We start from the raw sequence: 72,089 nt of genomic DNA, 5'->3' as shown, positions 1-72,089 counted from the left end.
GTTAACTTATAATAATTAAATAATTATATTGTTGTTTAACTCAACTCTAAATTTTTATTTTTCTTTTCTCCTTATTTTTCTGAAAAAAATAAATAAATTTAATTTAAATTATTTATCATATATGTAAGATTGTATATAATATTGAAACCCCAAAGAAAATAAATTACCAGGGAACAAAGGTTTGACAAGCTTATATATATAATATTCAAAATTCATAACAAGAGTTCTGATTATATGCCCAACCACATAAAGAAAGAATATTAATGAGTGGCAAAGTAGAGAATAAGTCTTAAAAAACGAACTCAACGATTTCTAATCTTGATAGTTTTCATAACCTACACAGTGAAGAGTCCTATAGTTATTTTTGAAAGAATAGTTACTTTTATTTTTTTATAAAAGGGAGAAAGGAAATTTATTAAGCTTCGATATTTTGGTAAATAAAAAAAAGGAAAAAATTGATTGAACGTTAAACTAGAAAATAATATAAATATATTTGTAATACCCCGAATTTTTGGATTTATATTCGTATAACTCTTGTAAATTATTAAACTTGGAATTTGAGTACAAATCGCATTTTTCGCTTTCTCGTCGATGTCAGGCGAAACGAAACTGTCGAAAATTTAAATTAAAAAACGTTACGTTTTCAGTGGCTTGAGAGTCGATTTTTGCTCCGTCGCTCATCTCTGAAAACTTTCTTCACAGAAGTTGTTGAGCATGTCGGTACGAGTTCGTGGACATGCAGAACACCTTAATCGAATGTTTTATGTGAAAATTATTATCAACGGGAGTTGGTTTCCAATTTTGAAAAACTATAAAAGGACCTTTTTTTTTGGAAACTTTCCAAAAAAAATCAGAAAATTCTCAGCTTTCTCTCTCTCCTCCCCCGACCCTCATTCCCTCCGCCGACTTCTCCATCGGCAATCTCCCTCCACCGGCCACCGTGCACGACACCACCGGTGTCGTTCGAACCGTATGGCCGAGCCGCATCGAACTGTGGTGAAGGGGACCTACCCCGTGCTGAGTTTCAACCGCGCCCGATGAAGCACAACAACGGCTCCGTCGAACTCGACGTCGCCAGCGACGCTGGGATTCAAGCTTGCGACGAAAATTCTTCCCACCTCCTGCTCGACATAATTCCACCGACGGTGAAGCTCCGATCTTGAAATCCCAATCTGGGATCTTACGGCGGAAATTCAAGCTGTTTCCAACCGGTTTGGGACAAACTAAAGGTATGATTGTGTCTCTCTCCTTGTGATCTACGTTTTTCATGTTGGGAGTTTGTTGATTTGAGGAGTTTTAGGCGGAGGTGGTGGTTGAGTGCGTGTTGCCGTCTGTGGCGGCGCGTGGGAGTAGGTGAGGGTGGCAGGGGATAAGGTATCGATCTAGGACGGCTTTGGAAGAGGAATGGCAGAGTTTGGGTTCAGCGTGTGAGGTCACACGCACCTATTTAGGTGGTGCGTGAGCCCCATGCACGGCTGCAGGAGGGTGGCGTGTGAGCCCCATGAGCGGCCGTACGCGACGGCGTGTGAACAGTAAATTAATGAACAATGTTCAGCTGTACTGAATCGTCACCTGAGATTTTGCAAATCGTTTACTAAGCACTTTATCATGATATTAGGTGACCGACAAAACGAGTGAGGGAATCACTCTCAGTGTCGAGGAAGTGACACGCAGGGAATAAGGTGAGTAAATCTCACTATAACAAGTCTACCCTTAGCGGTGACTCATGTTTACGATTTCTTAAAAAGAGTGAACTGTGACATCTATATAATATAGTGGGTTTTGTATGTGTAACAATACATATATATGGGTTGCTATATTATATATTGTTACGGTTTTTATTTCCGAATGAGATTATACTGTGGTGACTATATTTATATTGTTGTGCAAGAGTCGCTTGGTTGTAGTACAATAAACATGTGTTGATTGTTATATTGTACGTGGTTTTAACATTGAGTCTTCTTAAAACGTTTCTAGTCTTTGGACGTTGTTGGCAGTAATCGTAACCAAGTCTTGGCCCGTGTCAGTTACGATCAGTTAGAGCTCTAGTCTGTCTTCCAGTATACTACATGAGGGGTAACAGATGAGTTGTCTGGGTCTCATGAGTATCTATGTTTTGAGTGATATTGGGTAATAGATGGGTTGCCTAGTGTATGTCGGCGTACTGCACGAAAGGTAACAGATGGGTACCTGGGTCTCATTAGTTCCCGTGTTTTTAAATAATATTGGGTAAACAGATGGGTTGCTCAATGTCTCATGAGTACACGTATTTTAAATAATATTGGACAACCAGATGGGTCGTCCAGTGTCTCATGAATACTCTTGTCTTTAAATGTTTTCTGACATATTTCATTTGTATGCGATGTATGTTATACTATTAGTTTACTCATAGGGGCTGAAAAGCTTACCGGGTTTATGTTTACAATCCCGGTGCACCTATTCGATAGTGTAGGGGATAGTTTTATAGGTGTGGATTAGCAGATTTGGAGGACTTACTCTGAAGATTGTCGAAGTTTATTTATTCTATTTATGGTGATGATTGAGTGAATTTTACATTTCCACTTATCATAATACTTGAGGTATTAAACTGGTTATGTATTATTCAAGTCGACTGAGTCGTACTATGAACTCAGTTTCGATACACTGTTACTATAAGATGATTTCAATATATTTGAAATTGTTTTAGAGTTTAATAGTTTCGATTTCGAATTTTTATCATTCAAAATTTCGGGGTTGTGATAATATTAATGAGTTAACTATAGTTAAGGTAAAATGACACATGACACACATATAGGTGGGTGTAGATGAAAGTGGGGAGCAAATTTGTTTCCCAATCACCTAGAGTTTTATTTATTTATTTATTATTATTTTATGAATGGTAGGTGGGACTGCCTTAAAGCTTAATTAATGAAATTATAGAATAGAAAAAGGGATATGGAGTGTAAATCTTGACTAATGTAATAAATTCCCTTGACACGGGGTGGAGAGATTTCTCTAAAACCCTAGAGCTAGGGGTTTTTTTTTCTAAAGCAGCGAGTTCATTCCTCATCCTTCTCGATGTTGGATGTAGATGACATGGCTGCGCATCTTGCTTTAGGGCCAACTCCGCCCGGTTGGGGGTAACAAAGCAGTGGATCTGCTCCCATCAAATGGCAAGGGCTCCGTCAAACGGAGGTTTTCATGGTGGGAAGTTACTCACTGCCATACATGAGTATGTTTTGATCAACATGGAATTTGAATGGGACTTTTCAAGTCGAAGGTGCGGAGGATAATTCTTCCGCATGTCGGCATGTGTATTCCATAACAATGATAAACAACAGTCTTCATGTTTCAGGATGAAATAATTGTGTATTATTGAATGATATGGGGGCCTATATATAGGCATTACAAAACCACAATCCTGTATGATTCAGAGTCCTAATCTATTACGGAGATGCTAATTTATCTCTTAACAAGAAACCTATTATGCTAAGACACACACAAGGGTATAATAGTAATTCTCTCATATCACTTCCCCTTGTGTCTCATGCCTAGGTTGCATGATGCACACATCGTAGCCTCGGTAAAAACCTTGTCAAATAAAATAAAAACCTCTTGGGTAAAAACAAAAGCTTGATCGAAGGGAAAAATAGCACAACACACCGTCAACATTTGATAGCATCATGTGAGGTAGACTCCCCCTGAACTCTACGAAACAACTCCCCCTGATTAGTGCCATAATCATGGAGTACAAAGAACAACGTATACAACGTTCATTACATGCTTCTCAAACGTAGTCTTAGGCTAATGATTAATCATTAATCTAGTCACACATCCTCAGATCATACATGTTATACTTAGCCAAACTTAGATATTAGGAAACAAGATTGCATAACAACTCAAAACAAGAGTTTGCAATGAAAATCAGATTCTCGGATAGAATGACCTTCATTCACTTAAATGGCCATAACTTTTTCGTCAAAATAGGTATCAGCGAACCGTAAAATGTTTTGGAAAGTAGACACATGTGCTTTTCCAGTGACATAAGGTTCAATTTGATCATAAAAGTTCACAGTGCTCTGTCGAAGTTGACTGACTTGCAAATTTCCGGGCAAAACTGTCCTATTTTGCTAAAATGGCCATAACTCACTCAATATGATAGCTATGAACAAATGGTTGGTTTCCCTGGAAAGTAGACACATATACCTTTCCAACAGTACCAATTTCACCATAATTCATTGAGGGAGCTGTCTTGTAGGTCTCATTGAAGTTGACCTACGAAACTGGACAGATTCTGATTTGTCACATTCAATGTGTCTTTCGCAAAAAGAATAGGGGAATGGATCAATGAAGGACTGATTTTTGTCTGAAGCGGAACTATACGTATACTTTACGCTACCAGTGTCGACTGCTACACCAAGACATACATTGATGTTGCTGGAGCTGCTGGCGGCGTTGCTGTGGATAGGATTTGTGTTAGTTCACTAAGTGTAGAACTAAACCCATGTCAAGGGAGAAATGCAAGTCCAGCGACAATGCATAGGTGCAGAGTTAATCACGTCATAATGAAAGCAATAGTGTCCCAACAACACTTACGTATATGAATCTATAGCTCATTGAATCTCTTCATCATCTATACTTAGACGGAATAGAGAATCAAGAATTAGCTTTCATATGAACACATATGGGTATGAGTTCTTGCAACTGATTGTACTACGTTCTCTCGAACGTCGCAATCTGATTACATAAGCTCTCCGTGGTCTGGAGGCATTTAAAGTCCCTCAGGCACTCTCATATCTGCGTCAAGATCCCTTTACAGATATTCTATGACCACTATCATATGCTGCAAATCAGTTTTCATGGACACTACTACTAATCAAGTAGCGGAAAGCAATTATGTCCATAATGAGAGAATATAACTCATCGTAGTCAATACTAGGATAATGAGACAATCTTTGCGCCATAAGTCCTGCATATATCGCATGACTTCATCTTTCTCATTACACTTATGAACAACGACCAACATAACAAGTCTAGTTCAGTATGTATTGATTCTTTCCACTTCGGTCAAGTTGCTCATCGTTGATACTTTACAACGAAATAAGAGCATAAGCAAATACATCATCAATCATGGGAGATCAATCCATTAAACACACGCGCGCGCTGTATACGATCAATTTGTGAGAATTTTATTCTTCTCTAACATCAACAAAAGGAGTCTGTAACGTCCCACATAAACTTAGTTGATACACATGTTTAGAGAATATCTCTTGATGATGGGTGAAATATTTGTGCCTACGCACTTCACTTCTTTCTGTTTTTGATTCTAGAGAATAATGATCACCCCATCATCTAGGTAGGAGCCAAGACTGAAGCTATGACCCTTACTAGTCCATCTTTGTGTTTGCCGCCCTTGTTTTGTGGTGCAATACCACGAGCGCCGACAACACCACAGCGTACGATGGTGCAATCGTCGGCTTCCTTCCCACTATCAGGGATGGTGCCAACGGTGCTAGGACCAGGTTATATGAAATTCTCCCATATTCTGAGAGTTCCAACCTTATTGGCACATCACAGCATTTATGTGCTATCTCGGCACTTTCGCAATATCGGTAAAGTCATTGAGCATCGAATCTTTGACTTTCTGGAGGTACATAAAGCGTTGCATATTTGCTCACTTTGAGTAGTGCGAGATCTTAATGAGACATAGTGGCACACCACGTCAATTCTTGGCGTTAAAACTGGAATGGGAGCATTCCATATCTCCCCCTAACGACGGGAAGTATGTCTCATCAAAGTGACTGTCTACTAATATCGCAGGATAGAGATCAACGGTTGTAGATTGAAAATAGCGAACAAGTGTTGGTGATTCATAAATCATAACCAACCAGAATACTTAATCGTTTCAAGTAGACCCATTGAGATAACTACAATAGAGGCACATAAACAACTTTAACCAAATAAGCGTTTAATGAAAAGACGTTGGGATCGTATCCAGTAACCATCTGGTACGCACTAAACGCTTGGCAAGTTATGGGTCTAAAACTAATAAGTGTCGCTGCATGTAACATCATTACATATCTCCATGCAAAAATCGATAGGTTAGTACCCATAACCAAGTTTGAGCTCTGCTAAATCGAGCAGTGAATGAACATGAGGAATAATATGTTCAACGACAATCCCAGTAGATATGCAAAACGAAATCATCAAAGTCGTGGAGGTGAACTCTCCAACAGTATCCAATCAAATATATTTGAGAGGATGGGAAGGATGGTGAGCCCTTAGTATGATGTTCATAGCTAAAAACTTAGCAAATGCAGCATTCCTTGTGGAAAGCGAAGCGACATGTGACCAACGCGTCGATGCTCTTAACCTATATCATAAAAATACTGAAAAACGTCCGCATTCGGTTGGATCGAGTCCACTAATGTCACCTTAAATACTTTGTAAGAATGGAATGTTCTCGGTTGGAGCTTTAGCAAATAAGGATTTTCTTAAAATCTAGCAAAAAAACAAGCTTTGCAAAATGAGCGATGGGCATCAGAGATTGTCATGGAGGCATTAGAAAACACAGGAGGCATCACAAGCTCTTGTGAATGAGGGGATGCCGCCACCAATGGTCTAAATTCCATGGAGTCGCCGAAAGGGGCAGGCTCGGCCCCACCGTGCATGGCACGGATAGGCACGACCTCACCGTGTGGAGCACGGGTGAGGTGATCCTCCAATCGCTTCGTGAACATGAAAATTAGATGATCATGTGAATTTCAAAGAACTCAAATCATCATATCTTGTTCAAAATGACCAAAACATTATCATGTCAAAACCGAGGAGACAGTAAAACCGAACTCATGATTTAAAGAATCTAGAGTTACATAAAGCTACTGCTGCAGGCAAGCAAAGCTATGTCTGCAAGCTAACAAAGCTACTGTCGAAGTTTGAAAAAGCTACTGTCAATGAAATCTGACAGATTTATTCCTCTCCATTCTTAACACAAATATCAAGATGAAAATCCATCTTTGGCATGTATGGCCTTTAAAAGTTAGCAAGGCACGAAGATATAGAACACAATCTCCGCACGAGATCCGTAAAACAACTACATGCGCCGCAGAATAGTGTGAGTGGTTACGTAACTAGCAAGACACTCGATTTCACGGCGGGATATGCTCAAAATAAAATTAAGAGAGTCAACAACGCGGTGAACTTCTCTAGACAATACGCCGTAGGATATTGTAAGAGGGGGGATTGAAACAAATGTGCAATCCCATCGAGTGTATCACATGGCAATAGAACTACATTTTTGAACTTAAGTGTTGGAAAAACATGGTATTAGAGCTATGAAACATTTTTGAATACCAAACAATTAGGGTGGAAAACTATCCATTTGGTGCGGGTTGTCACCAATAATAATAAAATCGTTTGAGCTATGAAACGATTTGGAGAAAACCGGAAATTAACCAGAAAACCATGTCAAAAGAACTCAAAAACCGGGTGAAATTTGAATTGGGAAAATGTGGCAGTAAAAACTACGGGAAATATGCTGAACAAATGACGAGAAACGACGAGAAAAAGTCAAAAACTCGCCGGAACCGGCAGCAATCGGAGCTGGCCGGCAAGGAGGCCGAGGCTGCTATCCGACAAGGGACGCCGGCAGGAACCGGATGGTGGCGCCGGAAACGGCGAAAAGTGGCCGGAAGGTTGCAAATACGCCGGTAAAACGCCGGAAAGCGTTCTGGAAACGCCGGAACAGTAACCGGGAAAAAAGACGTCAATTTTGACGTTCCGATGTCCGTTTTCCAAATTTTAATGTCCAAATCCACAATGTAGTACTATTGGGGTCCCATGTAACCCAAAAGGGTCAATTTTAAAACCACGTGAGTTGCAAACGTTGACCATTCATGCTAGGTTTAAGACAAATAAAATTCTGACGAGTTCATCTAAGAAATACGAGAAATTTTATTGAATATGCCAATATTTAATACAACACAAACAAGCTTCCAATTTCAATAGACGACTTAAGCTAAAGTCGAGCAAGAATCATGGCAATGCCAACGTCATACTTGAAAAATAGTAAGTAGAAAACATAATCAAAATAGATTGACTAATCAAAAGTCTGTAGCAACAAAATCTTGCATATCGGATTGGGCGGAGCCTTAGCCTGAGGCTCAAAAATGTGCTTACTTGAGAATGGAAGAATATTACGTTTCCATCTCCAAAATTCCCTCAAAAAATAGATACCGGTGCCAAAAATGACATGTGTTTCTCGGATATGGACCATCCTTCAAGGTCAACTCTGGTAATATAACGTCATAGACGTTTATTGAATCACTTTAAGTGTGTCCCATAGAATGTGTTATTTTTGGGATCTTGTGTCAATTAGTGCTGCTTAAGAGTAATGAATTTCAACTCAAATAAATGAGTACGTAGACCTTGAGATTATCGTTTATAGACATGAGTTTAAGAAAACTCAAACATTCAAATAACAGTCGTGATGGCGACGCCGCCATGAGAAAACGAGGGTTGTATATGTTTCGAATAATCAAAACTAATCAAGTATGTAACCGGAATTAGAAGGTTTGTGATGTATATGGTCACAAAATAATCGATGCATATCGGCGATACTCATGATCGCATCCAAAACAGCGGTGCACTCAGGCGATCACACGAAATCGATATATTCCCTTTTAAATAATAACGTGACTCCCCCAGGACCGTCACACGAAAAATGTCGACCAAGAGGAATCATATCCCTCTTTGGTCTCATCGGCGTAATAAGAAGGTAGGAAAAGAAGACATGAAAAAGGCTAATAGCGCCCGATAATTTATATATATATATATGTTCAAAAGCAGCAACTTTGAGAAAAACATACTTGTTGGTCTGCCAAATAGACCGTATATAATTAAATTGGTCTGCAAATCGATCGTCATGCATGAAGTTGCTTGATGAATTCCTTTTCGATCTTTGTTCGATGACATAAAAATCTTGGGATGATACGATCGAAATCGTATGTAGATGACAAAAGTATCGTCCATCTCGGCATGAATGTCATCACCATATGCCCAAAAGGGTAGAGAAGACGGGAGTAGCTTCTCTTGAGCGAAGAGTTTTCTTTTGAAGTTCGCGTTTCTTGCGTAGATATGCTGGATGAGCAATTTTGAATCCTTTGATGCGGGGTCTTGCGGGCCAAAAAGATGTTTTTGTGGAGCGAATGCGGAGGAGACCCTGCGGGGCTGCGTGCAGGGGCAGAGGGGGGTCGCAGGGGCTGCAAGGGTCGCGTGTGGGGCTGCGGGGGTAGCAGCCGGGGGGGGGGGGGGGGCTGCAGCAGCGGCCGACGGGGAGCGCCGACGGGAAGATGCCGGAGGCTGGAGACGAAGGCGGCCGGCGGTGGAAAAGAAAAAAATTTCTAGGGCTCTAAAAATTTAGGGTTTTAGGGCAAAGTGCATGATAATGTGTTTAGGGATGAAATAATTGTGTATTATTGAATGATATGGGGACATATATATAGGCATTACAAAACCATAATCCCGTATGATTCGGAGTCGTACTATTACGGAGATGCTAATTTATCTCCTAACATGAAACCTATTAGGCTAAGACACACAGTAGAATAGTAATTCTCCCGGAACACTTCAATAATTCTTTAATAGAATGACTATAATTCATATGTACCGTCTTGTCTCTTAAAACTATAATTCTTCAAGCGACTGATAATTACCAAATATATCATTTTCACCTTTATATTTAACTGAATAGTTAACAGAAATATCATAGTGTCAAGCTTCTTTAAATGTCTAATCTCGCAAACCTGACTGCCTCATCCTCATGTGCCAATTTCTCGTATAGAAATTTACATACATAACAATGCGAAAAACTTCCTATAATCGTGGCTCTTCCACATCCCCCTTCCCTATTCAAACTCTCAAAAGTCGAAGTAGCAATGAGGCCTCCGTGGGCTTCACTCTCATAAACCCTTCCCTAAAACCCCACAACAACATCCACATCTCTCAATGGATTTAAGAAAGCTTCCGATCGCCAAACCCGCTTCTCTCTTCTACCCAACCACGCGCCCCTTGACCGGCGTCACATTCACCTTCCAACGCCGCCACGAGCCTCCTCCTCCTCAGCAGCCGCCGTCACAGCCTCCTTCCCCACCGCGGCCTCCCAACTCGGGTTTTCTCAACTGGGTATCTTCTGTTCTCTCAAACCCATCTCTGGATTCTTCTAAATGTGAAACCCTCATACCCCTTTTGTCTCCTCACCAATTTGATCACTTGTCCTACTCCATCAGGTCCAATGTCAACCCCAAACAGCTCTTAATTTCTTTCACTTTGCTTCTCACTCCTTTAAGTTTCGCTTTACTGTTCGGTCTTTCTGTGTTTTGATTCAATTGCTCATTGCTTCAAATCCCTTGTCCCTCCTGCTAGACTGCTTTGATTCGTTTGATTGATGGGAATGTACCTGTTTCTCAGTAGTAAGCATCAAGTTGGCCATTGCGATTTTGGAGTTGAACAATGTGTCCCAACCTGCTGTTGGGACTCAGGCATTGGATATGTTGGTTCATGTTTACTGTACCCAGTTCAAGAATTTGGGGTTTGGTTATGCCGTTGATGTGTTTGAGCACTTTTCAAAAAAGGGTGTGTTTCCATCTTTGAAGACTTGTTTTCTGCTGAGTGCTTTAGTGAAGGCTAACGAGCTTGAGAATTGCTATTCTGTATTTGAAGTTATGAGCCGAGGTGTTTCTCCTGATGTGTGCTTGTTTACTACTGCTGTCAATGCGTTTTGCAAGGGAGGGAAGGTGGATGAGGCATTGGCTGTGTTCTCGAAAATGGAGAGCGTTGGTGTTGCGCCGAATGTGGTTACTTACAATAGTGTTATACACGGGTTATGTAAGAGTAGAAGATTGGAGGAGGCTTTTCAGTGTGCTTATGGTTTGATTAAGCAGGAGAAGTTTTACGAGGCAAATTGTGTTTTCAAGGAAATGCGTAGTAGGGGATTTGTCCCGAATGAGGTTTCATATAACACTCTGGTTGATGGGTATTGTACAATGGGAAATATGGTTGAGGCAGTCAAGATAAGGGATGATATGGTATCGAATGAGGGTTACGCCTAATTCTGTTACTTTTAATTCACTACTGCATGGATTGTGTAAAAGTAATCAATTTGAGCATGCTGAGCAATTTTTGGACAAGATGCTAGCCAGTGGTTTACCGGTCAACCAAGTTGGGTTTTACTCTGTCATTCACTGGTTATGCACGATATCTAGGTTGATGCTGCACTGAAATTCACTACTGAAATGTTATCAAGAAACTTTAGCCCCAGTGATATTTTGCTTACCACATTGTTTGTTGGGCTCTGTAAAGATGGGAAGAATTTAGAGGCAATCGAATTGTGGTTTAGGCTATCAGAGAAGGGGTTTGTGACCAAGTCAATGACCTCAGATGCTCTACTCCATGGACTTTGTAATAGGTTGTTAGGCTAATCAAGGAAATGCTTGAGAAGGGTCTGACATTGGATAAGATATCATATGACACACTCATAAAGGGAAGTGGCGAGAGGTTTTGAGCTTAGGGAAGAGATGTCTAAGCTACAGATAAAAAATTTAGGTTGAATAAAAAATTATGGTCTTATGGCCAAATTTTATATATGTGAGGAGATGATAGAGGGGTACTGTAAATCTGGTGGTAAGTCGGTGATAAGAAAGTGAGTCAAAAATTCCATTGTTTATCATAAACTTATCAGTCCATATTGTATTGATGGGAATATGATTGGAGCTCTTAGCCTGTAATAACCCGATTTTCGGGGTCAATTTGTAAGGATTCGTTGAAATTTATAAACTTGATAAATTTATTAAATCGCGTATTTTTCGCTTCATAACGATGTGAAATCGAAGCGGAACCGCCTTCGGAAATCTAAGTCGGAAAAACGTTATGTTTTCGCGACGCGGGAGTCGACTTTTACCCCGTCGCTCATGTCCAAAAACTTCATTCAGGAAAGTTGTAGAGCTCGCCGATACGAATTCGTGGACACGTCACGCGTTGTAATCGGACGTCGTACGTGAAACTTATTAGCAATGGAAGTTAGTTTCCGATTTAAAAAAATGGTATACAAGGAAATTAATTGAAGCTAGGGTTTCCAATTTCGGAAACATTCACCCCGCAGCCCTCTTCTCTCTCTCTCTCTCTCTCTCTCTCTCTCTCTCTCTCTCTCTCTCTCTCTCTCTCTCTCTCTCTCTCTCTCTCTCTCTCTCTCTCTCTCTCTCTCTCTCCGACCCTCTCTCCTTCTTTCTCTTTCCGCCGGCGATCTCCCTCCACCGCCCGCCGTGCTCGACACCACCGGTGTCATTGGGACCGCACTGCCACAACGCGTCGATCGGTGGTGACGGCAACGCACCCGAGGCGGAAATCGAGCAGCGCCGACGGAGCACAGCCTCGGCTGCGTCGATCTCGACGTTGTCGGCGTCGCAGGAGCTCGGAGGCACTTTGACGAGCTGCAACTCCGTCGATCTCTGCCCCTCGATCCGAGACTTCACGGTGGGGATTACGGCGGTTCCCGGCCGGTCCTGGACAAGGCGGAGGTATGGTTGTGACCTCCATCTCTTCCTCTTGATTTCTCATGTTCAATGTGTGTTGATTTGGTGGTTGTCGCCATCTGTGACATTCCACCGGCGTCGCAGGAGCTCGGAGGCACTTTGACCAGCTGCAACTCCGTTGATCTCTCCCCCTCGATCCGAGACTTCACGGCGGTTCCTGGCCGGTCCTGGAAAAGGCGGAGGAATGGCTGTGACCCCCACCTCTTCCTCTTGATTTCTCATGTTGAATGTGTGTTGATTTGGTGGTTGTCGCCGTCTGTGGCGGCGCGCGAGCGCAATTGGAGTGGTGCACGAGCGGCAGGAGGCCGTGGAAGGGATGAGGATAGAAAATTGGTGAGAGCCACGCGTGGCAGTGGCGCGTGGGCTCCACGCGCTGCCACTGTAAGCGGCACGTGAGAGCCACGCGCATCTGCTTTATGTAGCGCGTGAACAGTGAGTTTTCAAACAGTAATTTTTTTGTAAAAAGTGATTTACTGTACGGTGAATGTAAAAAGTAATTTACGTATAACAAATGTAAAAGTATTTTATGTACAGTGAATGTAAAAGTAATTTACGTACAGTAATTGTAAAAATAATTTCTGAAAGGTAAATAAGTAATTAGTATTTACTGGATAAGTAATACGTAAGCAATATGTATATGAAAAGTAATACGTAAATAGTACGTACATGAACAGTAATACGTTAAAAGTATTTACATGAACAGTTATTTCGTAAAAACCGAAAATTGCTGAACAGTAAAACATTAGTATTATTTCGGCATTTGAGGTTTTACGTAACGTTTCTAATCACTTCTTATTCAATCTAGGTGATCAATTAATTAAGTGAATGAATTACTTTTAGTATTGTGGAAAATACGCTCAGAAAAACAAGGTGAGTAAATCTCACTATGACGAGTCTACCCTTGGTGGTGATTCAGAGTTACACTTATTTTAAAAGATCGAATTATGATTTGTATATGATATAGTGGGTTGTGTATGTGTATAAATGGTAAAATCGATACATATATATGAGTTGCTATATTATGTACTGTTATATTTTTATTTGCAAATGAGCTATTAATAGCAACGATATATATTTTATTTGAGCATGTGTTGTAACGACCCCAAAATTTCGAGCATAAAAACTCAAAATATAAAAGTCGTGAAACACCAAAACAATCTCAATGAATCGAAATCATTTTAAATGCCACAGCGGATCATTACTGAGTTCACAATACAATTCAGACAAACCAATTATTACAAACCAAATTTATAATCCAACATTATATAAAATGAAAATGTGATAATCCTCACAATCTCTCACAAAACCCACAAATAAATCCTCACAAGTTCTCACACACAAATCCACAATAAAAACCTCACCACAAGCAGGATAATGAACAACTTCGAGTCTTCAGAGTTGTCCCTCGATTTCCACTAATCAATACATGCGGAATTATCCCCTACATCTCGTATGAGTAAAATGAAAATATAACTCGCATACCAATATATACGAAAATCTACCAATCAACAAATATAAATTTACTCATGAGTCAATGGACGGCCCATCTGGTTGTCCCAAAAATGTATGAAAATAAAAGTGCTCATGAGAAATTGGGCAACCCATCTGTTTACCCAAATACATTTATAATACGGGTACTAATGAACGCTGGTACACCTTTGTTACCCCTCACGTAGTACACCGCCGATATTGGGCAACCTTCTGTTACCCAACATCTAAAAATATGAGTACTCATGAGCCGATAACCCATCTGTTACCTCACATGCAGTACTCCGGCAGAAAGACTAGAGCTCTAACTGTATCGTAACTTTCGCCCGGCCAAAGGCTAGGTTCCGACATATATGTACCTATTTACCATTTATACAATATATATATAATCCACTATATCATATACATGTTATATTTCATAAACACATCCGAAGATAAAAAAAAAACTTGTCCGAAGACAAAACGTTTTAACAAACTCCATGTTAAAACCACATACAATAATGATCACCTCATATTGTACAAATTAACTCGACATGCTCAATATATAATTCTCGTCATCAAAATGACATATTCACAATGAATTCATAACAGTATATAATCTAGCAAACTATATATATATGTACCTATTTACCATTTATAAAAATATATATATATATATATATTCCACTATATCATATACATGTCGTATTTCAATATTTAAAACTCTTGCAAAATCTTGAATCTCTGCAAGGGTAGATTCGTAAATATGTGAGATTTTACTCACCTTATCAACTCGAGCGTAATTCCACAATTCCCGAATATAATTCATTTCCTTGATTTATCGTTCACCTTGAAAAGATAAGAAAAGAATTTAGAAACGTTTCGTACACCTTAAATGCCGAAACAGTAATAATAAGTTACTGTTCAGCAATTTCTAGTTTTACGACATTACTGTTCATGTATTTACTATTCACGTATTTCTGCACAAATACACATTCATTACGTATCCATGTACGTGTACATACTATTTACATATTTCTATACGTACGAATACTATTCAAATGTAAATACTGTCTCAATAAGTAATAATGACTGAATTATCCTTCTGAAATTACTTTTTACATTTACTGAAAGTAATTTACATTTACTTTTACCGTACGTAAAATAAAATTTACATTTACCGTACGTAAATCACATTTTTACATTCACCGTCGTAAAAAATAAATTTTACAATTCACTATTTGAAATTACTGTTCACGCGCCGTCGCACGTAGCGGCGCGTGGGGTACAGCGCCGCCTCCGGCAGGCCGCGCGTGAGGCACACGCGCCGAGCCTAAGCCCGGCGAGTAACACGCCACCGCCGCCCCATTTCCCCCCCTCTCCTTCTCCTCCGCCCCTGCACGGCCCAAGGCCACCTCTAGACCACCTCACGTACTCACACGCGCCGCCTAAGGCGGCGGTGCTCAACTCTCCACCTACACCTCCGATCCTCCTCCAAAATTCTCCCAATCAATCCCAAAAAACCACACAATCACACACAACAATCAATTTCATCAATTCTTACCTAGATCGAACGGTGGAGGCTTCGATTCGTCATCGGTGATGCTTGAGAGGCTGGCGACGTCGATTCGAGCAGTGGCGAGTGTGTGCGAGGCTCGTCGAGCTTGAGGGTTGCAGCGGAGGGTCACGCGGTGCTCTAGGGACTGGCGGTGAGGGACACGGCGGCTTGGAGGCGGAGATCGCGATGCGATGCAGAGGGAGGCTCGGGGAAAGAGGGAAGGCTCTCGGCGGCGAGACGGAGCGTCGCGAGCTCGCGGTTTGGAGAGGAAGGTCGTGCGATCCTACTGAGCTAGGCGGTGCGAGTCACGGAGGGCTGAAGGGCGAGATCGCCAGCGGGGTCGTTCGGAGGGAGAGAGAGCTCGAGGGAAGAGAGAGAGATGAGAGGGAGGCGCGGTTTGGAGAGAGAAGGGGGTTTGCGAAAATGGAAACCCTACTTCTGATAAGTTTCCTTTTATACCCCTTTCTAAATCGGAAACTAACTTTCATCATTAATAACTTTTACGTACGACATCCGATTCGAACGCGTCACGTTCCCACGAACTCGTATCGACGAGCTCTACAACTTCCGTGACGAAAGTTTTCGCAACCGAGCGACGGAATAAAAGTCGATATATATACGTTGCGGAAACGTAACGTTTTTCTAATTAAACTTTCCGAGTTTTGTTTCGTAAAGTCGCAAACCACCAAATTCATTTTAATTGAATTTCACAACTTTATAGAATTCAAATCAAGACCAAATATTGTTCCGAAAAAAAAATAGGGTTATTATTATCTATCCCCCTTAAAGGAATTTCGTCCCGAAATTCAAGATCACTCAACAAACAACTGTGGATATCTAGTCCTCATGTCCAACTCTAGCTCCCAAGATGCATCACCCTCATCATGGTGACTCCACAATACCTTGACTAGCTCTACTTCTTTCCTCCGAAGCTTCTTTGTGGATCTATCCAGAATACAAACCGGCTCAACAACAAATGTTGCATTTTCGTTCACTTCAATGGTGCTATGCTCGATCACATGTGACTCATCCGGTACATACTTCCTCAACATGGAAATGTGGAAGACGTTGTGAACGCCCGACATGCTAGTAGGCAAGGCTAGTCGATATGCTAGTTCGCCCACCTTCTCAAGTATCTCAAAGGGCCCAACGTACCTCGGAGCCAACTTTCCCTTCTTGCCAAATCTCACTACACCCCTCATAGGTGAAACTTTCAAGAACACATGATCACCGATCTCAAATTCCACATGTCTCCTCTTTAAGTCCGCATAGCTCGTCTGTCTACTCTGAGCGGTCCGGATTCTATCTCGAATGATCGAGATCTTCTCCGTGGTTTCCTGAACCACCTCTGGACCCATCAGTGCCTCATCACCAACTTCGGCCCAACAGATCGGTGATCGACATGGTCTACCATAAAGAGCCTCATAAGGTGCCATGCCAATGCTAGAATGGTAACTGTTGTTGTAGGCAAACTCAATCAATCTCAAATGATCTTCCCAGCTACCCTTGAAATCCAGCACACAAGCTCTCAACATGTCTTCCATCACTTGATTCACCCTTTCCATCTGTCCATCAGTCTGAGGGTGAAAAGCAGTACTCATATCCAAGGTGGTACCCATTGCCTTTTGTAAACCACCCCAGAACTTTGAAGTGAAACGTGCATCTCAATCAGAAACAATAGAAACTGGACCACCATGAAGTCTCACTACCTCATCCACATATAGTTTCCCTAGCACGTCCACCGAGTACTTCATTGACACTGGAATGAAATGAGCTGACTTCGTCAACCGATCGATAATCACCCATATAGCGTCGTGACCCTTCTTGGATCTAGGCAGTCCAGTCACAAAATCCATAGATATCTGCTCCCACTTCCAAAGAGGAATAGTCAATGGTTTCAACATGCCAGCTGGTCGTTAATGTTCTGCTTTTACTTGCTGACATGTAAGGCACTTCGACACAAACTCTACTACATCTTTCTTCATGCCGTTCCACCAGAATTGTCTGCATAGGTCCTCGTACATCTTGGTGTTCCCTGGATGAACGGTGTAACGTGATCGATTTTCCGTACGAAGGACCTCCTCCTTGAGATCATCACAATCCGGGACACACAATCTTGCCCCAAACCTCAACCCTCCATTGGGTCCAACGCTCCATTCGGAAGGGCACTCATCAAGCGTATCCACTACAAGATCTGCCAACTTAGCTTGTGAGAATTTATCTTGCGCCTGTCCCTGCATGATCCTCGTGATCAATGTGGGTTGCACCGTGACGCTACCAAGAAAGACCCTTGGTTCTCCTCCCGATGGTACCAAATCAAACTCGGATGCAGTTTCGAGCATGAACCATTCCTGAATCATAAGTGACGCCACCACACCTCTCGGTTTCCTGCTCAAAGCATCGGCCACCACATTTGCCTTGCCCGAGTGGTACTCCAATGTGAAGTCATAATCCTTGAGGAGTTCCATCCATCTCCTCTGCCTCATATTCAGCTCCTTCTGTGAGAACAAGTACTTCAAACTCTTATGATCTGAAAAGAGTTGAAACTTCTCACCATACAAGTAATGTCTCCAAATCTTCAGGGCAAACACAACTGTCGCAAGCTCTAGATCGTGTGTGGGGTAGTTCTTCTCATGAATCTTCAACTGTCTAGATCCATAAGCAACAACTCCTCTGTAACGACCCCAAAATTTCGAGTATAAAAACTCAAAATTTCAAAGTCGTTAAACACCAAACAATCTCAATGAAATCGAAATCATTTAAAATGCCACAGCGGATCATCTCTGAGTTCAAAATACAACTCAGTCAAACTGATTATTACAAACCAAATTATAATTCAACATTTTAACAATTGGAAATGTATAATCCTCACAACCACCTCACAAGATAGTCACACCAAATCCTCACACAAGTTGGAGATAAATAACTTCAAGTCCTCTGAGCGGTCCGGCAATTCTCGCTAATCTACACCTGCGGAGTTATCCACTACACCATCGAATTGGTGCACCGGGATTGTAAACACAAACCCGGTAAGCTTTACAGCTCGTATGAGTAAAAATGAAAATATAACTCGCCTAACAATATATACGAAAATCCACAAATCAAACAAATATAAATGCACTCATGAGTCAATGGATGGCCCATCTGGTTGTCCCAAAAAAAATATGAAACGAAGCGCTCATGAGAAATTAAGCAACCCTTCTGGTTACCCAAATGCATTTATAATACGGGTACTAAAGAACGCTAGTACACATCTGTTACCCCTCTCGTAGTACACCGCCGATATTGGGCACCCGCTACCCAACATCCAAAAATATGAGTACTCATGGGCAGATAACCACCTGTTACCTCACATGCAATACTCCGGCAGACAGACTAGAGCTCAAACTGTATCGTAACTTTCGCCCGGCCAAAGGCTAGGTTCCGACATGCCAATCACGTACAATAATCACACCTCATATTGTACCAAAAATCAAGTTCGAAGACAAATCAACATTTTAACAATCTCCATGTTAAATTCACGTACAATAATCACACCTCATATTGTACAAAACAAAATCAAGTACAATAATCACACCTCATATTGTACAAATCAAAATCTCGTACAATAATCACACCTCATATTGTACAAATCAAAATCACATGTTCGATATATAAATCTCGTTATTAAAATGACATAATCTCGATAAAATCATAACAGTATATTATATAGCAAACTATATATATATATGTACCTATTTACCATTTATACAATATATATATAATCCACTATATCATATACATGTCTTATTTCATAAACACGTCCGAAGACAAAAACTCATTCGAAGACAAAACTCATTCGAAGACAAAACTCGTCCGAATACAAAACTCATTCGAAGACAAAAATCGTCCGAAGACAAAACGTTTTAACATGTTAAAATCACGTACAATAATCTCACTTCATATTGTACAAAAATCAAGTCCGAAGACAAATCAACATTTTAACAATCTCCATGTTAAAATCAAGTACAATAATCTCACATCATATTATACAAAAATCAAATCCGAAGACAAATCAACATTTTAACAAACACCATGTTAAAACCACGTACAATAATCACACCTCATATTGTACAATTTAAATCACATGCTCAATATAATTCTCGTCATCGAAATGACCTATTCACAATGAATTCATAACAGTATATAATATAGCAAACTATATATATAAGTACTTATTTACCATTTATACAAATATATATATTCCACTATATCATATACATGTCGTATTTTAATATTTAAAACTCTTGCAAAAATCTTGAATTCACCGCAAGGGTAGATTCGTAAATATGTGAGATTTTACTCACCTTCCTTCCTGCGTGCAACTTACACGACACTGAAAGTAATTTCTTTACTTGTTTCGTCAGTCACCTAATAGCATGATAAATGTTTAGAAAATGATATTTAAAATACCAGGTGGCGATTCCAGTACAACTAAATGTTGTTCATAAAACATTGTTCACAGAACACTGTTCATGATTTACTAATCACAATTGTTACTAAAACACTGTTCACAGTTACTGTTTTTACCAAACACTGTTCACAGTTACTATTTGTCATATCACTGTTCACTGTTTTACCAAACCGCTGTTCACATTTACGGTTGCAGAACACTATTCATAATACTATTCATGCGGTTTCACTGTTCACCGACCACCACCAATCATCACAAAATTTCACCACCATAACCGAAACAACATTTCCAACAACGTTCTAGTTGACACCAAGTTCTAAATCCGAGCCTAAACAGTCCAAACAACGAAGAACATAAATTCGGCACTATTCGCAAACCCTAGAAATTGAAATTTTTGATTCGGGTACTTACACTTCGATTTGGCTCGATTCCTTTTGTGGGAATGTTGCTGGGACTGAGACAAGCAAAACCCCACAAGAATCTCGAGCTATGGTGGCTGGAGGAGGCGGCGCCGACACAGCAGCAACTTCCGGCGGTTGCTGCACCGTGTGTGGTTGTCGCCGGAGTGCAAGGCATAGCCCAAAAGATGGAGATTGTCGAGCCCGTCAGTTTGATAGGTGGCACGACACGAGGCGACGTCGGATAGTGGAGAAATCGGCCGGAGAAGATTTTTGGGTCGGGTGAACAATACCCGAGCTCGAGTGAACAGTAATCGAGCTGATTTTTGGAAAAAAAAACTGATTTTCTGATTTCTAATCTCCTCTCCTTCCTTTTATACTATTTCCAAAATCGGAAACCAAACTTCCGTTACTAACAACTTCCACATACGACATCCGATTAAAGCGTGTTACGCGTCTACGAATTCGTATTGACGGATTCTACGACTTTCATGAAGGAAGTTTCCTTAAAAGAGTGACGGATTAAAAGTCAACTCTTGGGTCAAATAAACTTAATCGAATAACACACCTTTGGCTCTCGAAACCAATTTCTACTTCGAACGAGAAAATAAAAAGCGTAAAATGTGAATTAAATCAAATTACCATTCCCTTAATTTCTGATAAATTAAAAGAAATGGTATTGAAAATTTGGGTTATTACTCCAATGTGAAATCATAATCCTTGAGGAGTTCCATCCATCTCCTCTGCCTCATATTCAGCTCCTTCTGTGAGAACAAGTACTTTAAACTCTTATGATCTGAAAAGAGTTGAAACTTCTCACCATACAAGTAATGTTTCTAAATCTTCAGGGGAAACACAACTGCCGCAAGCTCTAGGTCGTGTGTGGGGTAGTTCTTCTCATGAATCTTCAACTGTCTAGAGCCATAAGCAAAAACTCCTCCATGCTGCATCAACACACAACCCAAACCTTGGAGCGAAGCATCACTGTAAATGACGTAACCGCCCCCACTTGAAGGAATCGTCAACACTGGAGCTGTGGTCAAACTGGTCTTTAGTTTGTTGAATGCTTCCTAACATGCTTCTGTCCACACAAACAGAGCATCTTTCTTGGTCAACTTGGTCAATGAAGATGCAATACTAGAAAACCCTTCGATAGATCTCTTGTAGTAACCTGCCAAACCAAGGAAACTACGAATCTCAGTAGAGTTCTTTGGACGACTCCAATTCTTTACTACCTCTACCTTTGACGGTTCCACTAGTACTCCATCTTTTGAGACAACATGACCAAGGAATTTGACCTCTTCTTTCCAGAACTCACACTTCTCTAGCTTGGCATACAATCTCGCCTCCTTCAAGGTCTGCAACACTGTTCTCAGATGCACCACGTGTTCTTCTTGCATCTTGGAGTATATCAGAATGTCATCCACAAACACCACAACAAACTCATTCAAGTACGGGCTAAAGACTTGGTTCATCAAACTCATAAAGACAGCTGGTGCATTTGTTAGACCAAATTGCATGACAACAAACTCATAATGTCCATACCGGGTTCTGAAGGTTGTCTTCGATATATCTTCTTCCTTCACCCTGAGCTGATGATAACCGGATCTCAAATCAATCTTAGAGAACACTGTAGCACCTTTAAGCTGATCGAACAAGTCATCAATCCTAGGTAAGGGGTACCTATTCTTGATGGTCACCTTGTTCAGTTCCCTGTAGTCCACACACAACCGCAGAGAACCATCTTTCTTTTTCACGAACAAAACTGGTGCTCCCCATGGTGAAACACTAGGTCTAATAAACCCTTGATCCAATAGCTCATCGATCTGCACATTCAACTCCTTAAGTTCGTTTTGCCCCATTCTATATGGGGCCTTTGACATAGGTGCCATACCAGGTACTACATCAATGCAGAAATCAACTACTCTTCGAAGAGGTAGCCCCGGTATCTCTTGGAACACCTCACTAAACTCAGATACTACTACAATGTCTGCAATAGTTACTTTCTGATCCACTGATTCAACATGTGCCAAAACTCCTGATCTCATGGCATTATCTGACTTGAGGCAACGATAACGAAACACTGGCTCCCCGGGTCTATGAAAGGACACCACCATGTCAAAACAATCAATCACCGCATGCTGCGGTCTCAACCAATCAATTCCCAAGATCACATCATAGGTGTGGTCCGGAATCACAATCAATGAAGCAGAGAACTCTCTACTTCCAATCACAATCGGACAAGCCTTGCAGATTGTCTCTAACTCAAGGGGCACTCCAAGGGGTGAAGTGACACATAAAGCGTTCCCAAGAGGTGTAGGAATCAATCCTGGCATCTCTACTACCGAACTAGCAATAAATGAATGCGATGCTCCCATATCAAACAGTACTCTAGCAAGGTAGTCAAAAAGTGATAATATACCTTCCACCCCTGTGTCTCGCTGACCCACTGCAAACACTCTAGCTTGGCCCGCTGGTAGCTGTCTCTGCGGCCGTTCCTGTCTACCCTGAAGAGGTCGAGTACAATCTCCAGCTATGTGTCCCACTTTCCCGCACCGGTAACAGCCTGTTCTCTTCGGTTTCGGACATGCTATGGCGTAATGTCCCATCTCGTTGCAGCCAAAACACCTCACCGATGCCAATGGTCTAACTGGTGCAGCCTTGATAGATAGAGGTGTTGCCTTTGCCGGAATCTGGTAGTGGGGTCTTGGCCTCTTCCATGACCTACCCGTTGGCCCTGAGTGCTCGCTGCCTGTACAGATTGCCTTGCCTTTTCCCTTTGCATCTCTACTTCCCACATCTCCTGTTCGAGTCTTATCTGCCTGTTCCAAGCTCATGGCACTCTCAAATATCAACTCCTTAGTAGACAGACAAAAAACTGATATCATGGTCTTGTACTCCTGTTTCAGCCCTCGTAGATACTTCTGAGCTAAGGAGGTCGCAGCCATAGGCCTGACATACCGGTACAGTTGTGAAAAAAGAGCATCATACTCTCTAACTATCATGTCTCCCTGTACCAGCGCAAGAAACTCAAGCTCCAAGTTCTCCTGTACTGAGGCTGGAAAATACTTCTCTCTGAAAAGAGTAGTGAAACCCTCCCATGTGAATGTAGACACATTCACTATCTGTCTCATACTCTTCCACCAGTCTAGAGCATCATCTTTTAGAAAGAATGTAGCTATCTTTCTCTTCTCAATCTCTGTGCACTCTATCATCTCAAAATAAGTCTCCATACCCTCGATCCAATGGTCAGCTACCATATGATCTAGTCCTCCATGAAAGGTCGGCGCTGACAGTGCACTGATATCCTTGATCAGCTTCAACACTCGACCATCATCTCTAACCGCAGTAGCAGGCTCAACCTGTTCTTCCTGTGGAGCAGCCTCCTCATAAAGGTTCTCCACATTGCGGACTCGACCTGCAGCCCTACCTCGACCTCGGCCTCTCGCCCGTCCTCAGCCCTGTCCTCGGCCCTTATCCGAGTTCATCACCTTCAAACAATGAAACACTTAGTCAATACTTGTGAAATCTCGAATTCAACCAAAACAGATTCAACAGATATCAACATGAAATTTCAGAATAAGATGAATCATCGAAGTATCATCACGATACTCCCTATAGGACCAAACCATAAGGTATGGCTCCTAACACACTCTCGCGTACCCGACGACATATCAATATCGAGGAGCATGTGATGGATGCCCACTGCAGTCGGATCATCGCTCCCGGATGATATTGATAATCGCCAAATACGCACTTAGGCTCTGATACCAACTGTAACGACCCTAAAATTTCGAGCATAAAAACTCAAAATATCAAAGTCGTGAAATAGCAAAACAATCTCAATGAATCAAAATCATTTTAAATACCACATCGGATCATTACTGAGTTCACAATACAACTCAGACAAACCAATTATTACAAACCAAATTTATAATCCAACATTACATAAAATGGAAATGTAATAATCCTCACAATCTCTCACAAAACCCACAAATAAATCCTCACAATCCCGGTGCACCTATTCAATGGTGTAGTGGATAGTTCTGCAGGTGTGGATTAGCAGAATTGAAGGGCTACTATGAAGATTTCGAAGTTTCTTTGTTTTATTTTGTGGTGAGGATTGAGAGGATTTTACACTTCCATTTGATATAATGCTTTAATTATATGTTGGTTTTGTAATAATCAATTTGACTGAGATGTTCTATGAACTCAGTAACGATACGCTGTGACGGTAAGATGATTTCGATTTATTTAGATTATTTTAGAGTTTTTTACGGCTTCAATTTTGAGTTTAACACTTAAAATTTCGGGGTCGTGACATAGCCTACTCTTTGACATGGAATCAAGGGCATTCGTTCAACTCATGCCACACGTTTTCTCCTATGAGGATGCGAAAGAGCACATTGGTGAAATGAGGAGGAATGATTTGGTGCCAAATGTTGTCGGATATGCTGAAGTGATTTGTGGTTATTGACTTATTGTAAGCTAGCTGCGCCAAATGTATAAAAGCGAGGAGCGTTGTTCTGAAGATGTTACCATATAACATACAACTGACTAAAATTTTTATATACTGTCTTCATTGATGGCTATTGTAAACTAGGCAACACAAAGGAAAAAAAATCACTGTATTTGTACTTTTGTAGTGGAAAAAAAATTCGGTTTTGACAGGAATTTTTATCTGGACATGAACCTATACTTTAATTTATAGGGAATAAGGTTAAGCTGACTTAAGGAATGTAATTAGGATTCACAATGGGATCCTTCAAATAGATTCATTAATAGGACATCAAGCAGAGCTAGGGAGAGCATTTCTAATCTTAACCTAAATTTTCTTATAGAGAAGATAGAATGGGGCTATGGGAGGATATATTATTATGGGAAGCTGTTATTTGCACACCCAAATAGTAACCCCCGAGCTCCTTGATTTTTTCTAAATGATACAGACTTACAGTTGGCACTTCCAATAGTACTCTTACAGTTGGCACTTCCAATAGTACTCTTACAGTCTTACACTTCCACTTATTTCTTAAACATTAGAAATTAAATATGGAAACGTCATCAGTAGATACCCCAAAAATGGAAGAATCGATCATGAGAACAGAGGGTGTAGATAATTGAAAAGCAAATGAGGGTAATGTTGGATATATATCCTGATGAAGAATTTCTGAAGATCTGCATTATGACTGGAGAAGTATCAATAACTGCAGCTCCAGGGAATTGCTCTAATTCTGTTTTATGATTTCAGTCTTTTTCTTCTTCTTTTCTTCATGGTGGTCCAGTGTGTGCCTTGTCCATGTCCTAAACTTCCAAGAAACAAGGAGAGGTGTGAGGTTCTAAACTTTTGGACAAGAATTGCTTGAGAGTACAAGTCTTTGTGGGCGTTATTAATTATTTTCAGATACATTTTTCTGTTTTAGCTTTTGCAGAATTGGACCATGGTGGAATGACGATTGTGATTTCATTACTAAATGTACAAGAAAATGACAGACATTCATATATAACCGTTTTTCTTGTCTGCCTCTTGAAAGCGAAGATTTGGTGATGAAATCAAAACAGGCTTCACAGGAGTCCCATACATCCTGCAATATTTTTGCCATATTCGAAAACCCACTTGAGAGATGAAGAGGTAGCACTTCCATCAGATTGCTTCATGAACTTACCATATAATGTCTTTTTCCTCCAGATGGTGAAAGTTCTAATTAAAAAAAATTAAAGGAAATATCATAGAATCGTGTGTGAAATAGCAGCCTGAAATACCAATATCAATGGTCCAATGACTCCAATCGTCCAAAGAAATCTTGAGCCATCGAGCAACTGTTGTGTGGTGAATTTCAACTTGTCAGCATGTTTGGTATTGATGACAGTGGCATTGGTGGATGCAATGAGGGGAAAATCCTTTGGTATAGGATAGACGTTTTGGTGGGTTGTTTATAACCCTCCACATCTACTTCAAAATGGAAACATTCAACATACATCATATCAAGTTATCAACATTAGTTAGTACTCGGCCAAATCAAGCAAAGAAACAGAAGTAGCAGCATCTTGATCATTTCTTGTGTGAAACTATCATAGAATAATGCTGATTGAATTGGGAGGTTTTGGAATATATTACAGCATTTCCAACTTGTTATCACTTATCAAAACTCCACAAAACCATTAATTGTTGTTTCTGTAACCAGATTCGATCTGATTGGAATAACAGACCAGAAGAACTAAACAAAGCTTTCTTCAGACTAAAAGAACTCGTGAAATGATAATCCAGTATTCCAGTGATGATAACCCTGTCTAGGCCTCGATGACCTTCATGTTTGGCTTGGCGACGTTAACGTCCAAGCCGTCACTGAGTCCCAGTTTATATTTTGGGAAGATATAATATACCAAGCCTACATTAGTACATCTCTGCCCTAGCCTCAACATGCATTATATTGTACATCTTGTACCATTTGATAATGTTATTTTAGTTTCTCATTCTTACGTTAGAAATGTATTAGTAATTGTGTATCGTCTATCGCTTATTGTACCAGGTACGTGTACAAACAAGTATGGGCAATCTGTTTGTGTATAAACATTAAGGTTATGATCTAAATGGCAATAAGGAGCGGCTTAATTAGGAAACCTGTGTGATGCGTCGATCTATGTATATACACAATATATAATACGGGGCCCCGGAGGCGCAGACGAGCTTAGAATCACCAGAAAATAACTAATCCTTTGGATTATATTGACGTCGAGGGATTTTGACGACCATTACAAAATTAAAATGAAGGATTTTGATGGATACAGTCGATCAAGCACTTGAAGTTATGTTCAGAGTTCTCCATCTTAATAATACTAGTTTTACATGCAGGCTCCTAACTAGCTGGAGCTTTTCCATCCTTTAAAAAAACAATACTAGTTTTACCCACGTCCTCGGCATGCACAAGACATATATTCTAAAAATATTTTTTATGTGTTGGCTATTGCGGAGAGAGAAGTGAAAGAAAAAAAAATGATTTTCTTTATTTATTTCTAATAATCAAAATATATATTACAATTATCCGAATTGTCCCTATGATTTGATTTTGTTAATTAAGTTTTTTAATCTTTCAGGGACTTTCTTATAAAAAAAAATCTGTTTTGCCTAGCAAGTCATGTTTGGATTATAAAGTATATATATATATATGATATACAGTCTCTATTCATAGTGAAGCTTCACTCTGAAATTACAGTGTGAAGTTTTAATTTTAGCACACTTTTCAGTCAAATTTTTTCACCATAAACAATTCAATATTTAGGTTTGGTATTCAAGATCATCTCTACAAAATTTCATCTAATTCGGACATTGTTAAAGTATTGAAATTAGATTAAATCAATAAACGAATTAAAACTATTCAACGTGAACCGTTCGTGTAAATCTCAATTTTAAAATCTCAAGCCATTGTCAAATTGGATGAAACTTTGTAGATATGATCTTGAATAGCATACCTCAATATTAAATTACTTATGGTGAAAAAATTTGACCGAAAAGTGTGCCAAAATATGGAGATTGAGTACAACTTGTTTTAATATGTGATAACCCTAAATTTTTCAAAACAATATTTGATTTAATTTGAATTCTATAAAGTTATGAAATTCAGTTTAAATGAATATGATTGTTTGCAACTTTACGGAACGGAAACGGAAACGTTCTCGGAACGTTTATTAAGAAAAACGTTATGTTTCCGAACGAAATTATCGACTTTTATTCCGTCGCTCGGTTGCGAAAACTTTCTTCACGAAACTTGTAGAGCTCGTCGATACGAGTTCGTGAGCATGTGACGCGTTCTAATCGGACGATGTACGTAAAAGTTATTAACGTCGAAAGTTAGTTTCTGATTTGGAAACTAGTATAAATAGGATAATTGTGTGTTTAGGGTTTCCATATCAGGAAACCAACTCTCTCTCTCTTCCCTCCGCCTCCCTCATCTCTCTCCCCCTCGCGACTCTCTCTTTTCCCCGATCTCACCTTCCCCTCGAATCACCCGGCGATCTCCCCAGCCGGAGCGACGTGGTCCTCACCGCCACGCTCTACGGCCTCGCGAGCTCCCCCGCAAGCAACCCCGAGCTTGCAGCGCTCCAGCTTGCCGCCGCGAGCTTCTCTCGTTTCCCCGACCCTCTGCCTCGCGCCCCGATCGTCGTCTCCAAGCAGCTGTGCCCTCACCGCCATCCCCTGGGCATCACGAGACCCTCTGCTACCACCCTCTAGCACGCCGTGCCTCTTCTCGCCGCCAAGGAGCCGCATCGACGAGGGAAGCTCCTGCACGAAGCTCATCAACAATTCAAGCGTTTCCAACGCGATTTGAACTCCGATCTAGGTAAGGAGGCATTTGATTCATGGTTGTGATGATTGTGTGATGTTTTTGGGTGAATTGGGAGGTTGTTGGTGGAGATCGGATAGAGAGGTGGAAGGAGAGGTTACCGCCGCCTTGGGCGGCGCGTGTGGACGTGTGGAGGTGGCTAGGCACGGTGCGATGCCGTGGGGAGGAAGAGAGAAGGAGGAGGGAGAGATTGGGCGCGGTGGTGGCGTGCTACGCGCCGGTTTTGGGCTCGGCGCGTGTGCCCCACGCGCTGCCACAGTGAGTGGCACGTGAGCGCCACGCGCGGCCTGCCGGAGGTGGCGCGTGCACCCCACGCGCCGCCACGTGTGGCGGCATGAACAGTGATTCCGAGAAGGGTAATTTTGTAATTTATTTTTACGTACGGTAAATGTAAAAGTAAATTTTTTTACGTACGGTAAATGTAAATTTTATTTACGTACGGTAATTGTAAATATAAATTACTTTTAGTAAAGGTCAAAAGTAATTTTAGAAGAGTAATTCGGTAATTATTATTTACTGAAACAGTACGTACATTTAAATAGTATTTATACGTGCAAGAATACGTAAACAGTATGTACTCGTACAGAGATACGTATTGGATGCGTATTTGTACATTAATACATAAATAGTAACAGTGAATAGTAAATTCGTAAAAACCGAAAATTGCTGAACAGTAACCGAAAATTACTGTTTCGGCATTTAAAGGTTTACGAAACGTTTCTAAATTCTTTTCTTATCTTTTCAAGGTGATCGATAAATCAAAGAAAGGAATTATCTTCGGAAATTGTGGAATTACGCTCGAGTCGATAAGGTGAGTAAAATCTCACATATTTACGAATCTACCCTTGCGGTGATTCTAAGATATTTGCAAGAGTTTTTAATATTGAAATACGACATGTATACAATATAATGGATTCTATATATATTGTATAAATGGTAATAAGTACATATATATATATAATTTACTATATTATATACTGTTATGAATTCATCTGAATTAGGTCAATTCGATGACAAGCATGTGAGTTTAATATGGAGTTTGTTAAACGTTTTGTCTTCGGACGTGTTTATAAATTATGACATGTATAAGATATAATGGATTATATATATATCGTATAATGGTAAATAAATACATATATATATATAGTTTGCTATATAATATACTGTTATGATTTTATTGTGATGATGTCATTTTGATGACAAGATATATCGAGCATGTGCTTTTGATTTGTACAATATGATGTGAGATTATTATACGTGATTTTAACATTCAGACTGTTAAAATGTGATTTGTCTTCGGACCTGATGTTTGGTACAATATGATGTGAGATAATTGTACGTGTTTGGAAAGTCGAAACCTAGCCTTTGGCCGGGCGAAAGTTACGATACAGTTAGAGCTCTAGTCTGTCTGCCGTAGTACTGCATGTGAGGTAACGGGTGGTTATCTGCTCATGAGTACTCTGATTGTTTTGGATGTTGGGTAGCGGGTGGCTATCCAATATCGGCAGTGTATTACGAGAGGGGTAACAGATGTGTACCAGCGTTCTTGGTACCCGTATTATAAATGCATTTGGGTAACCAGAAGGGTTACTTAATATCTCATGAGCGTTTCATTTCATATTTCTTTGGGACAACCAGATGGGCCGTCCATTGTCTCATGAGGGCATTTATATTTGTTGATTTGTGATTTTTCGTATATATTGATATGCGATTATATTTTCATTGTACTCATACGAGCTATAAGCTTACCGGGTTTGTGTTTACAATCCCGGTGCACCAATCCGATGGTGTAGGAGATAATTCCGCAGGTGTTGATTAGTGGAGATTGTGTGACAACTCCGGAGGCTCGAAGTCGTTCGTATCCTACTTGTAGTGAGGTTTTTAGCGTGGATTTGTGTGTGAGAATTGGTGTGGTTTTATTTGTGAGATTTGTGAGTGATTGTGTGGATTATTACATTTCTATTTTATGTATGGATTATAAATTTGGTTTGTAATAATTGGTTTGTCTGAGTTGTATTGAGAACTCAGAATTGATCCGCTGTGACATTGTAAATGATTTCGATTTCATTGAGATTATTTTGTGTTTAACGACTTTAAAATTTTGAGTTTTTAAGCTCGAAATTTTGGGGTCGTTACATAATATATGTATATGTGTGTACACCAATTCAGTGGCGAATCCAGGATTGGAATGTCACATGGGCTAATTTAAACAGATAAAAACTTGCTCAACGGTATTAAATGTTGTTAATTATTGAAAATAATAAACATACATAGGGGGGACTTGCAAATCTTACCCTCAAACCTATTAATAAAAACTAACTAAACTTAACTCTACGAGTAGCCAAAGCTTCAAACTCCTGAATCACATAATCATTGTCAACCGCTTCAGCAAATTCTTTTTCAATGTGAAGCACCATGCAATCATCAAGAAAATCATCTTCTATCTTGTTTCTAAGTTTGTTTTTGATAATGTTCATGGATGAAAAAGCTCACTCAGTTGTTGTAGTAGAAACAGGAAGAGTTAACACCAAACAAATCAACCTATAGATCATAGGATAAAAGTCTAATTTTCTTCTTTGTACAAGTAGCCGACATAGATCAGACAAAGAATCTAAGGTGTGAAATGCTACATCGTGAGTCATATCCTTCTTATAATATGCACACTCCAATTCCAAAGTAAGAAGGTCATCATGCATAAAATCTTGAGGATAAAACTTCTTAGTAAGAAGGAGTACCTTTTGAGTTTCGAAGAGGCTGAACTTATCATGAGGATCCAAAGTTGAAGTGAGCATAATGATTTCACAAGATCTGTCATTGAACCTCTTATTTAGCTCACTTAATTGAAAGTCAAGTACCGCATTAAATACCTCTACATGGAAGTGGTGCTCATTGGTGATGAAATTCTTCTGTTGACATGGACGACCCGTACCATCAAACCAACGAGCACTCATATCAGGCATAACAATATCATGTTTCTCACAAAAAGATGCAAGAACCATAACTAAATCATCTCAACCATCATCTCTCATATCTTGTAGAATTTCTTTTGTACATTGAACAAACTTCATTGCTTCTCCAATGTCAATGTTTTTTCATTGTAATGCTTGACAAAGTACTTCTGTGACTTTCATGACTTTATCCATCATAATCAAACAAAACACAAACTCAAAGGTTCTCAAAGCTCTAAGAATACCACTAGCTTCTCCCTGAATAGGTAAGGATGCAGTGTCCATGATATGATATAGGGTTGTTACGGTTGAACCAAATAATTCAATCAAACTTTTAATAGAGTGAAAATGAGAGCTCCAACGAGTACTAGCTGGTCGTTGCAAAGTACAAGTTTGATTAGACCCCGTACCTATTTGATGAATGAGAATAAGTATTAAATAGTGGTAAGAATTTAAAGTAAACCAAGAATATAAAAAATCTAATAATATTAATATAATACAAGTTTGATTAGAGCCATACCAGTTTGAAGAGTGTTAAGAGCTATCAAATCTTGGATTTCATCATCTCTAGCAGCTTTTAGTGCACCCTTGCGCTTAGCAGATGAATCGACAAAGTTCACAACTAACAACAAAGTAGAAAAGAAGCGGCATAAATCATGAACTCCTTTAGCCGCACCATTCAATGCTAGCTGCAACCGGTGAGTAAAACAATGAACGTAATATGCAGATGGACACTCTGCTAGAAACATTGCCTGTAAGCCATTCCAAATACCACTCATGTTACTTGCTCCATCATATCCTTGACCACGCATATTTCTCACGTGCAAATTGAACATACTAAGAACTTTAACTATCTCTGATTTAAGAGTTAATGAGGTTGTGTCAGGAACACTCACTATCTTAAAGAACCGTTCTCGAATAAAGCCTTGACGATCAACAAACCTCAAAACAATAGACATTTTCTCCTTGCCACCTGCATCAACTGCTTCATCAACAAGAATGCAAAATTTTGTATCACCAAGTTCTTCACAAATCATTTGCCTCACTTTATTACCAAGAATGTTCAAAAGCTGCTAATGAACAGCTGGACTTGTGTACTTGGCATTTTGAGGACCATTTTGCAATATCATCATATCCTCTTCACTAGCCATTCTTTCATAAGACTTCTTAACTTGCCTACAATTTCCACCATTAAGAGAGCTTTCAGATTCATCATGGCCTCTAAATGCTTGTCCTTGGTTTGTTAGAAGTCTCACAGCCTCTATTGCAACCTTCAACCTTAATCAATTATGCTCCACCTCTTTTGCTGATTTTTTTACAAAAATTCTCTCAATTTCAGTAGCCACATTTCTCAGTAAGTACCACTTCTCCATGGCTTCATTGTGTGGACTGTCTTTAACCCCCATATGTACCTTGAGCACATGTTTATCCTTCCAATTTCTCAACCCATCTATAGTAAACACAGGGTGAGGAGTGTTTTCTCTATCAAATAGAAAACATGAAAAACAATATATCTTGTCTTGATCCACCAAGTACTCAAGCCAAGGATGACCTTCAAACCAATTCTTTGTTTTTTTTTTCAAATCCAAAACCAACCACCTTGTCATTTTTTACGCCCGCTTAACATAATGGTTTCGCTTTCCATATTCTTTCATAATCGACTCAACTACATGCACACACATATAGCAGCGTCGGTTGGCGGCCCTTTTTAAATTCAAATGTGCAACAGAGGCGGACCTACGTTAAGCTGTGGGTGGACTCAAGTCCATCCGAAAGTTTTCTCATAATTATTTTAACATGTCCAATATAGTTCATAATGAGTGCTCAGCAGGTTTTATTTAGTATCATAACTTACATGTAGTCCGCCCGAGTTCGATTCTCATCCACAACAATTCATTTTTTTCTCTTTCTTCTACTTCTTTTTGTGTGGAATTCTTCTTTTAAATATATTTTCCTTACATTCTCTCAATGAAAATGGGCTCAAAATTAAAATTGAACTCAAGGACTCACACACTCCTTGGTTTTGGTCTTTTGGATGTTTTTATAGGCATACAAACATTTCTTTTAGCCTAATATTTGACACATGAATCTAATATACTAAAAAAATTCTTATCACTTCAATTAGGAGAAAAATTTCAAGTCCATCCTAACTTAGAATCTTGAGTCCACCACTGATGTGCAAGACACTAAAGGACGGCGCAGTTCTATCACTTCTATACTCGATCAAGCAAACTCTTCAACAACCTCTTGGGACAAAATCTCATCTGCTAAAGTTCCGATGTTTTCATTTCGATGACATGCTACAATATAGAAGAGTTCTTATGAAAGTCCCTGTACGTTGTCCTATTAAACAAATTCAACATTAATTGTAATATAAGCTTAGTTTTGACATCAAGTGGCTATCTCTGCTAGCAGCCTATTGACTCTAATTTCTTCTGCCACCATACCATCCCTTGTAACAAAGATGATTCATTTTCTAAATGCAACTGTTTCATGGAATTCGTAAGATTTCTCTAATATTTCCCAGGAGATTGCCAAAAAAGCACATTGATGTATCTTGAAATCGACATGACCAATTTTAAATTTTAGGGGAATTGAAATGGATCAATATAATTATAGAACTAAAATCTACTAGCTAATATCCTTAGAGTATTGTCCCGTCATATTGCCAACCCTTCGTAGAGTCTATTATCCTACGTTTGTAATATCTGTATATCTGATATATTAGACCCAACATGAAAGTATAAGCCCCTACCTAGGTGCTAATTAAGGTGACTCATAACCTTGTCATCCATTCTCATCTCCAACTAGGTTTTTTGGGCAAACTAAAAATCACCGAAAAGACCAGTAGGTGATGAAGTTCCAAGCTTCTAACATTCTAGCACAAAACCAAGACAAACCAAATGTCACCCATAAGTATTGATTTATATATGGTTATAATTTATCAGCTAGGTTTTGTTGGTTTTTTCAAATTGGAAAAGACTTTTCCAATCTTGGAACACTAGGGAGTCTTCTATATAAAAACTTGTGATGAATCTCACATGTGTGCTAGAGTAATCAGATCCTTAACCATGAGCCCAAAGGTAGATCACTACCTAATTAGAACCAAACCCTAAGTTTTCTTGCTCCATGCACGTGAATTAGTTTAATTAGGTCTAATTAAGTTGTCACGACGATCATGATCAACACTAAGTTTGTCCCTCAAATTATACGACTCATACATCAGTAGGGATTCCATTATTTGATCTCGATCTCATGTTCCGTCGTAGTTCATATGTTCGAGGTGTTTTGTTCTTCATCGATTTAAAATTTGAAATCGCAAAAGCAGAAAGAACGGTAAGAACCAAACACATGGTACATTGGTAGTGCATCGACCACCTGAACCAGAACAGAACCCCCAATTGTCTATTGCACTTTGGACCATTGGATGCCGCTGGTCTGTCACGTCACATGGTGCACGTTAACGTGAGTTTGATGGTCTCTCTCGATCATTTATGGACAAATAATTAACCACTTAACTCAGTGTCACACGAAACAATCGATACCAAAAAAAATTTCGTATGTGATGGCGCTAAACAACCCACACTACCTAGTCAGCCTACTTATTTCTCTCGCTCAATTAACTATTGCACAACGGAAACTATCTAATAATCGACAATGTGTATACAAGCCACACGCACACCAACAACACAAATGTTTACGGGAGTCCGCTCCCAACCTTGGTCTACCCAAACCCAATCTGCCTAGCCACTCACTTAGTGAGTCTACACTAATCACTCAACCTAAGGGTACAATGAGGATACAATGAGGCTTACAGCCTTCGCAATTCTGACATGCCCTATCTGCCTAGCTCTCTATTGTGTTTCCCTCACCCTTATAATTGTTTTCTCCCTACTTGTATTCTCACACACTCGATTGTGATTGTCTCTCACAACTTTCTCTTCTTACCAATGTCAACCCCATTGGCCTAGGTTATGTTGCACTACAATTGTGCATGGCGGTTAACACCCCTAACTGCCCTAGGGTGATGTGGCAGCCTGCATGTTTGCCAAACAAGCATTAAAACTTCCATGATACAGCCCACTAACCTCACTACCTTGCATGAGTAACTACTGGTCATATTTTCAAGAATGAGTAACCACCTTGCATGAGTAACCACCCACTAACTTAGATAACTGCCTACTGTTTTGGTAACTACCTCGGATAACTTCATGCATGCTTGATAACCGCCCACTACTTGCTTGGTAACCGCCTACTACTTGTGAACTGCCTAGTAATTGTCATGTATGAGTCATGCATGCCCCTGCACACCAAATGTCATAGCCACTGCTGTCGACCTACATGCACGCTACGCGCGCATGCTTGCTTGCTTGCTACATGTGCTTGCCTGCCACCGTGCCCTCCCATGTGTGTTGTTGTCTTGCATCCACGCCTATGGTCAGTGCTAGCGAGGCTAATCTCTAGCCTATAGGTCTACCTGCTCTGTGCTAGCGAGGCTAATATCTAGCCAATTGTCTGCCTAGTGTTTGCCGAGGTCTGCTGGCGAGGCTAATCTACCTGTCGTTCAGATATGTCCACTTCCTTGTTGGCGAGGCTAATATCCAGCCTACAGGTCTGCTAGCGAGGCTAATCTGTCCGCATCTGCTAGCGAGGCTAATCTCCAGCCCAGCCCTTGCACTTGTCTCCGCATCTGCCTTGCATGCTAACGAGGCTAATATGCCTGCATTTGTCGAGGCTAATAACTCCGCATTACATTGCATTGCTTGCCACCTGACTCTGTGCTTGTGAGGCTCTTGCTAGTGAGGCTAATACTCAGCCAACCACTATGCTAGCGAGGCTAATACCTCCGCTACTGATTTGCCTTGCTTCTTGCATGCATTTCCTTACATGCGTGAGCCTCGCTGAGGCACGGCCCATGGCTCATGCCATGCCCAGCCTTTCAGGCTCTAAGGTTGTAACACCTAGCTACAAGCAAAACAATCAAACCATAGATAAGAAGAAATTTAAGAAATCGTGTACAATCTTTACTCTTGTACGTTTTGATTTGTTCGTCTGTATGGAATATCACCAAATGAATGAGTTGTAAGATTTATCCATTGGGTTATAAAATCGATCTGAGATTTTAATTTCAGAGCTATGCATTATGCATCGATAAAAAATAAGCAGATAAATTTTTAATGGGTGTTTTCAAATTGTGTTTACACAAATTAAAGGTTAGATTCAATATTTCTTAACCTTAGCAGATTTTTATATCGCTCGCATATATTGTGTGATGAGAATAATATGGTATAAGAGAATATATGTTCTGGTTATGCACCAATAGTGGAATGATTCAATAAGTTATCATTGTATGTGTTGGATTTAGAGATTGGCTGGAGATAATAATGCCACACTTTTTTCATTGACCATTATGAAAATAACCATCACTCGGGTATCAAATATACAAATACAAAGTGCTCTTATTGTGATGGTTCTAGTCATGTGTCAAATTGCGATATATGTAGTTCGGTTTTTGATATTATTACGGTATTAAAATGTATAACAATCGACTTAACCGCATGTTATCTTGAATTGACGAAACAAGATTGCCCACCACCCAACCATTTTATCGGATGAAATAATCACCAATTTCAAATCATAATATCGATTGACAAGAAATTGAGAAAAGAAACAAAGAAGCTAGAAAATGACAAGTACGGAAAGAACGTCCTCATTATTATTATGAATAATAAGGGAGATCGTTGGTTTATAAATGAGGCCACGTCGAGACTCCTCTTCTTCCTCATCAGCATCATCTTCTTCATACAATTACAAACCCATTAGCATTAGCAGCGGGGGCAGCGTTAACAAACCGCCGCCGCCGCCGTCCCAGGAAAAGGGTCTCCGGCCTATCAGTTATTACAAGCTAGCAGTTCTCGTGTTCATGGCGGGTCAGTCGAGGAAATGGATGATTCTGGTGGCCACGATTTGGATTCAGGCATTCACCGGAACCAACTTCGACTTCTCGTCCTACTCGTCGGTGTTGAAATCCGTGCTGGGGATTTCGCAAGTGCAGCTGAATTACTTGGCCACTGCCTCCGATTTGGGCAAGGTTTTCGGGTGGTCGTCCGGTTTGGCCTTGATGTATTTTCCTTTGTGGGTTGTGCTCTTCATGGCTGCCTTCATGGGGTTCGTCGGTTACGGCCTTCAATGGCTCGTCATCCGGCAAATCATCGTCTTGCCTTATTTCGTGGTACGTACTTTCGTTTCCCTTCTTCTCTATTAACATCCCTAAAACTTGGTATTTGCGTTTGTTATTATGACGTACTCTTTGATTTGCTCTGAAATTTTCATTACGTACGCATTGCTTTTTAGGTTATTATTCCCAAAAGTCTGAAGTGGGCTTTCTTTGGTTTTGTGTAAGACGCAAAATTTAGGTGGATGTTTACTTCATCTTCAACTACCTTTTTTCCAGAACTGTGTTTTTTTTTTTGCTATACACTGGAACCTTCAGGCATTTTCGTTTCTTTCATTTTTACTTCGAGGAGAAATTGTCAATATCAAACAAAACAGAGAAGAAGAATACAAAGCTTTCCTTGCCGTTCATTTATTTGTGGGGTTTGCGTACGTGATGTCCGTGTGGCTTGCCGTTCTTTGTTTTTTTTTTTTCTTAGTATCCGATTTTGTTCTACCAGTTATGGTAGCTCATTTAGTCATCTTTTTTCCATTTTGGAGTTTCATTTTTGTTGAAGTATTTTCTGTTCAATCTAACATGCTAGCTTAACAAACATTCAGTCAGCCACCATAGTTACTGTACTAACCCGTTATTAGTTAGAACTTTGGACAGATAGACTGGCTGGTATGGTACTATGAAACTTTGATTTTTTTTTTTTAGTATTTATTAGAAAAATAACATATATTTGGTTTCAGATAGATTTTGTTTGACACAATATTAGAAACAAAGATACTAAATGCTAGATTTCATAACAGGATTTGGCCTTGGCCCAGTGGACCATCATATTGATTGCCACACTTGTATTAGATTTTACAGTTCTTAGTTGTATAATTTTGATCTCATGCACCACATGAACTTCTAAATTAATTCTTGACCATAATATGGGATATATGTTTATCCCAGTTAGTTGTAAGAAGACTTGAGGAGACTGTTATCAGTATTTGGCATATCTATTTACTTTAGGTGAGATGCAACGTAAAAGTTATGTATTCAAATGTTTGTGGTATAATCTTTGGTGTGATGAGAATTTTAAAGAAAAAAATAGATAGGTGTATCTAGCTTTACGTCATCTATTTTTCAACTGATTACTAACAGAAAAGAGGAAGATCGATATGGTTTAGATAGAGAGCCGTTATGTTTCTTTTTTCTCCTTCAGATTTTTATTTCCAAAGAGAAAAATTGACATTATGAGTAAATCTGCGGTGGTAAATAGAAAGCATAGTTATGTTTGGTGAAACCTTACATCAATATCTGCATTTCAACAAAGTGTTTAAAACATCTTTGCATGATTGAAAATGACCACCAGCAAAATTATTGGAAGGATACCACTTGGTACTGTTAAGAGTTTGGTAGTATTTTGTTTTTTTTATTTCCATATGTATTTGCATTTTCGTTTTCTTTTTCTTTCTCTATTCTTATGTACGCTAGCTGGTTTTTCATTAGGGTTTAAGGTAATTAACCATTCCGTATACCCTTCCTGGGGATCGACTATATATGATGGCTGTACGTACAAAGCCTCTCTGCATTGTTGTTTTGATAACTTTAAAGTAGAAGAAGACCTATAAAATAAATCTATAACGTTTATATGCTTCCTTAATCAAACTAATCTATATAGTAAATGAAGCCAGAATCAAACTGTTTGGTTCTTCTGTCTTACAACTAATCTTCCCAGTTTCAACCTAACTTTGAGACACTACTGGAGAAAAACTTTGTGGCATTGCATGTGCTGGATCCAGATATAGCAGGCTGTATTGTTTATCAATCTTAATCACATAGCAGCGTACATAAGAGCACATTTGCATGTGATGGATGACTGGATGATTCATTATTAATAAATAAGTTTTAATTCTTTGAGTGGTATAGCTGATTAATTTTAAATTGTGTTGAAATGACTTAACTAAGAGTCTATGACTATGAACCCTTGTGAATTTGTAATAGTTTGGTGGATGAGAAGATAATTAATTTAATTTTTTGTTATGATTTTTCATGGCCTACAGATGTTTCTTCTGTGTTTGTTGGCTGGGTGTAGCATCTGTTGGTTCAACACAGTATGCTTCGTTCTTTGCATTCGGAATTTCCCAGCTAATCAACCCTTAGCAATATCACTCACAGTGAGCTTTAATGGTGTAAGTGCGGCCTTATACAACCTCGCTGCAGATGCAATTGACTCCTCTTCCACTTCTTTATTTCTCTTTTTGAATGCTGTCATTCCTCTTATCACTTCTGTAGCAGCATTGATCCCAATTCTCCGACAACCCTCTCTCGACCCCCTTCCACCTGATGGAGTTCGTCGTGACTCCATCATTTTTCTCTTTTTGAATATCCTAGCTGTTCTAACTGGCATTTACCTTCTTCTCTTTGGTTCATCCTCTTTTGACACAGCAACTGCTCGCGTCTTCTTGGCTGGAGCCATTTTCCTACTCATTTTCCCTTTGTATATTCCTGGCATTGTCTATGCTAGGAACTGGTTTCTTCATGCCGTTCATTCTAACATCCGCATTGAAGGTTCAGGCTTCATTCTTGTTGATGTAGATGATCTCGAGCTACACAAAGAGCTCCTGACTCGTGAGCCTAGTATCAATGGGAATGGATCACTTTCTCACCTCTTGGTCTATAATGGTGCATCCGCTGAAAGTTTGTCATTTCGAAACAAGAATGCGGAGTACACAGGGTGTTTTGGAACAATTGTTGGAAAGAATCAATTGGCAATGCTAGGAGAAGAGCACTCTGCGAGACTGCTTGTGAGAAGGTTGGATTTTTGGCTGTACTACATTGCATACTTTTGTGGAGGTACCATTGGTCTTGTTTACAGTAACAATCTTGGACAGATAGCTCAATCACTAGGGCAGAGCTCCAATACCACAACACTTGTGACTCTCTATTCATCGTTCTCATTCTTCGGCCGGTTGCTATCAGCTGTACCCGACTACATACGAGCGTAAGTAACTTCCAGCTCTAAACATCTTTTGAGAGTTTTTTTTTTTCCTTCAGAATAACACCTTTGAGAGTTACGTAAGACTGAAGCAAAAATTGTGCTTTCGGCCCGGTGCTTGTGTCCATGGTTTTGATTTCACAATTTTGGTCCTTGTGTTTGAGAAATCGTTACAATGCTGGTCCTTTCCATCTTTTTGACGAGGAAAGGTACATGGTCTTGAAGTCCATCATCTCCCAACTTAAGAATGAAGAACTCTGCTCCTGAGAATGACCTTCAGCTTCTGACATCAAAATGACAAAAAGGACCAGTGTTGCAAAGATTATTCAACAAAAGACCGAAATTGCGACAATGTATAATATGATTAATATCTGCACCAAAGTTGCTATGTGAGGAAAACTATGGACCGAAAATACACCTCTCCAAGCGTAGATTGGAGCTCTATTTCAAATCACCTTGTTGGCCGCCTCCTATGTACTTGTACATCGTGTTGATCCCACCTCTATATATAGGAGAGGCATGGACCTCCCAGTCAGTACACATCATTTAAGTACTAACATAATTACATGAGATCTAAATATCTAATAGCTTCGCCCTTCTTTAAGCAAAACTAACAAACTGAATGATACCATAAATGTGCAGGAAGTTCTATTTTGCGAGAACAGGATGGCTAACCATAGCACTTTTGCCAACCCCAGTTGCTTTCATATTGCTTGCTGGATCAAGCGGTACCTTGGCTTTGCACACCGGCACTGCACTGATCGGAATGAGCTCCGGTTTCATTTTTGCGGCTGCTGTTTCAATTACTTCGGAGTTGTTCGGGCCTAACAGTGTAGGTGTCAATCACAACATTCTCATTACAAACATACCACTTGGTTCACTTGTTTATGGTTTTCTAGCTGCAATTGTTTACGATGCCAATGTAAGCACTGGCCTCAGCATCATATCAGCTGACACAATAGTATGCATGGGGAGGAACTGCTATTTCCTAACATTTGTGGGGTGGGCGTGCATATCTGTTTTAGGGCTAGCTTCAAGTGTGCTCTTATTCTTAAGAACTAGACATGCATATGACCATTTTGAGCATAATCGTTCAACACAACTGTACTAGCTTAGAGTGTTGTTAGCTTACAGATAACACATTCCTTAGGTTACTAAATTTTGAAGGGAGTGACAACAAGCTTTATTTCTTAAGCTTTGAGAAAAAGTTTAAATTTAACAAAATCAATGAAGCTGTAGTCCATATTCTTGTACTAATGATGATACAATATATACTGAGGTATATTGAGGCTAATATATATAAGATCATATTCATGAAGCAATACTTTAACAGTCTCCATGTACAATCAGATATAGATTGGGTCCAGGAAATTCCACTTGCACAGCATTTATACTATCTGTGATACTCTTAATATATTCTACAACGTACACTCGATGAACAGGCTAAACAGCATTGTAGGATTCTCCGAACGTGCTACTATACTAACTTCTGAGGCCTCAATAACGTAGAGAAATAGTATATGTCGATGTTGAGAAATATAGAAAAGGAGAAAGAATAGTACTTTTACATCTTTGCCTTAATCATAGAAAATATTGGAAGAAACAATGCCATGTACGTACATAATAATGTATCAAAACTATATCTTTTTGGATTTTGCTGCCTGTGAAATCTCAAATTGTTAAATGTGATGAAATTTTGTAAAGATGATTTTTAATAATATATCTAAATATTGAATCATTTGTGATGAAAAATTTGACTGAAAAATGTGCTAAAATTAGAACATCACTATGTAATTTCAGAATGAATGTTCACTTGAACTGGATATATATATATATATATATATATATATATATATATATATAGCAAACTGGTCTAGTTAATTAGTGCGGTAGCACCCTGCATCAGATACTACACACAAACCATAATAAAAATTGTTACTTTTTATAATTTTTTGAATAATTATTGAGAAAATAATAAAGTTAGCGACATTTTATAGTTAATTAGTTGAGTTTCTAATAATCAGGAAATGTAGCAGATGCATGTTCCTACGAAATTGGTAATATCAAGAAATGTATTTCGCATGTCAGATCACAAGATGGACATGGTTGACATCTATGCACGAAATTAGACGTAAGGATTAGTTATGATTTAATGTTGTGTCTAAAACAAACTTCATTCAATAAGGAGATATCAAAAAAAAATTATATATATATAGCCCTTTTTGGCTGCGGAGGTCTGCACCACTGTTTTAGTGCGGATTTTCATTTTGCATTACTTTTTCGATCATATTTCCTCATTTCCACCGTCTAGTATTTAGATAATATTATTTAGATCATCTCTGTAAAATTTCAGCCAATTTGGTGATCGTTAAAACCCTTAAAATTGTGTTTTCTATTAAAACATGAACGGTTTATGTTTGACATAATTCAATCCGTCATTTTTTTCGATTTTGAGGACCTTACCGATCACTAAATTTGCTGAAATTTTGTAGAGATAATCTACACAATATTTAGATACTAAACGGTGGAAATGAGGACATTCATCCGAAAAGTGGTTCAAAAATAGAAATCCACACCAAAATCATTGATGCAGACCTCCTAATTTGAGAATATATATATATATATATATATATATATATATATATATATTCCTCTTTCATGGTTCACAAGCTTGGCATGATTGCCATCTGCGCACCATTACGACAGGGTTGTTGATGAAATGACCTTTTAATATACGAAGATGTATCAGTATATATACTGCCCTTCATGGAGAAACATAACCACATTACACAATTCTTTACCATTAATTAATTTCTCTCTGAAAATTTCCTAATTATATAACAATATTGTTATATCAAAGATGGTGTCGAAGGGTTTGTTTGTGGTGGTAGCGATCGCGATCCTGTTCATCAGCACTGGAAATGCAGTAGATGAGGAATGTGCAGACCGTTGCCAATACAATTGCAGTGGAAGTTACAGTTGTTTTATGAGATGTGTAATAGCGTGTCCCGACGTCAGAGCTCAGTCAGCTCATCAAGAACTACCCTTGGATCATGATCATCCTCACTACAACTCTGCAGACATGGCTGCTCAACAACCTGGTGCCACAAACAAAGAAATTGTATGTAATCGATCGTTATCTTGCCCTCCTCCTATGTACAGTATCTTATCTATCTTTGCCTCACTTGACTTACTGTGTTTTTTATGACAGATAAACCCGTGAAGGTGGGAAGTAGCATAGATCACTACGCATCCAATAATCGCAACATCAAAACTCCTATTCCTACTGATGGTTACTAAATAAATAATGAATAAATTGTCTGCAAAATATGCATGCATGGGAATGTTGTTCAACAAAGTTGTGTTATATATTATAACAAACTAATAAAACAAATAATTAATTATTCCAGATAATATATACTATGTATGTGTGTTGGTATATATAGTTTGATATATCTTACTTATTATTTCTTTTCAATTGCCCCAAGTTTGTGGATTGTTACAGATCGAATTAGACATTTGGTAAAATATTTGGCTTTCAAGAAAAGGGGTACGTACCGACTGTCATAACTCCATTTTTCATTCCCCTTTCTCCGCACTCGCGTCTTTAGAGGTGAAAATTTCCTTCCGACCCGACCCGACTTTTCCAGCCGACTCCGGCGGTTTCAGGCGATCAGGCGGACCCAGATAGCTTCATCTCCTCCTTGCGCGCCTCCATGTGGTGGTGGATCGTGGAGTAGCACGCCGGTTTTCACGCATCGAAGCCCGGAAGTCGACTCGAATACCCGTCGGTAACCCGGTTGTGTTCTTCAATTTTCCGGCGAGTTTAGGCTTCACCACCGGTCTCAAAATCCTTCCCTCAACATCGTCAACAACCTCTCCAAAGGTTTTGAGCTAAATCGAAAGGTAAGAACTCGAACCAAGAAATTTCAATTCTACGGTTCTTGATTTGAGATTTTTCGGAAATTCTGAAATTGGAGGTTTTAAGCTTTGATTTAAACTTTGTTGTGAACTAAAAAGTTGTTACGAATGTCATTTAGATTGTAGTGGTGAAATTTGGTGGTCATTAGTGGCGGTCGGTGAACAGTGGCACCGCATGAACAGAGTTCATGAATAGTACTGTGAACAGTGGTCGTAAACAGCACTCAGTGAATAGTAAATGTGAACGCTATGTAAACAGTGTGTTTGAACAGTGTTTAGTAAAACAATAAAACATGTGCAGTGTTTTATGAACACCATTTAGCTGTACTGAAAATCGTCACCTGATATTTTACGTATCATTTTCTAAGCATTTTATCATGCTATTAGGTGACTGACGAAACGAGTGATGAAACTATTTTCAGTGTCGTGGAAGTTGCACGCAGGAAATGAGGTGAGTAAACCTCACAATGATCATCATGATCGAAGTAGTATTATACTTATGAATTTAGTTTGGGTTGTCACCATAGTCGTTGCATCACTAGTTTATAAAAATTATTTTAAAAATATGTTTTGGTTTAAATTACATGAACTTGATCGTCTACGGTTCATGGGTAAGTGAAACTCTATTTTAATAAATGATTTTGAAAAGGTTTTTGTGATTATGGACTATGGTGAATGTGAGTAAATCTCACTATGACGAGTCTACCATTGGCGGTGACTCATATTTACGTTTTCTTAAAAAGATCGAACTATGACATGTATATAATATAGTGGGTTATGTATGTGTATAAAATGGTAAATACAATACATATATATGAGTTGTTATATTATATATTGTTACGTTCTTATTTCTAAATGAATTATATTGTGGCAACTATATTTATTTTATTTGAGCAAGAGTCGCTTGTTGTAGTACAATAACATGAGTGGATTGTTATTGTACGTGGTTTTAACATTGAGTTTTGTTAAAACGTTTTCTGTCTTCAGACGTGTGTTATGTCTTCAGACGTGTTTTTTTGTCTTCGGACCAGTCGTCGGACGTGTTGACATGTCGGAACCTAGCCTTGGCCGGGTGAAAATTACGATACAATTAGAGCTATAGTCTGTCTGCCGGTGTACTGGCATGAGAGGTAACAGATGATTCCCGGCTTATGAGTACCCATATTGTAACGACCCCAAAATTTCAAGCTTAAAAACTCAAAATTTCAAAGTCGTTAAACACCAAACAATCTCGATGAAATCGAAATCATTTAAAATGCCACAGCGGATCATCTCTGAGTTCAAAATGCAACTCAGTCAAACCGATTATTACAAACCAAATTATAATTCAACGTTATATCAAATGGAAATGTATAATCCTCACAACAACCTCACAAGATAGTCACACAAAATCCTCACACAAGCTGGAGATAAATAACTTCAAGTCCTCTGAGCGGTCCGTCAATTCCCGCTAATCCACACCTGCGGAGTTATCCACCGCACCATCGAATTGGTGCACCGGGATTGTAAACACAAACCCGGTAAGATTTACAGCTCGTATGAGTAAAATAAAAACATAACTCGCATATCAATATATACGGAAATCCAGAAATCAACAAATATAAATGCACTCATGAGTCAATGGACGGCCCATCTGGTTGTCCCAAAGAAATATAAAAAGAAGCGCTCATGAGAAATTAAGTAACCCTTCTAGTTACCCAAATGCATTTATAATACGGGTACCAAGAACGCTGGTACACATCTGTTACCCCTCTCGTAATACACCGCCGATATTGGATAGCCACCCGCTACCCAACATCCAAAACAATCTGAGTACCCATGAGCAGATAACCACCCGTTACCTCACATGCAGTACTAAGGCAGACAGACTAGAGCTCTAACTGTATCGTAACTTTCGCCCGGCCAAAGGCTAGGTTCCGACTTGCCAAACACGTACAATAATCTCACATCATATTGTACCAAATCACGTCCGAAGACAAATCAACATTTTAACAATCTCAATGTTAAAATCACGTACAATAATTTCACATCATATTGTACCAAAAATCATGTCCAAAGACAAATCAACATTTTAACAATCTCAATGTTAAAATCACGTACAATAATCTCACATCATATTGTACAAATCAAAATCACATGCTCAATATTTAAATCTCGTCATCGAAATGACATAAATCACGATAAAATCATAACAGTATATTATATAGCAAACTATATATATATCTACATATTTACCATTTATACAATATATATATAATCCATTATATCATATACATGTCATATTTCATCAACACGTCCGAAGACAAAAACTCGTCCGAAGACAAAACTCGTCCGAAGACAAAACATTTTAACAAACTCATGTTAAAACCACGTACAATAATCACACCTCATATTGTACAAAAATCAAATCACATGCTCAATATTTAATTCTCGTCATTCGAAATGACCAATTCCAATGAATTCATAACAGTATATAATATAGCAAACTATATATATATGTACTTATTACCATTTATACGATATATATGTAATCCACTATATTGTATACGTGTCGTAATTCAATCTTAAAAACTCTTGCAAAATCTTGAATCACCGCAAGGGTAGATTCGTAAATAAGTGAGATTTTACTCACCTTCTTTCATGCGTGCAACTTCCACGACCCTGAAAGTAATTTCCTCACTCGTTTCGTCAGTCACCTAATAGCACGATAAATGCTTAGAAAATGATACTTAAAATATCAGTGACGAGTTCAGCACAGCTAAATGTTGTTCATAAAACATTGTTCACGAAACACTGTTCATGTTTACTAATCACTGTTTTTACTAAACCACTGTTCACAGTTACTGTTTTTACCAAAACACTGTTCAAGTTACTGTTTTACCATGATACTGTTCACATTTACTGTTACACATCACTATTCACAGTTACTGTTACAGATCATTATTCACAGTTACTGTTACAGATCACTATTCATGCGGAGTTACTATTCGTAGTTACTATTCATTCGGCGTTACTGTTCACCGACCGCCACCAATCATCACTAAATTTCACCACCACAACCTAAACAACATTTCCAACAACTTCCTAGTTGACACCAAGGTCTAAATCCGAGTCTAAACAGTCCAAACAACGAAGAACATGAAATCGGCACTATTCACAAATCCTAGAAATTGAAATTTTGATTCGGGTACTTACACTTCGATTTGGCTCGATTCCTTTTGTGGGAATGTTGCTGGGACTGGAACAAGCAAAACCCCCCAAGAATCTCGAGCCATGGTGGCCGGAGGAGGCGGCGCCGCCACAGCAGTAACTTCCGGCGGTTGCTACACCGTGTGTGGTTGTCGCCGGAGTGCAAGGCGTAGCCCAAAAGATGGAGCTCGTCCAGCCCGTCAGTTCGATGGTGGAGAAATCGGCCGGAGAAGGTTTTTGGGTCTGCCCGAGCTCGGGTGAACAGTAACCGAGCTGATTTTTAGAAAAATCTGATTTTCTGATTTTTAATCTCCTCTCCTTCCTTTTATACTATTTCCAAAATCGGACACGAACTTCCGATGTTAATAACTTTCGCGTCCGACGTCCGATTCGAACGCATGACGTGTCCATGAATTCATATCGATGAGCTCTACGACTTTCGTGAAGGACGTTTTCGCAACCGAGCGACGGAATAAAAGTCGATCTATACGTTGCGGTAACGTTACGTTTTCTAATTAAACGATCCGAGAACGTTTCCGTTTTCGTTTCGAAATGTCGCAAACCTCCAATTGTCGTCTTGAATTAATTTCACAAGTTTAACACTTTGAAAATACTCGACATTTAGTTTCTAAAAATTCGGGTTATTACACATATTTTTGGATATTGGGTAACGAGAGGTTGCCCAATGTCTGGCGGGGTACTTCATGAGGGGTAACAGATGAGTACTTGGCGCTCATGAGTACCCGTATTATAAATGTATTTGGGTAAAGAGATGGATTGCCCAATTTCTCATGAGCACTTATATTTTCAGATATTATTGGATAACCAGATGGGCCGTCCAATGACTCATGAGTACATTTATAATTAAATGTTTTTAGTATTTTTCTTTTGTATTTATACACGAGTTATATTGTTGTTTTACTCATACGAGCTGCAAAGCTTACTGGGTTTGTGTTTACAATCCCGATGCACGTATTCAATAGTGTAGGTGATAGTTCTGCAGGTGTAGATTAACAGAATTGACGGACTACTCTGAAGACGTCGAAGATTTCTTTCTGCTGTTAGTGGTGAGGATTGAATGAATTTTACATTTCCATTGATTGTGTATTATTCAAGTCGACTGATTCATGATGTGGACTCAGTTTCCATACACTCAGTCTTCGTAACCTCTTCATATCTACTAGTGTTACCCGATCTGAAACGTTGAACTGCTATGATAAGATGATTTCAGTATACTTGAGATTATTTTAGAATTTACATGGCTTCAAATTCGAATTTTTATCATTCAAAATTCGGGGTCGTGACACCGACGTACCTAGGGTAACTATAAACTTGCAGTGTGATAATAAAGCTGTGACGAAGATTGCTTTTGTGGAATTGGGTTTAAGAAGCGCGCAAGAGCTATGAAGGTCATTCCTTGCGGCATGCATGCAACACCGGACTAGAATAATACATAACGATCTTAAGAGGGTCATAATCATAAAGAATATTAACAATGCAAATGAATAACATTCCGCACATTTTCTTTGTCCAATATCTCATGTTATGCAATATCACGCGTACACATTGGCTTTGACAAAGGGAAAGCAAAGGTAGCCCCAAACTTCCTTATTACCAAAGAACACGTATCAGAGCTCAACCTTTGCTTTGTAATGTGCATTAGTCAACCCTATAAACTAGTTAAGAAAATGAAAGATAAAGTAAGCAATTCATGTTAAGAAAGTCAATTTAACATGCACTGATTCATACATATCAATTACTTGCACCACAAATTACCCAATAACTGGGTTAGTGTAATGTGACGGGGCCTCCAAGTCAAATTCGACATGCAGATGCGTCTGATTAAAGTCTTCCGAGTCAAAGACTACATGCTCATGCGTCTAATTTAAACTACGATAATTAAAAAACCATCGAAGGGTTTTTACCTCAACTTAATTAATATCTTTTGGTTACCGGAGCCATTGCCTAATTAACTTAACCAAGCCGAGTGAACTACTGAGCTTTTCAAATAGGGTTGTCTTAATATATACAAGCTCACGAACACGGATCAACAATATGTACGATTATATCGATTCCATTCATAGTTTTAATAATTTACCTACGAGCGTACATACAATCTATCATATGTAATCATATAAGAATAAATGATGTTGTGTTCCTACCATGAACAAAAAGACATACAATTGACCCTCACAATGAATGTTATGGAATACAAAATCATATGGTTGACAATTAATTTTATTTCTATTATTTCACTCACTTACAATGAAGGCGGCAATATTTCGTGGGTCACTGCAATCGACTTTTGTTCTGTAAATGGGAGATCCACCGCCAGCCACTACCGAGTACACCCCTAATAAGAACTAAAATTTATTTGGAATCGTAACGAATTAATTTCACCAAGCCAGCAAAAACGAACGTAGCTTATCTAGCTTAGGTTTTATTTGGTAACTGAAAATGGTAAAATTGTTGATTGTAGTTTGATCAAAGGCTTAACGATCATTGGAAATGCCTCAACCTTAAAGAGGGCACATGATATTCTTCCCCTCTAAAAAAAAAAGAGCGTGAGAAACGCACTCAAAGAAAGTTCCTGCCCGAAGCACTCACTTGCTTCAGTGCGTGGGCATCTTCCAACTTTTTCCACCACAACCAAATTATAAAAATTTCAAACAGCAAAACCAAACATCTAGCACAAACCCCATTCCCAAACATAAACAACTGATAGAGCATGGCCTCCTTCATCAAACACAAGAAACTAAATTCCTCTTCCCAATCAAATCTTTGCACCACCCTCTTCTTCATCGTCCTCTTCACCATCCCCGTCCTCTTTCTCCTCCACTCCTCCACCACCACCTCCATCTGCACTTCCCTCTCCAACCACTTCAACAACAACCCTCCCTTCTCCGGCGACCTGCGTGCAGCTGAGTTCTCCTGGAACCGCCTCTCCTTCCTCCAACACCGCCCCAATCCCCCAACCTCCCTCAAAATCGCCGTCTTCTCCCGGAAATGGCCAATTGCAACCACTCCAGGCGGCATGGAGCGCCATGCTCATACTCTTCACACTGCCCTCGCCCACCTCGGCCACCAAGTCCACGTCTTCACCTCCCCAGTCAAACCACAAGAGCTCATGAGCCACAACCACCTCAACCTCAGCCCTAGCTCCTCCCCACCCTATCTTCACTTCCACGAGGGCGACCCTGGCTACTGGAGATACAACAAAGCCTACGAACAGTTTCTAGAAGAAGACCAGAAGCAGAAGTTCGACGTCGTACACTCCGAAAGCGTCGCGCTTCCTCACTGGCTAGCTCGCCGGCTCCCCAACCTCGCCGTCTCTTGGCACGGCATAGCGCTCGAGAGCTTGCACTCCAACATCTTCCAGGACCTAACACGTAAGCATGGCGAGCCCATAGAACCCGCCTTCAACCAAAGTTTACAAGGAGTAGTTCCAAAGGTCCTCAACGAGATCAGGTTCTTCCATAACTACGCTCATCACGTAGCTATTAGCGACAGTTGTGGAGAAATGCTTAGGGACGAGTATCAGATACCGAACAAGAGAGTCCATGTCATACTCAACGGCGTCAACGATGAAGATTTCGGTGTCGACTCTAGGCTTGGGAAAGAGTTCAGAGGTGGAATAGGGATTCCACAAAATGCTAGCATGGTGTTTGGGGTGGCGGGTAGGTTAGTTAAAGATAAAGGCCATCCTATTCTGTATGAAGCTTTCTCTGAACTCATAGCCAAACATCCAAACGTTTATCTTATCGTGGCCGGGTCTGGACCATGGGAGCAGCGTTACAAGGATTTAGGTCCTCGTGTACTTGTTCTAGGATCAATGAGTCCTTCTAAACTACATGCCTTCTACAATGCCATAGATGTGTTTGTGAACCCGACCCTAAGGCCCCAAGGTCTTGACCTGACCCTCATGGAGGCGATGATGAGTGGGAAGCCGGTGATGGCGTCGAGGTTTCCGAGTATTAAAGGAAGCATTGTCGTCGACCAGGAGTTCGGGTTTATGTTTGCTCCGAACGTAGCTTCGTTGCTTGAGGCTCTGGAGTCGGCTGTGGAAGAAGGGTCGAAGAGGATGAGTCAACGAGGGAAGGCGTGTAGGGAGTACGCTAGTTCCATGTTTACTGCGAAGAAGATGGCATTGGCATACGAGAGGTTGTTTCTTTGTATAAAGAATGATACATTTTGTAACTATCCTTGAGCTAGCTATACTATAGGTTTCATTTGTTTTTCTTCTTTTCTCACTTCGATCATCTCCAATTTTCTTTAGGAAATTGTATTGTTTTACAAGAATTGGAGTTCACAAGAATATCGAAATAACCTATGAGCGAGTTCATTTTCAATAGAAATTTATCATATTTGTCGAAATCGGAAACTTAATTTATGTTTTCGAATTATACTTCCTCAGTTCCTACTCTTTACCTAAGTGTGGATTGAATTTGAGTTAAATGAACAATTTCTAGTGTAAACCCAGAATAGGTTGAGTCCATGTGTTGATGCAATGATGCTTGATGTTGATACTTTCTGTTAGCAAAAGTCACGCCCCACACGTTAGGGGAGATACCATTAGAAGGTTTGAACTTTGAAGTCAAATTAAGGCAGCATTCTAACGCATTTATCCAAAGAGTATTGGCTGTCCTTAGCGTACGTTTTGTTTTGTTTTGCTGGTTAGCTTTGTTGCTTTACTGGTTGGTGTTCTGAGGCCTTTGTTGTATCTAGGCTCTTCTTTATTCCGTGGGGATCGGTTGCATTTTCTAACGTCTTCTACATGTACGTTTTGAGAGGAAGGATTAATAATTGAGATACCCCCTTAGCTACTAATTAATTTTAACTACATTACTCTGATTAATTATTGGGATCAAGGACCCAATGATTAGGTATCAATCTACTAATTAATATAGATTGTGCCAATATTGTAGTTTATGATCACTGACTAAGTTGATTATTTATTCCCGTGTTGAATTGGCATTACATCTAAATTCAATGATGTTATAAATCTAGAGCGAGTTTAAATATCTCATTATTCTTGACGGATTTATATCTAAAAGTTATATATCTATGCAGAAGAAATTATTATATATACCCGCCACATATTCCACGTGGCGTACCTCTTAAGATTATTGGTCCATTTTTTACTGTGATTGTTTCTGATTAGTTTTCATATGTAAATAATCTTTTACCATTTTCACCGCGTGCATGCTAATTAAATCATGATGTAATATAATTGATTGAGTATACCACATGACAGTACCACGAGTTGTAGCCGGTACACAGAATAATTACTCATACAGACAAATAATTACTCATCTAGACAACTACGTAGAAACATGGTCGAGTTGGTAGGATTCGAGTGTGAAATTGTCACATACTCATGATTGTTTTGACACGATTCTTAGACTCGGATAAGTCTCAAACATGTCTAGAAAGATTTTTAAGAACACTGTCGATTTATTTAAAAAAAAAACAATTAACCACCGCGTGTGGTACTGTAACGACCCTAAAATTTCAAGCTTAAAAACTCAAAATTTCAAAGTCGTTAAACACCAAACAATTTCAACGAATCGAAATCATTTAAAATGCCACAGCGGATCATCTCTGAGTTCAAAATACAACTCAGTTAAACCGATTATTACAACCCAAATTATAATTCAATATTATAACAAATGGAATTGCGTAATCCTCACAACAAACTCACAAGATAGTCACACAAAATCCTCACACAAGCTGGAGATGAATAACTTCAAGTCCTCTGAGCGGTCCGTCAATTCCCGCTAATCCACACCTGCGGAGTTATCCACTACACCATCGAATTGGTGCACCGGGATTGTAAACACAAACCCGGTAAGCTTTACAGCTCGTATGAGTAAAATGAAAATATAACTCGCATATTAATATATATACGAAAATCCATAAATCAAACAAATATAAATGCACTCATGAGTCAATGGACGGCCCATCTGGTTGTCCCAAAGAAATATGAAATAAAACGCTCATGAGAAATTAAGTAACCCTTCTGGTTACCCAAATGCATTTATATTACGGGTACCAAGAACGCTAGTACACATCTGTTACCCCTCTCGTAATACACCGCCGACGTTGGATAGCCACGCTACCCAACATCCAAAACAATCTGAGTACCCATGAGCAGATAACCACCCGTTACCTCACATGCAGTACTAAGGCAGACAGACTAGAGCTCTAACTGTATCGTAACTTTCGCCCGGCCAAAGGCTAGGTTCCGACTTCCCAAACACGTACAATAATCTCACATCATATTGTACCAATCACGTCCGAAGACAAATAAACATTTTAACAATCTCAATGTTAAAAATCACGTACAATAATCTCACATCATATTGTACCAAAAATCATGTCCGAAGACAAATCAACATTTTAACAATCTCAATGTTAAAATCACGTACAATAATCTCACATCATATTGTACCAAAAATCATGTCCGAAGACAAATCAACATTTTAACAAACTCAATGTTAAAATCATGTACAATAATCTCACATCATATTGTACAAATTAAAATCACATGCTCGATATTTAAATCTCGTCATCGAAATGACATAAATCACGATAAAATCATAACAGTATATTATATAGCAAACTATATATATATATATGTACATATTTACCATTTATACAATATATATATAATCAATTATATCGTATACATGTCATATTTCATCAACACGTCCGAAGACAAAAACTCGTCCGAAGACAAAACTCGTCCGAAGACAAAACATTTTAACAAACTCATGTTAAAACCACGTACAATAATCACACCTCATATTGTACAAAAATCACATCACATGCTCAACATTTAATTCTCGTCATTCGAAATGACCAATTCCAATGAATTCATAACAGTATATAATATAGCAAACTATATATATATGTACTTATTACCATTTATACGATATATACGTAATCCACTATATTGTATACGTGTCGTAATTCAATATTAAAAACTCTTGCAAAAATCTTGGAATCACCGCAAGGGTAGATTCGTAAATAAGTGAGATTTTACTCACCTTCTTTCCTGCGTGCAACTTCCACGACCCTGAAAGTAATTTCCTCACTCGTTTCGTCAGTCACCTAATAGCACGATAAATGCTTAGAAAATGATACTTAAAATATCAGGTGACGAGTTCAGCACAGCTAAATGTTGTTCATAAAACATTGTTCACGGAACACTGTTCATGTTTACTAATCACTGTTTTTACTAAACCACTGTTCACAGTTACTGTTTTAGCAAAACACTGTTCAAAGTTACTGTTTTTACCATGCCACTGTTCACATTTACTTTTACAGATCACTATTCACAGTTACTGTTACAGATCACTATTCATGCGGAGTTACTATTCACATTTACTATTCATTCGGCGTTACTGTTCACCGACCGCCACCAATCATCACCAAATTTCACTACCACAACCTAAACAACATTTCCAACAACTTCCTAGTTGACACCAAGGTCTAAATCCGAGTCTAAACAGTCCAAACAACGAAGAACATAAAATCGGCACTATTCACAAACCCTAGAAAATTGAAATTTTGATTCGGGTACTTACACTTCGATTTGGCTCGATTCCTTTTGTGGGAATGTTGCTGGGACTGAGACAAGCAAAACCCCCCAAGAATCTTGAGCCATGGTGGCCGGAGGAGGCGGCGCCGCCACAACAGTAACTTCCGGCGGTTGCTACACCGTGTGTGGTTGTCGCCGGAGTGCAAGACGTAGCCCAAAAGATGGAGCTCGTCGAGCCCGTCAGTTTGATAGGTGGCACGACATGAGGCGACGTCGGATGGTGGAGAAATCGGCCGGAGAAGGTTTTTGGGTCGGGTGAACAGTACCCGAGCTCGGGTGAACAGTACCCCGATCTGATTTTTAGAAAAAATCTGATTTTTAGAAAAAATCTGATTTTCTGATTTTTAATCTCCTCTCCTTCCTTTTATACTATTTCCAAAATCGGAAACGAACTTCCGACGTTAATAACTTTTGCATCCGACGTCCGATTCGAACGCATGACATGTCCACGAATTCGTATCGATGAGCTCTACGACTTTCGTGAAGGAAGTTTTTGCAACCGAGCGACGGAATAAAAGTCGATCTATACGTTGCGGTAACGTTACGTTTTCTAATTAAACGATCCGAGAACGTTTCTGTTTTTGTTTTGAAATGTCGCAAACCTCCAATTGTCGTCTTGAATTAATTTCACAAGTTTAACACTTAAAAAATACTCGACATTTAGTTTCTAAAAATTCGGATTATTACAGGTACGTCCCTTCTGGCTGTAATTAGATTGGCTGTCAAACTATTTGTCAAAACAAAACGGCTCAAAAAAAAATTGTCAAAACGAGAAAAAGATCACTGCATGTCAAGATGCTACTATATATATATGTAATTATATGTACGCCAACATATTGCAATTGATCCTTTTATATATTTACTCGGGCAACTTAACATGCATGCCACTCGGATCTTAACGTGCTTTTAAGTAAACCATGCACACACATTTTCTATGTTACACATGGACATATATCGCGCCTTGAGTCATATATTTCTCAAGATTTCCGAGCTACTGTTGTAGCTGGGGTGGATTTCCTGATATAGCCAACTTTATTTCCATCCATTCTAGCTTTAGCACCAAACACCCCATTTCTATTGGATTTGGGCGACGCAGGCCAATGCCCCTGTGTCACCGCCATGTCCTTCAAAAATTGCACGGCTTCTAGGGTTTCAACAATATCTGGCATCCTCGGCCTGTCTTTAGGGCTCATACATATGCACTGCAATGCCAGAAGGGCAATCTCCTTTGCACCCTTCACAGAATACTGTCCGGCCAGCCTCGGGTCCATAATGTAACGTAACCTTCGTGTGCTGGTGAGGTAGGGTTTTGCCCAATCTATCAGATTCTGCTCACTTTTTGGTCTTGATTTGTCCATGGCTCTTCTTCCGGTAAGCAATTCCAGAAGCACCACCCCAAAGCTGTATATGTCACATTTTGTTGTCAATTGTCCTGAAATACAAAGTTGAATGCATTTATCCCCAACTAGTTGAAACAACAAGATTAGATACAAGAATATGGGGATTAAATCATGGTTAAATTATGGTATACCTGTTGAGACGTATTCTGGGGCAGCATAGCCATACGTACCCATTACTCTTGTTGTAACATGTGTTTCTGATCCTTCAGGTCCCATTTTCGCAAGTCCGAAATCTGACAGTTTTGCCGTAAAATCCTATGAAGTCCAGATAAAACACAGCGCATATAATGTGTTAATTAGACTCAAGGAATTAAAAGTAGGCAAAACTTTTGCTGATAATTAAGAGGGAAGTGTTCATGTAGAAATAATCGTACAGAATCTAGCAAGACATTTGAAGTTTTGAAATCCCTATAAATGACTGGATTCTCGGCACCATGCAAGAAAGCAAGGCCTTTGGCAGCTCCTATTGCAATCTTTATTCTTGTTCCCCATGGCAATGATATTGAAAGCCCTGTAGTCAATAAGACGTAAGTACAGTGAAGATGATGAAACCAGGTGCAGAGATGGAGATAATAATTTATCTTCCTGAAGTATATATAACTGAAGAAAATATAAGTGACTAATTAAGCATGTATGACCAATTGCCATTTACTAATTAAATTTGTTTGCAAGATATTTTACCAAACAAGAGGAGCAAAAGAACTATATCATTTTCTTTTAAATAAACAAGAAAAGAAAGCAAAACAACTATATATGGTTGGTAATAAACAAAATGTACTAGTCACATAGGCTCTATATATGTGTATGCATGTACAAGTTTCCAGTGTGAGCGTGTGTCTCTTTTAATAGTGCGTATGTTACAACATAATGAACATATAACAATAGGTAAAATCCTAAACTCACTTTTGAATAAGTGATTCTCCAAGCTGCCTCTGGGCATAAACTCATAAACCAGAAGTCTTTCTTCATCCTGACAACAGTAGCCAATCAACTTGACCAAATGAGGGTGCCTCAGCTGCCCAAGAAATATCACTTCTGCCTGCAACAAACAAGTTATATGAGAGCAAATTGAAGAAGCTTTTAAGATTAGGTGTTCTCAACTGTAGTTCGTAAATCGTAATGGTTTCCAAATAATTAAGTAAAACTGATGAGGATAAAGCTTTAAAATAAAATTCTTACAAGCCATTCGCGGTGTCCCTGCAAACCTTCAATGTCCAAGAGCTTGACAGCTACTGCCTGAGGCTTCAAACCCTGCCTCAAATTCTCATCTATATAGCCCTTATGTACAGTTCCAAACCCACCTTCCCCCAACAAAAAGTTACTCGAGAAATCATGAGTTATACCACGCAGCTCACTCAGCTGAAAATCATGCAACTCAGACCCGAAAGACTGTGCAAGATCATCGTTGATACGCGTGGAAGAAGAACGGCTCAGATCAGAGAAAGATAGTCGCCGGAACGAGGGTAGCTGACCACCATCCTTTGATAAATCTGATCTCGAAGGTCTGCATGGCCGGCTGAAGTTGCCAAAGAATGTCTGATCTTCAGCGGAGCAGCAATACTTTGCTGTGAATGGTCTCCATGGCTTTGATGTGGGCTGTGGCCTCATTATTGTTGGAGAATGAGACTAGACTCACTAGAGGAATATTGGGTAGTCGGTGAAACACATTTGGTGCAAAGATTAGAGGAAGCACGGATTCTTTATCTAAATGTTCAAGAGAGAAACAAGGTGACATTCTTTCTTCAACTGCTCTAACCACTCAGCTAAAAGGGGTAACATTATCTTCTGTTGTGATTTTGTCTCCTACGTAGTGTCTTCATGCAAAAGATGACCAGATACTTTTAGTTTAGGTTTTGTTGCTCTTTGAGTTTAAAGTTTGGTTCTTAAAGAAAATTTTAGTAGTTATTTTGCTGGAGTCCACTCAAGTTCCTTAACTTTAGTACCTTTCAGTTATGCATACCTTGTAGTTTTAATTGGTTTACAAACAACTGCAAAGATTAAAAGGGTATTGAGTATTAGATTATATTTCATTTGATCGCAATTGTAATAACCCGATTTTTCAGAACGAGTTTTAGATTGCTTTTAAATTTATAAAATTTGTGAAATTCATTAAACGTGTTTGTTTCGCCTTGCGACGTCGAATTAATTGAAAACGGTAACAACGTTTATTTAGAAAAACGTTACGTTTCCACAACGTGAATATCGACTTTTATTTCGTCGCTCGTTTGCGAAAACTTCCTTCACGGAGAGTTGTAGAGCTCGTCGATACGAGTTTGTGGACACGTCACGCGTTCTATTCGGACGTCGTACGTGAAAGTTATTAACGACGGAAGTTAGTTTCCGATTTTGAAAGTGGGTATAAAAGGACATATTTTAAGAGTAGGATTTCCATTTTCGGAAACCCTCTCTCTCTCACTTCACTCCCCCTCCCTCTCCCTCTCTCTCTCTCTCTCTCTCTCTCTCTCTCTCTCTCTCCGCTTTTCACCTCCGATCTCCCAACTCCAGGCGAAGTGGCCCTCACCGCCGGCCTAGGAAGCGTCGCACTGTCCCCCGCAGTCGACCCCGAGGTCGACACACCCTCTCTCGCCGCCATGAGGCCGCACGACGCCTCTCACTTCTGCGTTTTTCCTCCGCCGCAGTCAAACCCATCTCCGGTGGTTCTCGAGCTCGAATCGAGGTGAGGTTAGCCTAGATTGGTTGTTGTGATGTTGTTGTTGAAATTTTGGGTTGATTTGTGGTGTTTTGATGAGAGATTGGAGGTGGAAGAGGAGGGGAGGTTACCGCCGCCTTAGGCGGCGCATGTGGTAGCGTGGAGGAGGCTAGGGGCGGCGTGAGGCCGTGGGAAGGTAGAGGAGAAGGAGAAGAGGAGAAATGGGGCAGCGGTGGCGTGCTAGGCGCCGGCCTTAGGTTTGGCGCGTGGAGCCCACGCGCGGTTGCCGAAGTTGGCGCGTGAACCCTACCTGCCGCCACGTGCGGCACCGCGTGAATAGTGTTTTCGAAACAGTAATTTGTAAAATTTATTTTTACGTACGGTGAATGTAAAAAGTAATTTACGTACAGGTAAATGTAAATTTTATTTACATACGGTAAATGTAAATGTAAATTACTTTCTGTAAATGTAAAAGTAATTTCGGGAGGGTAAATCGGTAATTATTATTTACTGAGATAGTATTTACATTTGAATAGTATGCATACGTACATAAATACGTAAACAGTATGTACATGTACATGAATACGTAATTGATGTGTATTTGTACAGAAGTACGTGAATAGTAACTACATGGACAATAATTTCGTAAAACCAGAAATTGCTGAACAGTGAATTATTATTACTGTTTCAGCATTTAAGGTTTACGTAACGATTCTAAATTCTTTTCTTATCTTTTCAATGTGATCGATAATTCAAGGAAATGAATTACATTCGGAATTGTGGAATTACGCTCGAGATTATAAGGTGAGTAAAATCTCATATTTACGAATCTACCCTTGCGGAGATTCAAGATTATGCAGAATTTTAAAGAATGAAATATGACATGTATATGATATAGTGGAATATATATATTTGTATAAATGGTAAATAGGTACATATATATATTTTGATATATTATATATTTTTATGATTTCGTGGTGAACATGTTCATTTGATGATGAGATTTATATATCGAACATGTGATTTGAATTGTACAATATGACATGATAAATATTGTACGTGGTTTTAACATTGAGTTTTGTTAAAACTTGATTATCTTCGGACGAGTTTTGTCTTCGGACATGATTGATGTCTTCGGACGTGTTTATGTCTTCGGACCAGTCTTCGGACGTGTTTGGCATGTCGGAACCTAGCCTTTGGCCGGGTGAAAGTTACGATACAGTTAGAGCTCTAGTCTGTCTGCCGGGGTACTGCATATGAGGTAACAGATGGGTTATCGGCTTATGAGTACCCATATATTTTTGATATTGGATGACATATGGTTGTCCAATGTCGGCGGTGTACTACATGAGGGGTAACAGAGGGGTACCAGCGCTCATGAGTACCCGTATTATAAATACATTTGGGTAAACAGAGGGGTTGCCCAATTCTCATGAGTACATATATTTTCACATTATTAAACAATCAGATGGGCCGTCTAATAAGTCATCAGTGCATTTTATATTTGTTGATTTGTAGATTTTCGTATATATTGATATGCAGGTTATATTGTTGTTTTACTCATACGAGCGGTAAAGCTTACCGGGTTTGTGTTTACAATCCTGGTGCACTGATTCGATGGTGTAGGGGATAACTCCGCATGTGTGGATTAGCGGAAGTCGACGAACCGCCCAGAGGACGTGAAGTTATTTATTTTCATCTTGTGGTGAGGACTTTGTGAGGATTTTGTGAGGATTATACATTTCCATTTGTTATAATGTTGAATTATAAATTTTAGTTTGTAATAATCGGTTTGACTGAGTTGTATTCTGAACTAAGAGATGATCCGCTGTGACATTTAAATGATTTCGATTCATTGAGATTGTTTTGGTGTTTTTCATGACTTCGAAATTTGAGTTTCATACTCGAAATTTCGGGATTGTGACAACAATCGTTATATCTATGAGGTTTTAATCATCTCAACCAACAGTATCAAGTTATCTATTCGGATCAACAGTATTTTTGACCATAAAAAAAACTTGCAATTAATGCAGTATTTTTTATCAGTAGCTTCCATTACCGTAGTCTTTACTAGCGAGGAAACTATATATACAGACAATTAAACAACGATAGGTTACTTCACAAAATATGGTATTTAATGATATTGAATCGGATAGCCGTCCATATATTCCTGCTCCATTTCAACCAACCCTAAATGTATAATTGTATATGCTCTAATCTCTCTGTGGACTGCTCTCTACTTCAACAAGTCCAAAGGGACGGCGGCTTATCTTCTTGTTCTTGCAAATACAGTATCCTAAGTAGGATCGACAAGAATGCTGATTTCACAAGGGACCATACAAAATACTATATATATATATATATATATATATATTCCATAGTAATAGCTTCATATCATTCGTCCTGAAAGCTTGTCATATTTTTCCATTCTTGTTTTAATATTTTCATGTGAACCCCCTAGCTAGCCTTTTCGCCTCCGTACGCATTCACCTAAACCATGAAAAACTTGATCGGGCTTATCTAGTGACGTGTATGAAATCGTTAGTTTGGTTAGGCTCTTAATCACAACAACTCGATCAACAAGTTACATGCAACTAGTTGTTTAATCATCTATATTAAAATAGGACCTGTAGTTGGAGTAATATTTATGGTTCTAACGCATAGTTTGTATCAACTTGCTGTTGTTGACAATATACATCTCATATTGTGAGTTATAACATAGTCTGTGGGTTTTTAAGAGTATGTGTGAATTGGTTTTAGATGTGAACACCATAATACTTTATGACTTGAAAATTCGGCACACATGCAGGACGTGTTGAGAATATACATTCCACATTGGAAATTTAGACCTACCATAAGAGAATATACATTCAATTGGTTTTGGATGTGAATCTCAAATAACTTTATTATTTGACGCCAAAACTAGATGACACTCCGAGTATTTGACCAAATTATTTAGTATAGATATACACCCCATATGTATGTTTGCTGAGGAATGCATAAAATGTCGGCACACAAAACCCCATGTACATATCGCCGGAGTCTCTTCTTATTAAAAGAATGATCAAAATACTAGAAAGAGAAAATGGTTGCACCAAATACAATTTTGATGCATATACATAATATATCCCATATTCGCAATATGATCAGCAAGCATGTTTGTTTCTCTTAATTTAATCATGGTGGAAAGAGATGTATCGGATAAAATTGCACCAATGAGAAATTTAATGTTTTCTATGATTATCGCCATTTGCCAAAGAATTTTTAAATACATTCCTTTAAAAAAATTCATATATCAATAATCATTACACATTGAGGTTATTAACTCTATAGAAATTTGACAAAAAAAAACTCATCCATAGACGAAAGAGGTACATTAGACTAATCTAAAGTAGTTTGTAGACTGCATAACTAACTGAGCTAAAGTATGAGCGATTTTCCGGTTAACAAAGACCAACCTAGTCTGCATACTCCACTTCAAATAAGAAAGTAAGAAACTGAGTGAAAAATTATGACCTTCTGCTGATAATTTCTAGAGTCACACAAGTGAAGTAAACTAAAATATCATTTCTTCATTTGAATCATACGGAGTAGAACTAGATTGATGCTTGATTTTATCTTTCATACAATGCTATTACCTTTCTTCTAAGTTCTCACATTACACTTAGTACCACTTATTATGATGTTACATTCCTGGTAAGTAAAAGGAGAATCAAACCAAAATAAAACATTACCAAAAAAAACAAAAAACAAAACGAGAAAGAAAAAATCATAGTGGGGCAACGGAACATCGAGGAGCGTGGACCCACGAGTTGAAACTTGAACACAAAACGCCGAAATCTTGAGCGTAGCCGTTAGACTCTTCTTCACTTCAGTTGAGCTATCTGTCGCTGCTCAAGTGCTCAAACTGCTCATCATGGATTTCTCCCACCACCACCACCTCTCCGAGTCCGACGAAGACTCCGCCGTTGAAGACCTCCTCTCCCAAGCCAAAGATCACGTCCTCCTCGAGCAGCTCGCCTCCATCAACTGCTCCTCCTTCACCGACGACTCCGTCCTCCCCACCCACCTCGAGTCCCGCTTCTCCAAACTCAAGTCCTTCCCGGCCATCACCGCCGCCACAACCACCGCTTCCTTCCGCCGTAATTCGATTTCCCCTCAAAACCCAGATGAGCTAAAGGCTCCTCTTCCAAAAGCACAACAATCTAGGAATGTCTCGCCGCCTCTGAAATCGCCGGAGTTTTCACCGGAAAAGGTAGTTTCGTCGTCGAAGGCTTCGAAGCCAAAACCGAAACATGGGTCTCTTTCATCTGCCTCGAATTCTTCGAATTCATCTCCAGAAAGTGCGACGTTCTCACCGGCCAAGCGAGTTTCAGGGAAGAAGCAGCGGTCTAAGTCGAAGTCGAAGTCAGGGCGGTTGTCCTCTCCGTTGGGTTCTTGCAATTCGTTGAGGGAGGACTCTCCTTCGCCGCCGAGGAAAGCCGGGTGCTTCTGGTGTTCTCCGAAGAGGAACATTGCTTCGTCTCAGAGGAGGAGTAAGGAAAATGGGGGTGTTGGAGGTGGGATTGGTCTCGACTTCAGCGACGACAGTGAGCTCTTATCGGGTTTGGGAAGCTTTTCGAAGAAGGAGCAGAGCAAGATTCTGAAGAAGGCGATGAAGGAGGAAGAGAAGATCAGTAGGGAAGCTGAGAAAATTGTGAAGTGGGCTAAGCAAGAGTCGGCTAGGATGAATGTCACAGGTATTGATGATGAACTTAGTGATTGATGATTACACTAGTGTTACTAATATGGTAAATTAATATTTTTGGGTTTCATAAAAGCAAATTAGGAAGTATAGGTGGATATCTGTTTGTTTGTCTGATCATATAACATATATATAAGTAATGGTATACATGAAAGCTGTGTTATGAATGGCAAAGGTCCTTTTGAATCTGATATGTGCTTCATGAGTTCTGTTGGTGAAGGGTTATTGTGTTTACATAAATGAGTAATGCCATTTGATATTTGCTAATTTGCTTCTTTATCCAAGTTTATTCATGAAGTTTACTGAATATCTTTATCGATATCTCTTAAGTTCTCAGTTTTCTGTATAGGATTCTGGCTTCAAATTTAATCATAATCTTATGAATAGAAAGTATTGCAATTATACTCCAGAGAGTAGATAATTTTGAGTTTCGGCTATTTCAAGATATCCTTAATCCTTGTGGTCTTGCTAAGTTGCCAGAACTCTTCCATTTGATGATTGATGGGATTAGTTCCAATTCATCAATTGTGTGTGTTGGCATGAGCTGGAACAGCTGGTAAAACATGAAGCATGTTACTCATGGTGGTGTTAACAATTAGGTTTAATCATTAGGATTAGTGCTAATTTTCTCCAATCTTTCCTATAAATAGACAGCTTAAGCATTGTATCAAATCATCAAATTATCAATACAGATCTTAATTTTCTACTTGGCATCAGAGCCGATCTTTTCTATTTTTTCTTTTTTCGGGTTTGTGTTCTTACCTTGTAGAGAACCGGCAGTGTTCTTGCAGCAGGAGCTCGGCGCGCGGCGTGTCCAGCAGTCCTCGTCACTCTCTGCCTCCGGCGCCGCTTTGTCCTCTGCCTCCGCCTCCAAGCACCACCTCTCCGGCTCCACTGCGCCGCCCAAGCTCTCCATCGTTGCTCGGCAATCCGCAGCGAGTCCAGCAGACCTCGTCACTCTATGCCTCCGGCGCCGCTTCATCCTCTACCTCCGCCTCCAAGCGCCACCTCGCCCGAGCTCTCCATCCTTGCTCAGCAATTTTCCAGATCGAATCGGGCAGAGGCAGAAGCAAGAAGGGTTTGGGAAATTTCGGAGGGATTTGGGAAATTTCGAGGGATTTGGGGAATTTTTCGGAGATAAACCCTAAAATACCACCCGGGTCAATTTTAACCCGACCCGGCCCAAAAACTTCTCGACCCGACTCGGCCCGTCCAGATTCGACCCGGCCCGGCCATATCCGACCCGACCCAACCCGGCCAGATCCGACCCGATCCTGCCAATTTTTTTATCCGACCCGACCAGATTTGATCCGACCCGGCCCGGCTCAAATTGGATAGGTTCATATCAGTTTTTTTGTTTCCGCTGCATTATTACTGATTTGTGTTTTTGATTTGATTTACAATGGGTTATGGAGACGAAGAAGAAAGTTCTCAGGTAAATGATGTTCAGAAATTTGAAGTATCTGTCAAGAATTCTGACAGTGGTTCTTTTGGGGGAGCCAAACTCAATGGGGCCAATTTCCGTAAATGAAAGAAAATTATGACAACCCATCTCCGAGGAATGCATAAGATAGGACATGTAACCGAAGTAATTAAGGCTCCCAATGCAGAGCGGTTGTTGCCTACACTAAATGGGACGATGATGATGGCCTTGTAATGTCTGTCTTGTTCAAAGCCATGAATGAAGAGATACTTGACTTGGTGGCAGAATGTGATACCGCGCATGCAATATGGAAGACATTGGAAGTCCTATTTACTAATGACTCTGACTTTATACAGGTTCATGAGTTAATGTGCACAGCTTTTGCAATGCACCAGGATGGGCAACCGGTGGCGCAATATTTCACTAAGCTGAAGAATATTTGGGCTGAGATTGATGTGAAACGTCCTTGCATGATCAAGAATCAGGAGGATATTGTTTGGTATTAAAAAAAAGAATGAGCTTGAGCGAGTTCACCATTTCTTGAAAGGTCTTGATGCAAAGCATAACAATGCGAAAGGCGAGCTACTCAGAAAGACCGAACCTCCTAGCCTAAACACAGCCTTCACATTTATCCGTAAGGATGAGTCTCAGTATGAGAGTCTTCATAAGACACAAGTTGAAGTTTCTAGCCTCACTGTTCAGGCTGCATCTCCAACACCATCCATTCAACAAGCAACTTCAGCTCCACTTCATAAGCGAGGACCACCACCAGGCTTTGGGAATCAGCCCCGCCCTCCTTGCTCTTATTGCCATGATACAAACTATGCTCGTGCAACCTGTTGGAAGTTGTATCCACACCTTAGACCCCAGAGGCCTAATTATCGTCCTAAGGCGAAAGCAGCTATTCAACTAGTCCAAGAACCAGATATCTATGGTGTGGTTGGACAAGATCATCATACAGCAGGAGGAGCAACACTCACAACATCAATAGCTGGTCGTGGTAAGATTGGTATGACTTTACATATTTCTCACTTTGTTGGTTTTGATACATGGATTATTGATTCTGGTGCGTCTGATCATATGACTTATGACAAATCTTATTTTACTATATTATCTCCTCCACCAGTACCATATGTTACTAATGCTAATGGTGATGCCTTCCCCGTATTAGGGAAAGGGTCAGTTCATATTACTCTCACAATAGAGCTTCACAATGTGCTATATGTACCTGCTTTATCTCATCATCTGATATTTGTCCCACAATTGAACACTGAAGCTATGTGCTCTGTGACATTTTTTCCCATGTATGTGATATTTCAGGATCTTCTCACCGGGGAGTTAATTGGTCGGGGGTATCTAAGGGGCAGGTTGTTTCATCTGGATCAGACATATGCGGGGAAGAAACCAGGGACACTGTCCCGGATCGCTTTGCTCTCCACTTCTGATAAGCTAAGTGAAGTTTGGTTATGGCATCGTCGCTTGAGACATCCATCTTTTAGTGTTATGAAAAAATCCATGCCTACTTTGTTTCTTGGTGTGGATGAGTCCGTTTTTCGTTGTGAAACATGTGTTTTGGGTAAGAGTCATCGATCTACTTATTCCCCTAGTACTTCTAAAAAACCTACTCTTCCTTTTGAATTAATTCATTCTGATGTTTGGGGGCCCTCCAAGGAGTCTACTGTGTCGGGAATGCGGTATTATGTGTCATTTATTGATGATTGCACACGTCTTTCGTGGATTGTTCTTCTGAAAAACAAAAATGATGTTTTTCCGGCTTTTCAAGCCTTCTATACCACTGTTCAAACACAATATAATGCCACAATTAAAATTCTTCGTTCTGATAATGGGAGTGAGTATGTGAATCGTGTCTTTCAGGAATTCTTTAACGCACATGGAATTGTTCATCAAACAACGTGTCCTTACACACCTGAGCAGAATAGAGTTTCCGAAAGAAAAAATCGTCATTTACTTGATCTGGCTCGGTGTATTTCTTTAGTGCCCATATGCCTAAATACCTTTGGGGTGATGCTGTCTTAACTTCTGCTCAGCTCATTAATCGTCTTTCATCCCGTGTCCTTGGAGGCAAAGTTCCATATGAGGTGCTTGCATCCCATGTTTTCTTACCCTCTTTTCATAATCTTCTCCCCGTGTTTTCGGTTGTGTTGTTTTTGTCCATCTTCCAAAACATCAGTGGTCTAAGTTGGATGCCCTAGCAGTTAAATGTGTGTTTGTTGGATACGGTGGACATCAGAAAGGGTACCGGTGCTATCATCCACCTACCAGACAGTATTATGTCACTATGGATGTTACTTTCTTTGAGGCCATGAGCTATTGCACGTCTTCTGATACTGTTCTTCAGGGGGAGAATTCATATTTTGAAGAGCTGTATCGTAGAGAGGGGGAGACAAGTCGGCCAGGAGATATGATGACAGGTTCGATTGAGATTAATGATGTATCAGCTACACATGCACCACCAGATGATTCTGGTATAGTCACTCCAGATATTCAGGTACCAGAAGCTAACAGCACAACTGCCCCTCCTGCCTCCCATACTGTTGTTTATACCCCTGACCAACATTTCCCTGGTACAGAAGATCACTCATTTGAGGTTAGTCATTCTATTGGGGCAAATACTAGTGAACCTACTAGTAGACAATATGTCTTGCCAAATAGGTCTACTCGAGGTCAGCCAACAAAAAAATATGAACCTACCTTTCAGGCTAAAGCTAAGTATCATGTGGCAAATTTTATGTCTACCAAAAGATTGTCTTAGTCATATGAATCATTTGTGAATCAAATTTCTGCTGTATCAGTACCTAACAAAGTGCAGGATGCATTGGGAGATCCAAAATGGAGGAAAGCGATGGAGGAAGAGATTGAAGCATTACAGAAGAACAATACTTGGGAGCTTGTACCTTCACCATATGGCAAGAAGGCAGTGGGATGTCGTTTGGTGTTTACAGTGAAGCATAATCCAGATGGGTCAGTGAGCCGGTATAAAGCGCGCCTAGTAGCAAAAGGGTTCACCCAGACATATGGCATAGACTATGATGAGACATTTGCACCTGTTGCAAAGATGAACACTATTCGGGTATTGCTCTCTTTTACTGCTACCTTAAACTGACCACTTAGACAGTTTGATGTTAAAAATGCATTTTTTCATGGAGAACTTACAGAGGAAGTGTATATGGATCTTCCTCTTAGATATGTGGTAGTTTCTCCAAATAACTTTGTATGCAGATTGAGAAAGTCTTTGTATGGTCTTAAACAGTCTCCTCGTGCTTGGTTTGGAAGATTTTCACAATTCATGAGGAAAATTGGCTACAGACAGAGTAATTCAGACCACACATTATTTCTTAGACACCAACAATTGAAGGTAGCAGCCTTAATTATATATGTTGACGATATGATAGTTGCTGGTAATGATACTATTGAGATGGATAGATTACAGAAGCAGCTAGCTGCAGAATTTGAGATGAAAGACCTAGGTACACTCAAGTACTTCTTGGGTATTGAGGTAGCCCGGGGAAGTGATGGAATCTATCTGTGTCAGAGGAAGTACATCCTTGATATACTAACAGAGAGGTATGTTAGATTGCACTCCAATTAATACTCCTATTGTGCAAAACCATTAGTTAGCAGAGTACCCAGATCAAGTGCCCACTGACAAAACTCGTTATCAGAGGCTAGTTGGACGCCTGATTTATTTGTCACATACCAGGCCAGATGTTGCGTATGCAGTAAGTGTGGTGAGTCAGTTCATGCATAATCCGAGCGTGGATCACATGGATGCTGTTGTGAGGATTTTGAGGTACTTAAATTCAGCTCCAGGGAAAGGAGTAATGTTTTCTAATCACAACAATATCCTTGAGATTTGTGGCTTCACAGATGCAGACTTGGCTAGAAATATTACGGATTGAAGGTCGACATCATGGTACTTTACCTTTGTTGGAGGTAATCTTGTTACGTGGAGGAGTAAGAAACCAAATGTGGTAGCTCGATCAAGTGCTAAAGCAGAATACAGAGGTATGGCTCAAGGAGTGTGCAAGTTGTTATGACTTAAGAATTTGCTACAAGATTTGGGTGTTAAGCCTAAGTGTGCTATACAGTTGTATTGTGACAACAAGGCAGTTATTGATATTTCACAGAATCCTGTGTAGCATGATCGTACAAAACATGTAGAGGTTGATCGTCACTTTATAAAGGAGAAACTAGACGCTAAAATCATTTGTTTTCCGTTTGTTCCTACAGAAGAGCAACTTGCGGATATACTCACAAAAGAAGTGTCTAAAAAGGTCTTTTATGACTCACTTAGCAAGTTATGCATGATTGATATGTATGCGCCAACTTGAGTGGGAGTGTTGGCATGAGCTGGAACAGCTGGTAAAGCATGAAGCATGTTACTCATGGTGGTGTTAACAACTAGGTTTAATCATTAGGATTAATGCTAATATTCTCCAATCTTTCCTAGAAATAGATAACTTAAGCATTGTATCAAATCATCAAATTATCAATACATATCTTAATTTTCTACTGTGTGTCCAAATTGCATAAGCAAGATTAAAAACAGATGGTCCAAATAAGCAGTGTAAACAGAGTGAGGTAAGACTTGCCTTGGTTTCAGCTCACAGGAGCATCTTCCATGATAGTAGCAGCACCATAACAGTATTCGGAAATACCCAGTACAACCACCATTTTGAGAAGAAAATTTAAATACATGAAAATATTAACAAGAAATACATACAAAGACAAAGTATAATAGGATTTCTAGTACTCAATGGTTTATTCATCTATTAATAGAGATCCCTTATTGTCAATGTAACAACTCAAGTGTCTCTTCTCTCTAGAACAATTAATCATAAATTAATGTCCCCAAAACCACAAACAAATTGAACCCTTTCCCCTGATCCCCAATACAGACCCTATATAATCCAGATGAAGCCGGTCAAAGATCACCAGGTAGAGATTCTTGTACTTGCTGGGTTAATATTCGTCTGAGTGTATTTTGTTTCCTGTTTGTTGGTTGCAATAATCTTTACTTTGTGCTTGCTGTGTTATTCAAATCCTATTATTATTATTATTATTATTATTATTATTATTATTATTATTATTATTTATTTATTTGACGACCACATTATATGTTTTAGATCACAAATGTAGTTTGTTTACAGGTAAGTTTATCATGTTTAAACTACTTAATGATTTGATGCTGAACTACTTATACAGTACTGAATAGGAAAAATAAAAAAAAGGAAGAAGACTGATGATGGTTCATCACCAATGCAATTGTTTGACTTAAAACATAGGGGATCAATGTCCCAGTTAAAACATCAATCTTGATAGGTATTTAAAATCTAAATTAAAACTATAACATGGGTTGGTTTCTATGTTTCCAAATTTCCAAAAAAACGAAACAAACAATACCAAGAGATTATACTTAGTAGAAAACAAGATATCCATCTCCCTTCTTCTACTCTGCATATCAAAATGAATCCACAGATAGAATACATCAAAAGAGCTAAACCACAGAAGCATTGCAACATTAGAGTACCACGCTAGAAATTAAGTGGAAAAACCATTTCGCTAAATAGCTGCTCTGCTATTATCATAATTTCTTCCTGTATATTTCCACTACCCTGCAAGCTAACTAGCTAAGAGCTGCAACTTTAGCAACAATTTTCTTCAAATCAGCAATCTTTTTCCACTGTCCCGTACGGCAATCATTGCTGTATTATTAGTCTCTACAGCAACTGCATTTTCTCCGCATATTATGGGCTTCCTGGCATAAAAATTGTTCAACTTGAAATTGAAGAAGAAACCCTAAACAAACAAAGCTCCCTGTACATCTACTCCAACCCAAGGCAGCAATCCTAGACCGTTGCTTCAAATCTGATGGAAGGGTAAGATAGTCACAAAATTTTACAGAGGATGCCAGCACATTCAAACATCTAACAACTGCAGCTTGCTTCCATCTCAGAGATAGCAGTTAGTTCGAGCGCCCGACTATATAAGCCTTGCCAGTTGCCATCATGTTCATTCTTTGCAACCCTGTATTTACTGAGAAGCCCATCTTCCTCTATCTTATTTGCAGTATCCACAGTAGTTTTAACTAATTCCTCCTGAAAAATACTCTTTGTTTTGTATAGAAGTTAGCCTGTTGTTCCATTGGTGATGGATTCTTCAGTACTGGTGTGGCGCAAATTGTGTTATTATCTGCTTTGATTTCTTTATCTAATGCCCTTTCATACTGCTATTAAACAGAGGTATACTCATCTGTTGATTCA

At 39.5% G+C, this 72,089-nt stretch overlaps 6 protein-coding genes and 1 long non-coding RNA gene across 7 annotated transcripts; 4 read left to right on the top strand and 3 right to left on the bottom strand.

Annotated features, from left to right (window-relative positions):
* Positions 1 to 9,984: 9,984 nt before the first annotated feature.
* Positions 9,985 to 11,585, top strand: LOC126795577 (pentatricopeptide repeat-containing protein At4g19440, chloroplastic). Its single transcript, XM_050522389.1, is given in 8 exon segments — positions 9,985 to 10,279; positions 10,282 to 10,406; positions 10,408 to 10,444; positions 10,447 to 11,072; positions 11,074 to 11,239; positions 11,242 to 11,439; positions 11,442 to 11,520; positions 11,522 to 11,585. Coding segments are annotated over 8 exon segments (1,590 nt in total).
* Positions 11,586 to 31,823: 20,238 nt separating this feature from the next.
* LOC126793237 (uncharacterized) lies at positions 31,824 to 33,288 on the bottom strand. The gene is made up of 2 exons (XM_050519699.1): positions 32,250 to 33,288; positions 31,824 to 32,139 (listed from the first exon to the last, which is right to left on the bottom strand). Exons 1-2 carry the CDS (start codon positions 32,764 to 32,766, stop codon positions 31,874 to 31,876), a joined length of 783 nt encoding a protein of 260 aa, XP_050375656.1. The 5' UTR covers positions 32,767 to 33,288; the 3' UTR covers positions 31,824 to 31,873.
* Positions 33,289 to 37,528: 4,240 nt separating this feature from the next.
* LOC126793210 (protein NUCLEAR FUSION DEFECTIVE 4-like) lies at positions 37,529 to 42,149 on the top strand. The gene is made up of 3 exons (XM_050519669.1): positions 37,529 to 37,961; positions 39,941 to 40,881; positions 41,518 to 42,149. The coding sequence occupies exons 1-3, from the start codon at positions 37,653 to 37,655 to the stop codon at positions 41,984 to 41,986; spliced, it is 1,719 nt and encodes a 572-aa protein (XP_050375626.1). The 5' UTR covers positions 37,529 to 37,652; the 3' UTR covers positions 41,987 to 42,149.
* An 8,455-nt stretch (positions 42,150 to 50,604) lies between these two features.
* Positions 50,605 to 52,378, top strand: LOC126793217 (phosphatidylinositol N-acetylglucosaminyltransferase gpi3 subunit). The gene has a single exon (XM_050519674.1). The coding sequence runs from the start codon at positions 50,714 to 50,716 to the stop codon at positions 52,190 to 52,192; it is 1,479 nt and encodes a 492-aa protein (XP_050375631.1). The 5' UTR covers positions 50,605 to 50,713; the 3' UTR covers positions 52,193 to 52,378.
* A 1,226-nt stretch (positions 52,379 to 53,604) lies between these two features.
* On the bottom strand, positions 53,605 to 55,864 carry LOC126793251 (uncharacterized). Its single transcript, XR_007672043.1, has 3 exons — positions 55,575 to 55,864; positions 55,035 to 55,098; positions 53,605 to 53,788 (listed from the first exon to the last, which is right to left on the bottom strand). It is a non-coding gene; the product is annotated as an uncharacterized LOC126793251 (long non-coding RNA).
* Positions 55,865 to 56,381: 517 nt separating this feature from the next.
* On the bottom strand, positions 56,382 to 58,689 carry LOC126793221 (probable serine/threonine-protein kinase PBL15). Its single transcript, XM_050519683.1, has 5 exons — positions 58,168 to 58,689; positions 57,892 to 58,027; positions 57,363 to 57,499; positions 57,120 to 57,243; positions 56,382 to 57,020 (listed from the first exon to the last, which is right to left on the bottom strand). The coding sequence occupies exons 1-5, from the start codon at positions 58,594 to 58,596 to the stop codon at positions 56,566 to 56,568; spliced, it is 1,281 nt and encodes a 426-aa protein (XP_050375640.1). The 5' UTR covers positions 58,597 to 58,689; the 3' UTR covers positions 56,382 to 56,565.
* A 4,824-nt stretch (positions 58,690 to 63,513) lies between these two features.
* LOC126793233 (uncharacterized) lies at positions 63,514 to 64,536 on the top strand. Its single transcript, XM_050519696.1, has one exon. The coding sequence runs from the start codon at positions 63,555 to 63,557 to the stop codon at positions 64,401 to 64,403; it is 849 nt and encodes a 282-aa protein (XP_050375653.1). The 5' UTR covers positions 63,514 to 63,554; the 3' UTR covers positions 64,404 to 64,536.
* Positions 64,537 to 72,089: the final 7,553 nt, after the last annotated feature.

This window comes from Argentina anserina, chromosome 5, assembly GCF_933775445.1.
Source record: "Argentina anserina chromosome 5, drPotAnse1.1, whole genome shotgun sequence".
Lineage (NCBI taxonomy): Eukaryota > Viridiplantae > Streptophyta > Magnoliopsida > Rosales > Rosaceae > Argentina > Argentina anserina.
Note: the sequence above shows the minus strand (reverse complement) of the source record. Positions and strands in the feature narration are given on the sequence as shown.

Bases quoted from the DNA above. Each gene is read 5' to 3' on its own strand.
- LOC126793237 (XM_050519699.1), bottom strand. From the start codon at position 32,766: ATGATTTGTGAAGAACTTGGTGATACAAAATTTTGCATTCTTGTTGAT. The intron at 32,140-32,249 runs GTATGGCTCTAA...TTCATCAAATAG, and splicing joins TCTTAACACTCTTCAAACTG to GTACGGGGTCTAATCAAACT.
- LOC126793210 (XM_050519669.1), top strand. From the start codon at position 37,653: ATGGCGGGTCAGTCGAGGAAATGGATGATTCTGGTGGCCACGATTTGG. The intron at 37,962-39,940 runs GTACGTACTTTC...CATGGCCTACAG, and splicing joins TCGTCTTGCCTTATTTCGTG to ATGTTTCTTCTGTGTTTGTT. The intron at 40,882-41,517 runs GTAAGTAACTTC...ATAAATGTGCAG, and splicing joins GTACCCGACTACATACGAGC to GAAGTTCTATTTTGCGAGAA.
- LOC126793217 (XM_050519674.1), top strand. From the start codon at position 50,714: ATGGCCTCCTTCATCAAACACAAGAAACTAAATTCCTCTTCCCAATCA.
- LOC126793221 (XM_050519683.1), bottom strand. From the start codon at position 58,596: ATGAGGCCACAGCCCACATCAAAGCCATGGAGACCATTCACAGCAAAG. The intron at 57,500-57,891 runs GTGAGTTTAGGA...TATTGACTACAG, and splicing joins GGAGAATCACTTATTCAAAA to GGCTTTCAATATCATTGCCA. The intron at 57,021-57,119 runs GTATACCATAAT...TTTGTATTTCAG, and splicing joins CCCAGAATACGTCTCAACAG to GACAATTGACAACAAAATGT.
- LOC126793233 (XM_050519696.1), top strand. From the start codon at position 63,555: ATGGATTTCTCCCACCACCACCACCTCTCCGAGTCCGACGAAGACTCC.